The sequence below is a fragment of the Phocoena sinus genome, chromosome 7, assembly GCF_008692025.1.
Source record: "Phocoena sinus isolate mPhoSin1 chromosome 7, mPhoSin1.pri, whole genome shotgun sequence".
NCBI classification, from domain to species: Eukaryota; Metazoa; Chordata; class Mammalia; order Artiodactyla; family Phocoenidae; genus Phocoena; species Phocoena sinus.
Window position 1 is genome coordinate 20,614,242 of NC_045769.1, and position 72,089 is coordinate 20,686,330.

The 72,089-nt window shown below is 43.7% G+C and overlaps 2 long non-coding RNA genes across 2 annotated transcripts; both read right to left on the reverse strand.

Moving 5' to 3' along the window:
* Positions 1–5,650: 5,650 nt before the first annotated feature.
* Positions 5,651–54,159, reverse strand: LOC116756713. The gene is made up of 4 exons (XR_004350742.1): positions 53,954–54,159; positions 9,176–9,293; positions 8,654–8,756; positions 5,651–7,209 (listed from the first exon to the last, which is right to left on the reverse strand). It is a non-coding gene; the product is annotated as an uncharacterized LOC116756713 (long non-coding RNA).
* LOC116756714 lies at positions 12,227–23,986 on the reverse strand. The gene is made up of 3 exons (XR_004350743.1): positions 23,647–23,986; positions 20,464–20,541; positions 12,227–13,154 (listed from the first exon to the last, which is right to left on the reverse strand). It is a non-coding gene; the product is annotated as an uncharacterized LOC116756714 (long non-coding RNA).
* Positions 54,160–72,089: the final 17,930 nt, after the last annotated feature.

Sequence of the window (72,089 nt, forward strand, 5' to 3'; positions counted from 1 at the left end):
ATATTCACTTCAGACAGGTGGCCAAATTAGGTGTTAAACACTGGTGAGTCACCCAGAGCTAGAAAGATGCCCAAATGCTAACTGGGAAAATCTTGACCAAGCCAATCAGGGGCTTCAGGACCTTCTTTTTGATAGCAGCACCAGCCCCAAAGACTAATACCTTCTTTTCAGAGTGATGTTGACATGTCAAAGAAATTAATGGTCCTATGTCAACTGGGAACAGTGTGTTCATATGGTAACTCTTAGGCTGGCCCTCACCATGCCTCCACCAAAACAATAAAATAGTAATAATAGTAGTTGCACTATATTTTCAAACTAAAGAGCATTAAGAATGACAACTTTTCATTTTCTTGGTATTATCCACCTGGTTTTCACTATAGCATGTTTGTGATATAAAAAATAACTCTAAAGTATGATGTCAGAGAAAATGGAAGAGACATTTAGAATTTTTCAAAATATGAAAGTGGCCACCTAATATTCCACCTCCTCTTCTCAGCCTGTGCTAGAAACAAATAGCCCTTTACCTCTAAAATACTTCATTCTGTGTACAAAGAGAACTATTAAGCTCTGCTAATTATATCAGAATCCAGGTGACATCTCAGGGTCTCAGGTTCTTCATCAGTAGCATATGAAATTGCACTAGACACTATCTCCAATTCTATCCCATTTTTCATTAAAGTGTCCCTTTTATACTTGCTAGTCTCTCTTTACTCTCTTTGGCATGGTTTGGAAAAGGAAAGTCTATTTAAGGTTTTCCTTGGGGATGAGATCCATCTTACAAGGGAAAACAAAAAGAGATGAGGTGTCATCACATCAATTCCTTGGCACTAGCAAAGGTGGGGTAGATAGGAAAGGGAGAGTACAAATTAGAGTGAAAATTATGTTCTATATTTAGCAGAATTGTGAAATGGGCAAAATTGTCCTAGAGCCCTGCATACACAATTCCAATGCCCCTACCACCAAGATCCATTTCCCTCCCCACTGGAATAGACCAATGCCTGGAAAAAGATGATCAAGGTGGCGGAAGGGAGGATGGTAGAAAGAGCTGAGGAAATGGCTCCCAAACTTGGGCTTAGTCTTGTGGACCTACAAACATTTAACAGTGCATGTTGGGAAAAAAGCTGATCGTTGTCAACAAAGAGTCAACAGCTAGAAAGAGTCTTCCTGGAGCTGCTTTGTGTGTCCAATCTTCCTCCTTTGGGAGCAGGTGTCATGATACAGAGGGCAGTGTGATGTAATAGAATTTTATACCTGAGTTGGACCTGAACTGCAAGCTGCCATTTGTGTTCGAGGATCTGCCATGAACACAAATTTTGGGAGCCTCCAGAGTCATATTAGTAAAATGAACTTGAAGATGAACTTGATCTTCAAGATCCTCCCAAGTCTTATACTTTACCGGGGATGAGATTGTCCATTCAGCCAGAACAGCAGGGTGGAGCAGGAACAGAGACAATGCTTATCGCCCTCTATCTCCTCACCACCAATTTCTGCTCCTCTGCTTAGTCAGACAGCTCATCAGATCTATTTCCTGGTAGCTTTTCCTCTTATTTTAGAACTTATGGTGGGAAAGTCAAGGACAACTTGAGACCTTGTGTGGGTGGTACAATTCACAGAGACCCCTGTGACATGTGACGACCTTTTCCCAGAAAGTCCCTGGAGACAGGAACTCAGCAGACGACGGTCCCTTGAAGGAAGTGTCCATTGTCCATGCAGACCTTTGTGGGGCCAGCTGGACCTCCTGGAAATATTAGTGGGAGGAAGTGTGCACCACCTGGAGCTAACAGCAGATGTGGTAAATTAAGCTCCCTCCCTAAAGGTTGGGTTTCTAGAAGAGCAATTTTAATTCACTCAATTCCTTGTCATGAAGTATCTAAGAAACTTAAAGAACAGTTTTAGGAATAGCAGGGATGATTGAGAGACAACTTGACCCCTGTAGCTGCACATGTGGGTAGCCTTGGCTTAGAATCCAGAGCACGCTGTGACTCTAGCCTTAAGCATTTTTGTAAAGAACATAATAAATGGTCAGAAAGATCAGAAAAAGGCGATATGACCTGAATCAATGGCAAAACAAGGTTATGGCCTTCTGTGTGATGGGGTTACATGACTTAGATGCTAGACTCAAGTGACCATGGGAATATCTTTCCCGGGAAAAGGGTCAACCCCTGCTTTTAAACTGAGAGATGTGCTGTTCTTATTGAGGTCAGACAGTGAAGCAAGATGACTTCTATGCCATTGTTACCTAAAGGAGAGAATTTCTCATGAAAAATGTTTTGTTGAGTCTTACAACCTCATCAAGACTTTCTTCAGCAAGAGCAGAATGCAAGAAGGACCCATTCCAAGTTGAAATAATTGAGGAGTAGTTAAACATACAGTCTGAGCACAGTGATAATGATTTCCTCAATGTCAGGTTTTCTCACCAATGCCATTGCTCCCACCTCTTTCAAGAGGCCTCCCTTCTATGAATTTACCTTCACTGATGGCCAAAATTGTAGCAACTGTTAAAAGGAGCAAATATGTCCATTTTCTTCAGAATGAGTTTAAAAGCTGAGGACACCTGGATTTCAGCTGCAACATCCTGAAGTCTTCCTGAATTACTAATAACAGAGCTATCTGCATCTTGTTTATGACTCTAAGGAAGAAGAAAGAAGAAAAGAGTGAGGTCTTCTGAGTCCTGGAGAAGTGGATGAGGAACTTCTGGCAGATTTCTACTAGGGAGCTCTCCTGGAGAAAGGTGGCTTCTCTGGACCTGTGCCAGCCTTCTGATAATCCCTCTTCCCTAAAAGAGGCCAAGATTGTGACAACACAGCTCTGCCTCCACCGTGAGGAGACGAGTTCGGTTCTGGGTGAGATCTGCAGATCCTAGAGTTGGAAGGGGTTTTAGAGATTTGCAGACCCATGTTCCGTATTTTTTTTTTTTATGTGAAGGATTTGAAGATTAGGAAGTTTACCTCATTGCCCTAGGTTCACAAAGGCATGTGACAAAAGCAGATCTTGAACTCAAGTCTCTTGACTCCCAGTGCACACCACAATATTCAGCTACAAATACTTTACTTGAATATTTTGTTTTGTCTCTGTACCCTTTCTTCTGAGGGAATCTCTACTCTTAGCCTCTATTCTCCAGAATGGGAATGCCTTCTGACCCCATTCCCAAATATAACCGACTGGGCCAGAATGGACCCTTGACCCAGGGGCAGTCCATCCATGAGCTAGAGAGAGGCTTGTAGCCTGACTCAAAATAATAGATGGGCCAACCAGAAGCTTTGTATCAGGAACGAGTGCTAAGAGCTACAGAGGGAAGGTAGTGCTGGGTTCTAGACCTAAGTCAGGCAGTCCTGTACATGGGGCTGTACAGAGAAACCCTATCAGGAAACAACAGAAAATGAAGCAACTGAGCAGGACACCCAGGAGAAACGAGTGATTTTCTTCCCTGTTCTACCTGAGACCTCTTTGTATCAATATTTCTGACACCAGAACAGTATCTTGGCATTTCTTATTTGTTACATCTAGGCCTGGGGTAGGTTCTCCTTCTGACATCTGCACATGGGCCCACATGTTCTCTTTTGTGTTCCCAGCCTACTTAGTTTCTAGGGTGTTGACACTTTCAGCTGCTATAACAGGAGGTAGGCTTGACCTTATAAGATGACATTCTTACCAAAAATAGAAAGGAAGGCACACAAAATGGCAAATGTTTACCACAGTGTCCCCAGGTATATTAGGCACTTGCAGCACACCATTCCAAATCCCTTACTTGACCCCACCTCTTCCTCCAGACATTGCTATGCTCATCAGCCTTTGTGTGGACACGGTTGCCTCAGCCCTGTGCTACCTGCCTTTCACATGCTGTTCTGGCACTGTGGGGTTGGGGCAATGGCAAACCTGTGTTTCCCTGGAGCATAGAGATGCTGGAAATGCAGGAAAGTTAATGCATGAAAGGCTGCCTTTGACCAAAAAGTAATGGGAGTTGAAATACTTCTCCTCTATTTTGTCCCCTAGAAGGTCCTTCTGAGACATATTGTACAAGATTCTACCAAATGTCTCAGTAGCACCAAGCACCAGTGACCTGTAGTGGTGGCCAACTCCTTAACACATGCTGGAATTGCTTTTTATACTTCCACATTTCACTTCCCTGCCCTGTTCTCCTGCTCCCTAGGATAACACTCTCGAAGAAACTCCCTGTACTCAAGTATTTGTCTCACACTTCCCAGGGATCCCAGGCTAAGGCACTGAGGAAAGTTATGTTTTTGACCCTTTGTCCTGATTAAGATAATCATATGTTTTTGAGGATAGTCTCCCAAAGTCAACATGGATCTGATCTTGTATATATATGTTGCTGTGGTGGTTAATTTTTTCTGTCAGCTCGATTGGACCACTGGTGGGTGCTCAGACACTTGGCCAAACATCATTCTGAGTAAGTCTGTGAGGATGTTTCCAGATGACTTTAACTCTTGAATTGGAGACAGAACAAAGCAGATTGTCCTCCCTAATGTGGGTGGGTCTCATCCAATCAGATGAAGACCTGAATAGAAAAGAAAGGCTGAGTGAGAGGGAACTACTCCTGCTTTCTTCAGCTGGCCCATTGGTCTTTTCCAGCCTTCAGACCAGTACTGAAACATTGGCTCTTCTGGGTCTTGAACTTGCCAGCTTTCAGGCTAGAATTTATACCATCAGCTCTCCTGGTTCTCAGGCCTTCAGACTTGGACTGGAACTAAACCGTCTGCACTCCTGGGTCTCCAGCTTGCCTACTACAGATTTTGGGCCTGCTTAGCCTCCAAAATCATATGAGCTGAGTCCTTATAATAAATAAATATTTTATTTTATATATATAAAATATGTATGTGTATATATACATACACACACACACACATATATACACACACACAGACACACAGACACACACACACATATATATATATAATTTATTAGTCAGGATTCTCCAGAGAAAGAGACATTAGGAGATTATGTATGCATATATATATATACATATATATATATATATATGTGTGTGTTTGTGTGTGTACACATATATATTTTATATATATAAAATAAAATACTTATCTATTTATTTATTTATATAATTAACAATTTCAGCCTGACTCCTAAGAGTCCCAAAGTACCAATAGCCCATGACCTTTCAGATGATAGACAATTCTAAAATGCTCCTAAAATCCTAAAACTCATTCTCTACCATCAGTTTAATGCATAGCAGAAATCGAGGAGCAGATGAAGAAGGTCAGCTGGAAAGAAGTCTAATGCCCTCTGATTCCCATTGTCTATTTCTCCTGTGCTAGAGTTTTGGAGAAATTAGTGATTGGTTACTGTATTAGTTTCCTAGGCCTGCCATGACACATTACCACAAACTAAGTGGCTTAAAACAACAGAAATTTATTCTATCACAGTCCTGGAAGCTAGAAGTTGAAAATTACGGTTTTAGCAGGGCCATGCTCTCTCTGAAGACTCTAGGGGAGGATCTTTCCTTGCTTCTTCCCAGCTTCTGGTATTTGCTGGCAATCCATGGTGTTCCTTGGCTGTGGCAGCATGACTCCAGTCTCTGGCTTCTTCCCTCTGTGTGCCTCTGGTTCCAAATTTCCCTCTTCTTATCAGGACATCAGTCATTGGATGAGGGCCCAACCTAATCCAGTATGACCTCATCCTAACTTGATTATATCTGCAAAAGCCTTATTTCCAAATAAGGTCACAATCCCAGGTCCTGGGTAGACATGAAATTGGGGGGAACACCATTCAACCCAGTAGCGTTGCTGAGTAGGTTCAGGAAACAATTGGCTATTGGTGAGGTGAGGACAACATTGTGGTAAAAAGGAGGAGAGAGGCTCAGGAAAATGTAAATGGAACAAGGCCCTATTTGTCAATGATGGTCGTCAGAATTCTAGGCCCAGAGGAGATCTGAGGCTGATTGTAAGGTCAGCCTCATGCTTGGCTGAGGTGAGGCAGTCTTAATAGCCACTCCTTTGAGGAAACATCGTATGTCCACCCAGACTATAGAGCTTCTGGGATCCTGACTGACATGTCCTAACTTCCCCCCTGGAGCATACTCACTGCGTCAGCTTCCTAGGGGGCAAAATTAACAATGACTTTCTATTTAGAAAGGTTAGGAGTAAATATTCACCAATAAATGAGAAATTAGGTAAACAAGGAAAGCAGGTAGCTTACGTGAGTCTTGGCAAAGGCCTAATGGAGCCTCTGAGGAAGGTTGGAGAGCCTTTCAGGGGAGGGTGAAGCTTGGCTGAGAGCTAACGATGATGATATGAGAGAAGAACTCCTGAGAGCATCTTCCTTCACTCACTGTGAAGACTTGTACAAGTCCTCTTACCCTGGGGATCAGTTCTATTGGAGCAGGAGAGACCTGAGCCTGTGGTCCACTGTTCTGTGATTTGAAATGACAGCCTCTTTGAAAGCAAGGACCACATATCTCTTATTCACTTTTGGGTTCCCAGGTCCTAGAATAGCCCATGATGCTTAGAAAAATACCCAGCAATTATTCATTGAATGAAAGTTGGGTATGAACTGCTTAGATTGAAGAGCGGTAATTCATTTCCAAGCTACAAAGCGGAACCCGGGAACCATGTTTTCCACAAGAGGGTAAAAGATGAGATGTAAATGGTGGAACATTGGGTATCTATTGAATAAACATGTATTAAGCACCTACTACGGGGGACACACATTGTTCTAAATAGAACAATGTGCAACTTGTAGCCTCTGCTTCCATTTGTTAACATATAATCGCATAAATAAGCTAAACACTCTCAGATAGTACAATTACTTGAGTAGAAGAATTTTTAAATTAAGAAATAAAATTTTAAAAACCTCATAACATTTGTGCGGCATACAAGAGGAAAAAAGTTACTCTTGATTAAAATAATCAGAGAAGGCTTCATCGAGAAGCAATGCATTATCTATGAAACTAATAACTATTTATAATATTGGACTTAAGAATATCTTGGAATTTTTTATCTTGTGGAAATATCCAGACTTAGAGATGACCTTTGAAATACAGCCAGTCCTTAAATTGGTGATCCTCCTGCACTGCTTTCATTCGGAGTTCAAGGAAATGTCGTCGAAGAAAGGTGCATTCCAACAGGTTAATTTGAACAACACAGTAATCTTGAAGTGTGCAACGTATCCAAAAATCACAGCCAAGGCTACCCATTCCTTTCAGCCTGGGGATCGTCAGTTGTGGTGTCAACTTAGCCTCTGAAAGATGATAGTAAAAAATGATTTGGCGTGAGTTGCTTCTATCCGGTGTCTTCAGTAGACTTCAGAGAAAACCATGGGCCCTCTTTAATCCAATTACCTGTTTGGCTGTACATTCTGAAACCAATACTCAAAGGGTATTTCCACAGAGGGCTTACAGGGACCACCCACCCTCCCTTAAACCCACTGGAGATAGGTTAAGACCTGAAACTCTCCCTCAGGAGCCAAAATTAAGTTGGAGCTTAAAAGGACCAGGATTCCACTTCCTAGACCACAGCCAAATAAAGTCAGTGGAACCAAGAAAATTATAGTCCATCCATTAGCTGCCATGTCTTCTACTTCTTGTTTATTGACTCTTGTATGCATCTAACAGGTATGGAGAACTTGCTATCTGTTCAGTGCTATGTGAGAGAAGGAGAGCCGGCCTGGAAAAGGGAATAGACTATATCTGGTATTTAATATGAACACATGTCACTCTTTCAGTTACAAGAGACAGAAATGCAATTCAAACTGACTTAAATGAATACGGACATTCACTGGGTCATGTAATTGAAAAGTTCAGGCGTGGCTTGACCCAAGTGCTCAAACAATATCATCAGGAATCTTTTTATCCCCACCATCAAAACTCCAAGGCCAAATTTACTATCAACAAATCTGTGTACTTTATCCCTGAGATAATTAGTACAGCCAGAATCATGGGATGAGCTGATTGGCCAGATGTGAATTGTATGGTCTTACCTGTACTTCACATAACCAGAATGGAAGAAGGATAGTTTCTCAAAGGAAAATAAGGGTGATGTACCAGTAAAAGTAGGGAGATGATTGCTGGGAGGTAAGAACAACAGGTTTCCACTATGGAACGTAACAGAGCTTTTTCCATGGCAGGTCTTAGAGCTCTGAATAGGGCCACCTGTGCAGCACACCTTGGGGTTTCTATCATTGTTATGGGTAAAAGTTTCCGCTGAGTCACCCACTTGGACTCTCTCTGCATCATCCTGCCTAATGCCATTGTGATTGGGAATATATATCTACCCTTGATTCAAGTTCACAGTAGGAAGGGCTGGAACCCAGGTTCATCATCAAAGCCAGTTTCTTAAAGTCCCAGCCTGCCTCTGGGATGGCAGGGCAGGACAAGTTCCAAGAGCAGCTACTACCACCTCAAGAATCCCAAAAGTATTGGGATTCAGTTGCTGTGATAAAGCATAACGTTATAGAAGTGGGGATGGGAGAGTAAATCAAATGTCCCAGAAGAGGATCTCGGCCAGTCCAGACCTTTGGGACTCCATGCCAAGGCCTTTCCTGGGCCTGGCCTCACAGTCTTACTTTTCCAACTAACACACTGGGCTACTTTCTCATATCTCTTGCATCAGATACCAAAGTAACCGCCTGCTCTCACTCCCTTATTCCAACTTCTTTCTCCAAATATGAGCCACTTTTTCCTTACCCCTCTTGGTACAACTGCAGGTTTCCACCCAGAAGAGTGAAGCTGCTGTCGCTTTTGCTTTTCCCCACTCAGTTACTTCAGTTGGAATGAGATGTCTTCAAGCCTTGGGAAGAGGAAAGACAATATATAATTAGAAAAGTAAATAATGATACAAAGGCCCTATTACTGAGATTTGGGGGATGACTGTTCGGGTCAAAAAAACAATAGTGCTCCAAGGACGGAAATGAGTCCACACATTGGAGGACAGAGACAAAGAACAGAAATCATGGAGCAGGGCAGAGCCAACTCAAACAGTGGGACTTGATGTCTTGCTCAGATGAAAGGGTAAGGGACTCAGGTGGGACAGAAGCCAGGGATGGAATTTCTGGTGACTCTCAGTGCCTCCACTTCCCCAAAACACTTAATCTGTTCAATTCACAAAGCTGGCATGGGAGCTTCACGCTAGAGCCAAGTGCGTTCAGATATATCAAGACCTCCTCATGTTCACTCCCCACCTCCCGCCCATTGTCAGATCAGCAGTACCTTAGAGGATCTCAGGAAAGATCTTGAGGACTGGTGTGAGGTGTTCTTCAAGCATCCCTGAACCGCATGAGAAAATATCCCTGGTTGCTTTGGCATTCTTCAGTCATTTCAATTCATTCTAGGAAAAATCAGTTTATTTGCAAGAGGTATAGTTCAAAAGGGCCAGTTTCATAATTCAACTTTGTAGATAACCAGAGTCAGACTGTCCCTCCAAAATCTTCCCTCACCCCGGTAATAACAGAGGAAAGTGTGTAATGTAAAGCAGTGGTCTGCCCACAGACTAGTGACAAACCCTGGCTTCAGAGAAGGACTTGTTAAAAGATCATTATGTTCTTAAAGGTTGTTTCTACATGACCTCAACATAGCGAGTTAAATAGTGGAAAATTCAGCCAAATCTCCTGATTCTTTTATCATGAAAGTCCAGTCCTAGAGATAGGCACAGGCATTCACTTCAGGAAAATTCCATTTCACTCAGCAAGGGCTTCTTTAGCAGTTAGGGGGTGCCCATACTGTGCTGATTTCTATAAGCAGTAGAAAACATTTGTGTTCTAACCCCTACCCTCAAGCCACTCCTAATTCCACTGCTGTGATAAAGCACAAGTATTATAAGAGTGTAGGGGGACAGTAAATGCTGCAAATTTGCAGAAATTCCTGTGCCCAGAAATTTAATGCAGATCAAAGAGATCCAGAAAGTCAGTTTGTTTTTTGTTTTTTTCCCCTTCAACCAGGGAGTCCATTAAACTGTGTTATTGGAGAATTAACTGTGGGCTGAGCCCAGCGTAGGCACTGGAGGTTTGCTTAAGAAGGAAAAACCATGACCCTATCCAGGGGGAGTATTCCATCCCATGGTAGTGAGGGACAGGGTAGGAAAATACAGGCAGGTTGGGAAAATATGAAAGGAAATGAATGAACTTGCATAATTAGAAGCATCAGGAGTAAAAGCCAGATGTTGACGGGGGGCCCGTGGGTGGTGTGGAAGAGCTGAGGGAGGATGAGGAAAAGAGAAGATTTGGGATGATTTCTGGAAAAGCCAAAAGCAGAGCTAAATGTTTGCATCCTGTGGAGAGTGTGGCTTGGCAGAAAGGGGACGAATATTCCAGAGCTGGGGGAGTAGCTTGTGAAGAGGTAGAGAAGACTGACCGTATATATCATACCCACTCCCCCATCCCACCCTCCTCACTCTGTTTGGTTGTGCCCTCTTTCTCATCCTGCCTCACAAGAGGGAAAGGGAACAGAGGCAGATGGGAGCTTGGAAGCCAAGCCTCCAATTTCATGCTGATGTTCAACTGGGGAAGGAAGTCATGAAAGCTAATTGACTCTCAGAATAACATTTGTCTGATTTTCCCATGAGGTATCAGAGGGCACTGAGTGCAATTGGTCACAAGGTCGCCAGGGTTTAATGTCTCTCCTGGCTCTGGGTTCCTGCATTATTCTCCCCCTGGCAAGCGAGACTGCCTGTTCTCAACCAGTAGTCTCAGTCCCATGCCAAACTCTGAGACCAATCTTGGTTTCTGGCAGTGGTCAGCTTTTTGTCTACGTGGTTGTCTTGCTACTGGTCCAACTTGACTGTGGCTATCTTCTTCCCCAATAATCAGGTTCTTACCTATTTATTGACTAAACCTCTGTCATAAGCCCTAGTTTTCTCCTAAGCTGCTTCTCTGTCTTGTGTATTCATCTTCAATGATTGAGATCCAGGCTTGTTTCCCATTCTCCCTAGGGAAACTTCCTTGAAGCCCAGTCTCATTAGCAGCTGGGATGCCCTGTCCTTGACCTCTTAATTCAGTCCCTGCCAGGCCATCCAAAGCCAGCTTTCTGCCTATTCTTACTGATGGCCTGTCCCTTGAACCTCCAGTAATCAAGGTATCATTCCTGCCTGAAAAGACTGTCTGGATATGAGTATTGGTGTCCACTTCAGCCAATGGTGTTCCTACTCTCTGGCCTTTTGGAATAACATCAGATTCATAAATGTTTATCTCTTGACACAGACTCCTGGCCTTACTCTCTGTTCAGATATATTGAGTTTCCCCAATGAAGATTCTGCCTGGGGTTCTGATCCCAGCTTTACTTACGTTTGCCCATTGCACTAGCCAATGCCTAAGATATAACAGAGAAAACACTGTAACAATGTTGTCTTCCACTTCTCAGGGGCTCAGTCACTACAGGACCAAGATCATCTGATCTGGACACCAGACATAAAATTCTAAATTTTAAATTCTAAAAGTTATTTGTCTCTCTGATTTTTTTTTGTATGGAATTGACTTGAATGAAAAGGGAAAAAAATTCTTACAATTCCTGGAATTTTTTGGAAAGAGGTTGTATGAAAACTCTCAGGACCCCATAGCAATTCTAGGTTAGAAAGAAAGGCTAAGAAATAAGCAGGAAGAAAGGATCAAGGTATCGATCCTCATGGTTCTGTTGCTATGACAGTCCTGTGACTTGCAGAATTCCCTTCCTTCATGTTTGAGGTGGATCTAGTGAGTATCCTTCAATAAATAGAATATGGAAAAAAAGTGATGGGATATGACTTCTGAGATTAGGTTAATCTGGCTTCTGTCTTGTACTCCTTTACCTTCTCCCTTGCTTGTTTGTTCTAATGGAAACCAATTCCCCTTTTAGGAGCTGCCTTATGGAGAGGTCCACTTTGCAAAGAACTGAAGGAGACCCCTGATCAATAGGAAACAAAGAACGCTCAGTCCAAAAGTCCATGAGGAACTTGAGTCCTGCAGCAACCGTGTGAGTGAGTTTGGGGTCTATGTTTCAGATGAGACCACAACCCCAGCCAAAACCTGGTTTGCCGCCTATGAGAGAGCTTAAGGAAGAGGTACCCAGCTAAGAGGTACCTGGATTCCTGACCCACATAAAGTGTAAGATAACAAATGTTTGTTCTTTTTTTTAAAATCCTTTATTGGAGTATAATTGCTTTACAACGGTGTGTTAGTTTCTGCTTTATAACAAAGTGAATCAGTTATACATATACATATGTTCCCATATCTCTTCCCTCTTGCATCTCCCTCCCTCCCACCCTCTCTATCCCACCCCTCTAGGTTTTAAAGTAATTTGTTACCCAGCCATAGATATCTAATGCAAGCTTCAGAGAATTGGAGACAAAGAAGACAGAAATCTTACTAACAATTAGATCATTTTCATCTACCCTAAAGCCTTCAGTTCTCCATTTAGTTAGAGGAAATCGAGATTTAGTTCATTAACATATACTTAGTGTGTGCCCTGTCTATGCCCAGCACAGTGACACATACTATGCAGGATTCAGAAGTTAGGGCTCTCAGGGAATTGGGATGACAAGCGTAAGCTGCAAGAAATAAAAAGGACCCTCAGCATCACTTTGTGTCACTAGCTTTTCTGCCCCCAAACTCATGAAACTCCTTCTTAAATTCCATGGAAAACAATGGATTTTTAATGGCAGAAAAGAATTTCTATGACAGAGTAGACTGTTGTGGGGGAGCCTGAACTTCATTAGTGTAGAGACAAAAAATTGGCAAGGAGGACCCTATCTGCAAGCATGTTTTATTTTGTCAACTGTATAAGTTGTTTTAATTGATCACCAACATATCACATCAGGATACTTTACATAAATACCAACTTTCTGTCTTGTCTTGAAAAATCTCAAGATCTGACCTCACTGGATGTACACTCCTCCCGGAGCCAACGTCTAGTACAAAGAAGTCCCTTTCCTCCCCTCTAGATTGGACGTGTGCTATTCATTTTGCCATGGTCCCCACCCAGCCCACTTTACTAATTTAAGCTGCCTTTTCACAAGCAGGCACAAAGTTCATAAACAATGCTTTAAGTCCTCTCTCTGATTCTTGTTGAGCTGCAGAGTTCTTCAAGTCTTCAGTGGTCACTGTGGCCCCAGAACACGATAGCTCTGATTCTCTGTCTCTGTGAAAATCCCTTGGATGAAAGTCCAAGAGTTATCCATAGTAGGTTTTCAGTAAGTTTTCCCTTACTTTTCCACCATTCTCTAAATAGAGACAACACAATTCTTTTTAAACAGTATGTGTGAGCCTTTTGAAAATAACAAGTACCTTTCTACATTTGCTCATTGTATTGTTGGAATCTTGGGGTGACTCCAGACCTCTCCTCCCACCTCCCAAGCTCAACCTGGGATACAGCATTAAACAGAAGAAACCAAGCACAGCTCTTATACGGCATACAGCCCCCTGGTAAACTCAAGAAGATAAATGCTGTTTGAATAAATGTAGTGAACCAACTGAGATGACCTTTCTAGTCCCTTGCAGGTATAGGAGCCTATAATGTGCCCCCTTAAGAAATCCCTCTTCCTTTACTATCTTTTCTCTTCCTCTCCTTACTTCCAACATAAGTGGGTCTTCTTGGCCTTTTTAGGAAGCGCAATACCCTGGATTCTGGATGAATCCAGGGCCCACCAGAGCTTTGGAAAAGCAGAATGAGGTGAAGAAGTAGTCCAAGGAAATGTTTATCTTATCTCTGTTTCTTTGAAGAAGTTCTTCATAACTTACCTCAGAGAAATTTACCACTCAAGCTCTCAAAGACCAGGGAAGAAGGAAGAGAGAAAAGAGACATCCAACTTCTCCAAGACGAAGGACAATGTCTGGATTAACAAGGCCCACTGGTCTCCAAGGCTAATTTATGCTGTCCTCATGCACATTGGACTCATGGTCTGGCTCTGACCTCTGAAGGATGGCTTTCGACTAATGCTCTCTAGAGGAAGCAGAGGCTGAAGCCTGGGACGATCTTGGCCAGGACCACAGCCATGACCTCAGACCCTTCAATTGCACCTGAATACACACTTCCAGGGGAGATGTGCTCTCCATGGAGAAATGACAGCTCTGGCTCATGGGGTCCCTGTGAGATCACCCCAGCTGGTCTAAATTAGTGTGTGTCACACACACACGCACACGCACACACACACCACACACTTTCTTAAAGCCCAGAACATAGAATATTCTTTTTCCATTCTTGATTCTGTACTCTGACCTTCTGCTACATCAACTTTTTAAAATATAATTTTCTCTTCTGCTTACCTAAAATGTTTCTGTACTGAATCTGCTGAGCAGCCAACACATTTGTAAAAGCACACAGGCAAGCTAAACTCACTTCCTAAGCCATCTTCACACCGGAGTATGAAGAAGGCATCTGGCCTTCAAAAATGAACTGCTTTCCTGACAAAGGAATGACTTCCCATCGCCAAGGGAGAATGTGCTCCATCTCCCACTCCCCTCTCCTTTGTCCCCCTCCTTTCCCTTTCTTCTTTCTGTCCCTTGAATTTCAGCTCCCAAATGAGGTCAGATCCCAAAGCCCAAATAAGTGGAGGAGGGTTCGCGTCTTCTCAGATGAATAATTCCAGCTCACCCAAGCACACAGTGTTCACAAATAATGTTTGCACACTAGGTTTGCTGCCTGCTGGGCTGATTTCTCTCTCCCTCACGCTCTCTCTCTCTCTCCTTCCAAACCAAGGGCTGGAGATAGAAGCGAAAGTTTGAATCATATTCAAAACACAGAGTGAAAAATACTGATTTCTAAAGAAAGAGGAGAAAACAAGAGACTTAGCCATCTTTACTTCTTTTTCTTCTTAAACTTCTTTACTCTTAAAGGCCCTTTACTTTGAAAAGACCTTTTGGTGTTTTGCTTCATAAAACTCTGGTGTGAGAAAAAAATAAAAGCATACACATTTTCACAACCGTGTAGCCTTATAGAGATGAGCCCATGTTTATTATGCTGTGTCTTCTGCTGATAAGGGGAAACAAAAATTGACACAAAGAAAATGCTCACATAGCTTTATTAAGACAAATCTCTCTGTATCAGTCAATGTCCAACCCAAAATAAGGAAAGTCACATTTGAGTATCTAAAATAGAGGGATTTTAGTACCGGGAATTACTCAGGTGATGGAAGAGCTGAGAAGTCAGACAGGAGATAATGAGGCAAATCAGAAGGTAGCAACAGCAAGATGTAGCTACTTCCTGTAGGCTGCGGGGACAAAGGAAGAGATAGGACTATCAGAACCCAAGGGCTGGGGCCACCAAACAGAAGCTGGAACCATAGCACACCTGTCTAGTAGGATCTGGAGTCCAGGAAGACAGGCAGCTGCTACTGGAGAGACCCCCAAGGTGAAGGAGAAATAACATGGCTCCTCTCTTCCTCCCTCCCTCCCATCTGTATCAAGTGCCTTCTACTGGCTGAACCCAGCTGGAAGCCACCTGATTCTGGGAGCCTGGGAAATGCAACCTGAAAATGGTCAGTCCCTTGAGGCACCAAGCAGAGCTGAGAAGCATGAGAGATGTGGCTGAAGTTCAGGTTTAGGTTCCACATGCACCCCCCCGCCACCACTTCTCCCTCCGCTCTGTCCCCACTGCCAACATCCCCACCCAGCCATTGAACAAGCTTGATGTGGGATCTGGATGGGCTAGAGATTGGGATTGCAAGGAAAAATACCTTGGAAGTAAAGCTCAAGTTCATACCCAAATTCAGCTCTATCAGGCTCTCATCCAGGGCACCTTTCCCTTAATTGCTAGGGCTGTCACCCTGTCTAGTTTGTGTGTCCAATTCTAGGATGTGGGAAATGCCATGAGTTCCAGACAGAGCATGGATGGAAAATTACTCCAGACCCATGTCAGGGAGCACTCAAATGAAGCTGAGCTAGAAGTACATGGAGACACAGGGTATTTAGTCCCATTCTCTACTGAGAGCAATGACCACCCACAGGAGAGGATACTGTGTCAGAGAAGAGATATTGCAAGATCTTCCTGGATGTCCCCTGAAGGCTTCTTTTAAGCTTTTCAGCAGCCAGGCCTTGCTAAACATGTGCCCCCCTGCCAAGCTCACTCCCCACCCCCCAAGGCTGGCACAAAGCCCTTGGAGATAGAAGTGTCAGAAGACTGCTTTGTTCAGAAAATAAAGGAAAATTCAGGGCTCATAAAAGAGCCCTGAATTCACTCTTAAATATTCCACTCAGGATGGAATTCAACAAATCACAACTAAATCCTCCTTTTGGCAAAATGCTTCAATCTTAATTATAACTATTATTGCTTGTGTTATTGAACACGTCTTTCTCTGCCCTTAAGAATGGAGGAGGGGGCTTTCCTGGTGGCGCAGTGGTTAAGAATCCTCCTGCCATGCAGGGTACATGGGTTCGAGCCCTGGTCCAGGAAGATCCCACATGCCACGGAGCAACTAAGCCCGTGCACCACAACTACTGAGCTTGTGAGCCACAACTCCTAAAGCCCATGCGCCTAGAGCCCGTGCTCCGCAGCAAGAGAAGCCACCGCAATGAGAAGCCCACGCACCGCAACGAAGAGTAGCCCCCGCTCACCGCAACTAGAGAAAGCCCGCACGCAGCAGCGAAGACCCAACGCAGACAAAAATAAATAAAATAAATTTATAAAAAAAAAAAGTGGAGGAGTAAGAGAGAAGCGAAAGTACAATATAAACAGAGGAATGGAAAATTACCCTAGCAAAGTGTCATAGCTAAACAATGACTAAGGGGGCTGTGATATGCATCAACACAGGTCCATGTGCGTAAACAGTGTGGTGGGAAGGGAGATGATGTGGATGATCTCGACAGAGAGGGGGCATTCAAGCTGACACAGCATTTCCTTTCCCTGGGGGCGGGAGGGGGAGAGCAAGATCAGCATTAGGAGGATGGCTGAGAGAGCGGGGTCCTTTTTCTCTGGTCTGGGAGGCTCTGAATGGACAGAGGATGGACACAGACCATGCAGCCCAAGCACCTCGGGATGTACTTAAAGAGGCTGAGAGAGAACACTGAAGCAGGATCTGAGGGTGGGGCTCCTGAGTCAGACTGCCTTGGTTGATGGCTCTGTCCCACCTCTTGCTTGTTTTATCACCTGAGGCAAATGATTTACTCCTTCAGAACCCCAGGTTCCTCCTCTGTAAAATTAGATGTGCCAGGCACTGTTCTAGGTACTGGAAATACAGTGGGGTGGTGGTGGTGGGTGTGGAAGACAGCCTTGCTGTCAAGGAGTTCATATTCTGGTGGGAGGAGAAAGACCGTCCACAGATTAACAAACACAGAATATAATGATGGTGAGGGCTATAAAGAAAAATAAGACCAGGTAAGAGGTAGAAAGAGTGATAGCAGAAGGTTTTGAGACATTTATAGTGGTCAGGAAACAGCTCTTTGAAAGTGTAACATTCAAAGAGACATGGACAAGGAGTGAAGGCCGAGAGAGCCACAAGGTATATATGGAGAAGGTGTTCCAGGCAGAGGGAACAGCAAGTGCAAATACCCTATGGCTTCTGAGGCTTTTTATACGGGCATAGTATAAAGCATTAGTGCAGCTCCCGGCCCATAGTCAGCACCTAATAAAGGTTAGCTATTAGTTTTAATTATAAATGGAGTATCCATAAAATACATTTTTGCTCAAGGTAGAACGGCAAGAGCAATGAGAGGATCAGCGACTCGCTCCAACTTCAGAACCTTGCTCTTCCCCTACCCTATGTAACATTCTTCCGCTTATCAAGACTGATGGTGCCCTCAGAGTTCAGTTACCTGCAAAGTAAAAAGAGGCACAATACATGATAACCCAAACCAGCAGATAACCCAAGAGGTCCTGTCCATGCTTTTAACAGATGACTTTGGGAAGACATACTTGCCTAGTTCTGTTTTGTTCACTCTAGTATCAACAGAAGGGTCATGTGGTGCAGAAGTTGGCATCACATGCCAAGCCGTCAATTCCTGGTTGTGTGATATCAGACAAGTCCCTTTGCCTTTCTGAGCTCACAGGGTTGTTTTGAGGATCAGATACGATGACAACTATGGGGGCCCTTTGGGAGCCATAAAACTGGGCCTGATTACTGCTTCATGATGAAAGTTGAGTGAATCTTCTGAGCTCACAACCACGGTTGTGGTGAGACATGACCCACCCACACTTTGGATGACTAGGAGACACAAGCCTGAGACCAACACTTGCCCCAAGAAAGTCACAAAGCCACTCAGAGTCACAAAGGACTTCTTCTGTTTTTAATACTCTCTAGGATGAGAGTTGATGACGCTTGTTTAGATCGGCATTGAAGGGGAATCATTCTGTTGTGAACCCAAGCTGCTTAGAAAAGAGTTGATGACACTGCCAACAGCTTGATTAGGACAGGCACACACTGCAGGGGATAAAGTGGGTGAGCCGGGGGGACTGCTCACACTTTTCTACTGAGATATAGACCACAAAAGTAAAGCCCTAGGCATGACATGGCTTCACAGGAGACTCAGTCCAATACTAAGCTGAATAAGGATTTCAAGAGCTCCAACTGAGATTCTTAAGATAGAGATTCAGAGAAACCAGTATGTTCACTTCAGTCACCTTTCATTACTTCAGAATCACTGAACTTTAGAGCTAAAAGAAACGAAGAGATCTCTGCAAGTGAATCCTTCTAAATGTTGGGGCTAAAAAAAAAAAAAAAAAAAAGCAAATAGAAGTTAAGGAAAGACTCCCTGGTGTTCTACACTTTAAGGATAGGATAGCAACAGCCCAGTGCCAGCCCAGGTTGTTATTGAGCATAGGGCATTGGGCCAGAAAGAAACTGTCCTTGAAACTCAATTTAGTAATAAACACTGGCAGAAAGGGGGGGACAGAGAAGGATAAAGAGGACTCATTTAAAATTCCTGACACTTTCCTCAAGGTTCTTTCACAACAGCAAACATCTGGTTGGGTTCAGCTGAGTCAGGTTGGATTGGGATGGTCACCTGTGTATTTGTTCATTGTCAGAAGTTCAAAGAGAGGCTCAATTGGTATCTGACAAAGTTGCAAGCAAGTTCTCCACCCAAGCTTGATATCAACTCAAAAGTCAGTGGGGTTGTGGGAAGACATGGTGGAATAGAGAAGGCACATGCAAGTCTTCCAAGAATAGTTCTTTCAGAAATTCTGGAGTCTTCCCAATGCTCCTGAAAATGCATGTTCTCAACTTAAATTCCAATTCCCATAACTCTCAGGCAAGAACCCAGCCCTCATTCTATTGCTTAGAGGGAGATACTTATGTTACAAAGCCCAAATTTCAACCCAACTTGAAGCAAGCACTAGATGAGAAGGAGGAGAGGTGATGCCACGAAATGTGCCCATATATCCTCCAAGGACCAGGTACAATCAAGGCTAGTTGTACTGGACAGGCAATGTGTCCACAGCATGCCTACCATGAATATGTTCTTTGAAGGAAACCAGTGTCATCAAGATTTTTCCTACCTAACCTTCCCACCATCCTAGGAGCATCTCTAGTAGCTAATAATTGGCATTGGCAACTTTAGTAAGCATGGCCATTCTGCATTATTTACTTATTGAGGAGAAAATATAGGGAAGAGAATCTAGAAGAGTAAAGAGAAATAAAGAGAGAGAGAGAGAGAGAGAGAGGAAGGAAGGAGAAAAGCGATAGGAAAAAATAAGGTAGAGAATGATGAAGAGGCTGCCTGTTGTTGCATAAAAAACATGAGATTAGAAATCTGAACTGGGTTCAAATTTTATTTTAGTGTCTAAATAGTTTTTATTCCAACCCAGTCATGGTGGGGGGAAAACAATTGAATAAATGGGTAAAGGAAGTGGAATACCATAGTGACGTAAGCAAGTTTTCATAATGTTTTTGGCTTCCTTCCCACCCCTTCCCAGGGGCTGTCCCTCTCTCTACCTTCATCACGGTTCACTCATTTCTTTCCAGTTCTACATCAAGCCTAAGAGAGACCTGGACATCCATACTGAGCCAGACTTCCAAAGAACTCAGACACTTTTGGACTTTCCTGATCTGGGAAATTTGGGATCTTGAAGGCTGGGGGCTGTGACTCTTATGGAATGATTGATTGGATGCCTGATATCAGGAGGTTTAAGCTGATTCCTGAGAAACACTAAACGTTACTGAAAAAAGGGTTGGGAGGAAAATGGGTTTTCCAACCATGCACTAGTGCTCACTGAAGCTCAGTTCTTCCAACTACCCATGTTTGGGGGTCAGCTGTGGAGCCTGAGGGTATTGACATCACATAGAAGCATGATCCCAGAAGCCTGGAGCAGAGACTTGGAGTTCTGAGCTCCACGGAAGGCCCTTCATTGGCGACCAAAGTTTTAAAATGTGCTTGACAAGCAGATAGGAAAATTGGCTGTATATGTCTCTACTGTAACAGAACTATTTGCTTTGAGGACTGTGCCTGGAGTTATTGCTTTGAGGGAAAAAAATGCTTAACTTTGGAAAAGGATGACTTACTTCTGCAAAGAACCCTGGTCTGTGGGTCTTACCTTTAGGGACTGCATGGGCTTCCTTCCATAGTTATGTCCCTGTTTTCACATTATTCAAAGGCACTCACCAGGGCCTCCTGGGATCTGGTCCAGAGAAGAGGCACCATTCCAAGAGACACGCAGGATAGGTCTAAGTCCTTTTGTATCTAAGGTAGACATGCAGATAGAAAAGAATATTTGGAAGGGAGAGGTCACCGAAAGAAAACTACTGATTGACTGAATATTGAGGTGTCTCATAACTTAAATGTATGAAAGGGGCAGTCCGCATTATTTATCAGTTAATTGAAATGAGTTCATTTTACCTCAAATTTGTTGTTGGTTTGCTTTTAATAACCAATCACTTTGGAAAGTAAAGAATACAGAAAAAGTATATTCTTTAGGATTCAACTCCACTCTATAGATTTTCAGAAAAAACAAATTTGGGTTGGAATTCCTGCTTCACCATTTCCTTATCATATGACTTTGGAAAAAGAATCTGGAAAATGGGGCTAATAAGTCACTTCTCACAGGATTTTCATGAAGATGAATGTTTTCTTGTCTAGGTGTGTGCTACTGAATAGGCATGTAGTAAGTGGGAGCTACAACTATTATTGCTGTGATTTGGGTGAACTGATGGATAATTGTCTCACAAACAGACCGTGGGGTTCACAGGACTCTTAACAAAAGCACATTCTACTAGTTGAGTGAGCCCCCAAGAAATCAGCTCCACCTTACTGCAGATGGTGGAGTGGTTGAGAACACAGCTTCAGGGCAAATGCCAGGACTCAAATGCTAGCCACCTTACCAGCAGTAGGAATTGGTAAATTCCTTAACCTTTCTGTGCCTCAGTTTCCTCATCTTTAAAATGGGGGTAAAAATACCATCTATTTCATAGAGCTAGACTGAGGATTAAATGAGATAATCCACATAAAATGTGCTTGAAACAAAAACCTGGTACATAGTAAACACTGAATAAAGGTGAGTTATTTATTATTACATGGTCTAACTTTTACCCAGGCTCTAGCTAGAAGAATGGAGCTGGGTTTTTTGTTTTTTGTAATGTAAAGACCATGCAGTCTACCTCATCTAATTTTTTTTCACTTGTAGGGGGAGGGGTAAGGTATGAGTTCAATGGATCAGACTGGAGAAACTACCTGTGTCTTATGATCAGCTATGGAAACTCTGGTGATATAGTGAGAAAAACCTGGTACTGATCTCACTTGGGGATTGGAGCCTGGGTCATTCATTACCTGATATATATTAAGTTTTTTGATCTCTAAAAAGAGGGCAATAACATCTACTTTAAGAGCTATTGGGAAAAGAAAAAGAAAAAAGACCTTTTGGAAAATGATGAGAGTACCACATGAAGCTTTTGGCACAGACTTGGTACATACATGTTTGTTTAATTGATTTTATTGGGAAGACTCAGACAACTGGAGAGCAGTGGGATTCTAGGAAGGAGAAGGCCAGGTTGAAATGCCAATGAGTAGTAAGAATACCGCTTGTCTTCATTCTACACATGGCAGGTGGTCTGGCAAGGAGAGAGAGGTTGTGTGCTAGGAACTCATTTTTGCATAAAATAACTAGGCTTTTCTAGTGCAATTGCCCTATGATCCATATTCAATGCGGTGTATGTTGCTATAGATTAAAAATACACAAAGAATTCTCAGCAGCCCTCCCACAAGGAGATAGCTTACTATGGTGAAAGAAGATTTGATTCAATATGGAAACCTTTTCTTTCTCTGGCCTCCATTTCTCCTACTTTCTATTCTGGTTCAGCTACCATTTGCATACCCATCACCAGAAAACAGTGAGTTAGATACACCCCTCATCCCATTTTATAGAAAAGGGAACCCAAACTCAGAGAGACTGAGGAAGGAACCCCAAAGCCCAAAGCTAGTGAGCATGAAAGCTGGGCTTTCAATCTGTACCTTGAGATGCTGTGTCTTTGGCCCACTCCACTAGGTACTGCAGCCTCTGGTACCCCAGCCCTGCCTGTGAATCTGTACAGTGGGGCTGCTTCAAGAAGCCAGCACTGGAGCCATGCCAGAAAAGACGTGGCCGTGGCCTATAGTTTTTCTCCCACTGTGACTTTTTGTTCATTCTCAAAACTATTTCAAAGGGAGTTGAAGTAGCAAAATGGGGCTCTGCCTCACTATGTCTGAATTCTATAAATTAGGGCTTTATTTGAGGCAAGAGTAATGTTTTTTCCAAAAAACCAAAAATAATTAAAAAGCCATTCTAGAGGATCTTAGCACCCTTTGTTGATGTTTTCTTTGGAAGCTTATAATGAGCTCATAAATGCTAATGAGGAATGGTCTGTGGGTCCCAGCCGTGCTGAGTCAAACCAGCCACGTTAGGGGACAGAATTCCACTGGGGCTTGGGATGTGAGGGCCGCCCCACCGCCGCTGGGCTGGCCTGCTCGCGGCAGAAGGAACACCTCTGTCTGCTTAGCCAGCTCCTGCACTTGCTTGCTTGCACCCTCTCCATTAGCAGTCTCTCTGACCTAGATTATTTCCCCGGGGGTGATGGCTCCAAAGGCCTCTTTTGCAAGTCAGCCCTAGGAGTTTTGAGTTCTCCATAGGATTGGTCATGTGCTGAGTACCCATGACTGTGTCCAGAACACAGCGAGGAGAGAAGTGGCTCCCCGTGTGCTGCCGCCAGTCTCATCATTTAGTAGCCTCAGCCATGTGGCCCTAAAGTCTCTGTACCAACCACCATGTGCTAGGAAGAAAGGGTGTGTGGGCTGAAACACAGTACAGAATTTAAGGAAGAGACTATCTACAAGGTAGAACAGGGTTAAAGGAAATCAGCAAGGGATGGTGAAGCCTCTTGCTCTCTCTGACGATATCCAGCATCAGAGACATTGCCGCTCCTGGGTGAAGAGGGACAGGAGCAGCTATGAGTGTCCTGGCTGTAAGAGAGCGTTTCTGTCCCAGCAGCTTGGCAAGAGGGGAACCTAGGGAAGATATCCCCGGGACCCTCCTCCTCCCTCAGCCCCCAGCAGGAACCGGCAGGCAAGGGAGCATATTGGTGCAGCCCACAGGCAGCATCGGGAGCACAGAGCAGGGTAAAGAAGAGTGCAGAGCCAGACTAGAGGGGCTGAAGGAAATCCCCAGCTAAACATCCCTCCGGCCTCACCTCCTAAGACTTGCTGAAGGGACCTGAGGATTCAAGCAAGCATGTTCCCTCATCCCTGCAACCAGCTGTTCCCTCTGCCTGGTGCTTCCTCAAACATGTCTATCCATACCCATATCAACACGTTACTCACTTTTCAGACTTGACAGTACATTCCAGGTTCTCCTTGACATGTTCTCTGAGTAGCCCAGTTTCCGAGTCAGCCTTGTATTGTAGGCATTTTAGTGCTTCTCTAAGGCTGTCATTCATCTCCGAGAGTGAGTTGAAGAGAAGCACCATGTCCAGTATTTCCTGTGCTGTGTACAGAGCAGATCCTTCTCGAGGGATGTGAGGCTGAAGGAGCAAGGTCATCTCCTGCCCTTGAGGTCAGTAGACTGTCTATTCGTGTGGTTAGTTAACTGCAGACAGATGACTCAAACCAGGAAAAAGATGCACCCACGACAAATTTATGGCCCTGGGTTTAATGAGAAGTATCTTCTCTCCTCTGCCCGGTGGTTTGAGGGATGGAAGGAATATAGAGTTGGGAACAGGGAAGTTGATCTAAGTCCCTGGGGATCTGGAAGGACACACTTTTTACATTGACCGACACAACTTTTTCACTTTGTAGGGTACGTAAAAATACCAAGGTATTCATCATAGGACACTGTTTAGAAATCATTAAAGGTCTTGATCTACTGCCCCCTGTCTTGAAAGCCTTTGCAGCAGTTATTCAAAGAGGGAGAAGGCAGGGAAAGGAAAAGAAATAAATGTAAATAAAAGCACCTTGAGTACCTTGCTGGCCCCCTGGTACATTCTGCTAAAAATATCCTGTTTATGGGCTTCCCTGGTGGCGCAGTGGTTAAGAATCCACCTGCCAATGCAGGGGACATGGGTTCGAGCCCTGGTCAGGGAAGATCCCACATGCAGTGGAGCAACTAAGCCTGTGCGCCACAACTACTGAGCCCACTTGCCACAACTACTGAGCCCACGTACCACAACTACTGCGCGCCTAGAGTCCGTGCTCCACAACAAGAGAAGCCACCACAATGAGAAGCCCGTGCACCACAACGGAGAGTAGCCCTCGCTCGCCACAACGAGAGAAAATCTGCGCACAGCCACGAAGACCCAACGCAACCAAAAATAAAATTAATTAATTAAAAAAATAAAAATATCCTGTTTCAATGTAAGCCTTACAATCCTGTGAGGTGGTGTTCTCAATTTACAGATGAAGAAATTGAGACTCAAGAGAAGTCCTTTCCCAAAGTCACTGGTCACCCAGCTAAGCTAAAATGAATGAGGGGTCTGATGCCTGCAGGTACACAGCACACTTTAGACACTGGCCCGGGCTCTTCTGTGGGGCAAGGTCTCAGCTCTTCAAGACTGCCGTGTGTATCTTCTGTGCTTCCCGATGGTCACTAATGTTAGGCCCTGGGCTTAAGACATGAAGAGCCCTCTCTGCTTCTACAGACTGGACTTTACACACAGGGGCTGACAGCGAGCCCTGCTGAGGTGCGATGCTGATCCGGAACCAGGAGGAAATCTAGGGCTTTTGGGATCTGTGTTGTCAATGGCATGAAGGTCCCTTTACCAGCGGGGTAAAGAGGCTGAGGTGTCCCGAGTTTCTGGACACTTGGATTCCTGGAAACGCTCCAACTTCCTTAGGAGTGGAGGGCTAGGCTTTTGGACCTGTGCTTTCTGAGAAAGGCCTGGAAATTTTTCATGGGCTTCTAGGAAATCCTTATATTTTCACCTCTTTCTTCCACTTTCCTGTATAGTATCCTTGCTTCTGGCAAAGCCTTTCTCCCAAGCTGGAGTCTGGATACCAAACAAAAAAGAGGTCTGCATACATTCAAGGTACTGATAAACAAATCATAGGCAAAGCATTATGCAAAAGTTTTCCTTTGCAGGGACCTGCTGTCTCTGCCCACTCTCCCACCTCCTGGGATCCACGACTTGGGAATGTCTTACTAACGTGAAAACAAGTCTGACTTGGTCTACTGCGAGTGAAGATCAAGGCCAAAACTTCACTGTACTGAAGTGAAAAAGTCATGTGTACCATCTGGCCAGAACTAGTTAATGGGGTTCTTTGTTTTTGTTTTTTAAAAGCCAAGAAGATATGGGAGAAAGAGAGTGGAAGCATCTCCAGGAAGAGAGAGCTATGTGTGAGATGGTGTCTGAAGTGTGTGCCTCCCACTGGGACGTGTGATGGGTGTGGGTGCCTGTGTGTGTACACACGCTCGTGCGTGGGCATGCATGCCACGCCCGCGTGTCCGCACGTGTGTTTGTGCATGTCAGTGGAGGGGTTGCTAGGGGAGAAAGTGCACAGGTGCAGTAAGAAGGGCTGACAAACTGAAGCACAAAACTGCTAACTCCTAGGAAAGGGGGATCCTCCAAACTCCCTCCTGGCCTGCTTCCACTCCACTTTCTCCTCAGTTGCCTTCATTTCGGGCTTAGGTTTCCATGAACACTGCAGTTATTTATTTTATTTTTGTTTGAAATGTTAAACAAGTCCCGAAAGAAATAGCTGTGGAGGCAACTTGTGCCATCTCCAGGGAGCCGTTGCAGCACAAGGATTTTCTGCAGGCGTTTGGCGAGACTGCCCCTCCCCTGCAGCTTCACCCCCCGCCCCGGTCTCTGGAGAAGCTCCCGGGCACCTCTGCCTGGTTCAGGAGAATCCCAGGTTCCCTCATCTGACCCATATGTCTGTCCTCCCCAGGATGTAGCTCTCCCCCTCCCCCTCCACGGAGACCTCCTCTGGAAGGGTCTCTCTTCAGGCTGGTAGAATGATTAGCGATTGTAACGACACCATCAGCGACACGCAGAACGATGGCTAACGTTCACTGGGTGCTTATTAGGCTCAAGGAGCTGTTGAGGATGAAGATGAGGTACCCGCATCAACACATTTCTGCCTCAGCCCAGGCCTACCTGGTAGGCGCTATTACTATTCCCATTTTACAGATGAAGAGCCTGAGACACGGAGAATTCAGAGACTTGATTAGAAAAAAACAAGGTCAGTCAGGAGCCTCAGGCACAAAGTTTAAGGGATTCACACACAAACTAATAAAATAATATTTTAATGCCACATTTTAAAATCCATATTGATGCAAAAACTCCATGACGAACAACATATCAAATTTAAAATAAAGACAGGACCAGTAGATTCCAGTCTAGTCTGTGTGGCTGCGGCTCTCCAGTCCCGTGCTGTGCTGCTCTGTTCAGCATCCATTTAGGGCTCAGGATGTGCTGAGCAGGGTGCCTGCTTTTGCCGGACGTACATCTCACTCATTCTCGTAGCCTGGTGGCTTCAGTAATCCTCACTGAAGAGATGGGAAAACTGACCCTGAGGGCCAAGGGCTTTCTCACTTTCTGTCCATTGTTTGCTTATGTGTGTGTCTGCCTTCAAAGAACAACAAACTCCAATGGAATCTCTAGCAGGACTGGATTCCAAGTTCCCTCTGAGTCCACTGCTCTTTCCATGAGTTCACAGCTGCCCTTGGTGACCAGGCCTCCTCTCCCTCCTTGGCCAGGAAAGGAAGCTGATGGACAGGAGGGGGGACCTCTTTGGGAGGCACAGGTCTCAGTGTGGGGTGGAGAGAGCAGGGAGGTTATGATTCCAGCAAGTCAGTTCTGACAAGCAAACTTCTGCTGTCTCCACCAAAGCCCCCCCGAGACACCTCAGGCTCAGCCTAAGTGGTCATCCTGCTCCAGCAGGATGCAAATGTACAAAAGACCCTTCTCTCCAGTTCCTCACCTGCCTGCCCAGGGCCACCTTGCCCACCAAGTCTCCCCCGCCGCTCCTTCTTGACTCAACAACACACAAGACACAGGCGTGCGTGTGCACATGCCTCCATCCCCACGTTTTTTTTGTTTTTTGTTTTTTTTTTTGCGGTACGCAGGCCTCTCACTGCTGTGGCCTCTCCCGTTGCGGAGCACAGGCTCCGGACGCGCAGGCTCAGCGGCCATGGCTCACGCGCCCAGCGGCTCCGCGGCATGTGGGATCTTGCCGGACCGGGGCACGAACCCGCGTGCCCTGCATCGACAGGCGGACTCTCAACCACTGCGCCACCAGGGAAGCTCTATCCCCACTTTTATCCAGGCTCCTCTAAGGAGGGGTCCCGAGCTTGCAGGGGGATGCAGGGAAATGTAGAGGGAGGTGGAAGACCCCAGAGCCAGAAGGCAGCTCTTGAAGAAAGAAAATGGAACCGCTCTGTTGTCACGCCCAAATCCAGGTCCCTGGAACAACCACGGTGTGGCACACACACCTGCTTGACTGTGCTCTCATTTGCCAGGAGCAACATTTTGGCACATTTAAGGCAGATGGGGAAGGAATTCTAAAGGGGTCAGGGAGGTGGGGTCAGGTGAAGTCATCTCCATCCATCCCTGTCTCTAAGAAGCTCAGACACCGTGGTCTCCCTCCCACTCCTGAGGCCCCATTGTAACATGTCTCCTGCTTACCCTGTGGCTGCCCCTTGACTTCTATCCACCGCTTCAACCTCACCTGTCTTCTAGGGTGGGAGAAAGGACAGGGGCTTTGCAGTCAGGCAGGGGTAATTTCAAATCCAGACTTTCCTTCCTACTCACTGTGCGGACTGGGACAAGCTGCTTGTACTCCCTCACTTGTTAAGTAAAATAGAATAATGGTGTCTATGTAAAGAACCTGGAACAGTTCTCAGCAAAATGAATACTAACCCCCTTGCCTGGCTTCTTTGAGGCCCTTTCAGCATGGCTGCATCTTGCCTGCCCTTAAGAGTGATAGAGGCCGTTTCAGAAACTTGTAAAGATCATCTTTAGCATTCAGCCTTCAGAGTAACTTCTTAGGTTTCCCCACCTGCACCCTGCCCCCAGCATGCAGGATCCAACACCCCTTTTTTAGTGAGTCATCAAGATGTGGACAAAACCAAGTATAGATTGTTTTAGAATCTTCACTCGAACTCACTTTGCCTCTTCTCGCCTATTAACTGCTCATGATGGAGGGCGAGGGGTATGATGGTGGTGTCTGCTTTCATACCCACAATGAAGAGGAAAACCAAACTCAGGAGGCAAGAGATATGTTTTGAACACTCGAGGGAGGGGGTCATACCGCTCACGCACACTGCCCCACACCTGAGTCATTGAGCATAAGGAGTGATGGAGATCTTACAAGGCACGATGCTAGGGCGTAAGGGCCACTCCATAAATAGCACTCCTTTTCCCACTAGAATTCTGAGCCAACAGAGGAATAAGAAGGAAGAAGAAAGCAGATGGAGAGCAAAATATTACCTTTGTTATGGTTAAAGCTGGTGAATGGGGCTTAGTCTGGGGACAAGTGGGTTTTCTCATTCTGAATCCCAGAATTGTGGGGAATTACCCACTTGTTACTGACCTTGCTGGGCCGAGGCAGGGTCCCCTGCAGGACAGATTCTGCCCCTGTAAAACTTGAGACCTAGAGGGGCAAGACAGAGCACGTGTTTCCCACATGTGGGCTCACTCCAAGAGAAACAGGACAAAGAAGGGACCAGGCTACACTTTCCCTTCCAAATTCACCAGATTAGGTCACTTCTCCTCCAGGGAAGGAGTGAGCAGATGAAGAGATGCCAAGAGTGTTACTCTAGTGGAGAACCCTTCACTTAGAAGGAAATATCAGGAACGAGGAAGATGCACTCAATGTCCCCCCAACCCCAATACAATTTTTTTCTTTCAATTTGATAGCAAGAGCAAAAGCAACAAATATATATGTGTGTGTGTGTGTGTGTGTGTGTGTGTGTGTGTGTGTGTATCTATTAATATGTAATCTGTTAGGTGTATATATGTATATGTATACATATACATATATGTATATATATACACACATATGTTATCTAAAAATTAGAAAATAATAGTAACTATCTTAATAGTTTTGTGAATAATAAATGCACTTGGCACTTAATAAATGCATTTAATAAATTCTAATCATTATAACAACTAGAACAGTAACTAAACACAGGAATAGGAGGCATTTGTTCACTCACATTGATTCAGTCACATTTACTAGGCAATGGAGGTTGACACAAATACACAGGTACACTTAAATCAAAGCAGAGTAAGAGAAGTACCAAAAAGAAGAGCTCAGCAGAGAGAGACTGATCCAGAAAGTCCCCATGGCCATGGTGACATGGGCAATAGATGTTCTGGAAAGACGTTCTTAGTCAAAGAAGTTGGAGCAGAAAGAGCGGTCCAGTCTGAATGAGCTGTTATATTCTTGAAGAAAGTAATGGGAAGCAAATTTTCACATTTTCATCCACATCCCACCGGGCTCTCTTTGGGCTTGTTTCCCCCCTCAGGTATAGGGAAAGTAGCAGCGGAGATGAGTTCGGCACATCCTTTCAATTAGAGACACTTTCAAATAGGGGCACCCTTCCAAACCACTCCTCCTAATGTCCGTGTTCTTGCCCCTGCATACGATGCTGTTTAGAGCTGACAGTTCATCTCCGTCTGGTTCTAGCACCTCCCTGCTAACGCCCATCCCTTAGTGGACAATTCTGTCTTCTCGCTGGTTTGTGTTTGCCTCTGTTCCTCTCTGATGCAGTCCCTCCAGGCCACAGCAACAGTCTACTCCCTCTCCCAGAGCCCACACCCTACCACGGCTGGTACCCTTTTATCAAACTGCGTCTCTGGGTGTTGGTGGTGCAGAGCAAGCTAATGTCAGCACTTCCAGCTCCCAAGCCAGTCCTTCTGGCCCCTTAACCACACACCATGCCTTCTCCTGACTTTCGCCCTGTGTGTCAGCACATTCTCAGTTTAAGCTAACCCAGCCACACTCCCCTGGAGACACATGAGAGCGCCTCCCTAGCCTAGATGCATACATTTTCTCATGGTTCAACAGAAACTGTGGCCACTGAGCTGTAGAAGGCTACAAGCCGCGTTAGAAAAACCAAAACAGAACCCTGTGAACCTGCACGAGTAAGGAGTAAGCAGTCCTTGCTGGGTTCTCTGTTTTGAGGTCCCCGGGCCCATGGAGGACACAAATTGGATATCCCAATGTCGAAGTCAGTTGAAAGTTGGCCGCTCACGTCCAATTCCTGTTTTATTCTAGTTGTGGCCTGGCAGAAACTTCAGCAGCCGCCTTTGACTGTGCCTTAAACTCAGCTACCAACACTCGTATCTGAGTCCTTTTTTCAGGTGTGAAATGGAATCTTCTTATCAAGGACCAAACTCAGCTTATTGATTTTCCAATATTGGGGGAGTGCTAGAAACAACTCCTTGACTTCGAATCTGCTCCAGGCAGACAGACAGGTCAATACAGAAAGTCGTTTGAAAGAGAAGACACCCACATGGTTTGTTATTTGGGTTAATACCACTCCTGCTCAGGGACAATGGTTCTAGGTCCAGAGTGAACTTGACTAAGGCAAAAGCATTAGAAAATCAGTCCTTAGAAATAAACAGTGTTCTCTATATCTTTTAGTGGAAACTGCTTTGGCTGGACATACCCATGAGAGATGACACTAGTTCTACCCAGAACGGCCATGCTGCTCACAACTAGTCACCCAGGCTTAACGTTCAGCATCATTCTGACTCCCTCCCCTCACTCATTTTCCACGTTCAGTTGGACAAACTCAGTTTGGCCGCACAGTATTCTTCCTTTCCAGTTCCATGGTGACCACCCAGCTGAGACCCTCCCGTTGACCTTCACCTGGATTATTGGAATAGCCTCCTCTTCCTCTGATTCTTCATTTCTTCCATCTCAACCCACCCAGCACTCTGAAACCAAATTTATTTTCCTGACTTTAATTCACTGTTAAATTATTTTAATTGTTCCACAGGTGCCCTCTGAAAGACCAAAAGTGTCCATTAACAGATGAATGGATAAAGAAGATGTGATATATATATGTGCATATACATATATATATATATACATACACACACACAAACTCACGCACAATGGAATACTACTCAGCCATAAAAAAGAAGAAGAATTTGCCATTTGCAGCAATATGGATAGACTTGGAGGGTATTATGTTAAGTGAAATAAGTCAGACAGAGAAAGACAAATACTGTATGATATCACTTATATGCGGAATCTAAAAAAGTACAACAAAATAGTGAATAAAACCAAAAAGAAGCAGATTCACAGATGTAGAGAACAAACTAGTGGTTACCAGTGGGGAGAAGGAAGGGGGAGGGGAAACATAGGGGTAGGGGGCAGAAAGGATATTATGGAATTATATGAAATCATGTGTGTGAAAGTTTTGAAAATTGTAAAGCACTATAGAATTTAAAGAATCTTTCATTCAATAAAAAACAAAAAAGACCAAACTCTTTAATTGGCATCCAATGCTTTCTAAAACCCTGCCATGCCCTTCCAGTCATGTGATGCTTCTCCTCTCCCTGGACCCCAAGATACAGTCAAGACCCATAACCCACCATTGCCCAAATTCCATCTTCCTGTGTCCTGACTTTCTTTTGTAGAAACCATCTTATTCTTCACCCCATCTTGCCCATATTATCTATCTATTGACTAAAACCCATCCCTTCAGATCTATTCTACAGTAGGAGCTATTTGTGATTGGCTGGCCCAGTACCCGTTTATTTGGGGATTTCACTTTTCTTCCACGTGCCTTTCACATGGTAGGCACCTGACCTCGCATGGCCAATGCAAGTATTCCATCTGCAAGCCAGAGTGATTGGTCTAGATTTGATGATGAGAGACATCCAGGAGTAATCAGGGTCTTCTGGAAGGTTGGACAGACGGGTGTTGGAGACGAGGCAGTCTGTGGGATAAGCGCTCCCAGCAGCCATCTTTCTTGGCACCCGGACAGAGTTGTGCCACTCAGCTCCAGGCTCTGCTCTACATGTTGGCTTCACTCTCAGGCAGAGTCCTGGTACCATTACAAGCCTTTGTATACATCTGTATGTGAGGTCAGATCTGCCTTTGGACTTACCAGTTGCATGGAGCAATAAAGTTTCCTGTTTCCTTTCAATAAATTTTTTTAAATAAATATTTCCCTTTAAAAAAAATAATTCTCTTTTTGCTTAAGTTGAAGTTTGGTTTCTGCCACTGATAAGTTAAAAGAGCCCTGAGCAGGACATTCCCCACGTTTTGTGACAGATACAAAGAGACATACACATATTCTGCCTTGTAGAATTTACCGGAGTGTATCATTTCTCCAGAGTATGCTGTAAACCACTCCAGGGCAGTATATCTTACACACATCTGTGTCCTCTGTGGTACCTAGTACATAACAGGACTTCAAACATACTGTTCACTTGGTTGAGTGAACAAGAAGATAAATATTAGACAAGCATAACCTGTTCCCTGACATGATTCTCACTGACCACACTCATCCATCCATAAACTCTGGAAATATCAAATACACATTTTGTTGCCAAGGACATTTCCAATCCGTAAAAATAAAATAACATTATCTATGTTTCCAGACTTTATGGATACCCTGTAGAATTCTAAGGAAAACATGACTTGGGGGTTTCATGGATTCAGCCTTTCCCACAAGCTCTGGGTCTGAGCTGAGTTAGCTGAGAGATGCTGTCTCAGCTCCAAGGGCCCTAGTAATTAATGCTCAAACTCTGCTGGACTTGGGAACCATATAACGGCTGAAAGAGGCTTTTAAAGATGACAGGGAAGAGGTCAGACCTCTTGAGGAGCACCCTGAAAAGGGAGTTAGCATCAGGATATCCACGTGAGGAGAAAACTAGCCAGACACAAGGGCCTGCCCGCCATATTTCCTACTCGCCAGGGCAAGGTTTCTACCTCATTCTACGAGAAGATGATCTGTTTATCTAAGGGGGTTTTAAGGAGTGCTTCAGCTTTTTTAGTGCTTGTGTCTTTTTCTAATTTCCTGTTTCTTCTCCCCACATTTGGGGTGGTCGGCCCATGCCTCTCGATGGGGCCCTTCTTTGGTGCTGGAAATACTGGGCCGGTGTTCGCTTCTGACTTTCTTGCCCAACCAGGCCCCATCTACCCCAAACCACCGTTCTTCCCTGTTCTTCAGAAAGAATCCAACAGCCCAGTGAGCAGCTGTTTCCAGTCAACTAGCCAAGTGGAAACTGGGTCAGAGCCCCAACATGCTGTGCTCCCTGGTGCCACTGAGGGTGGTGGGCAGACAGCACTCCAACTGCCATTCACTCCTCCCCTTCCCATGCTTGGCGGGAGAGCCCTTGATTCTCCCCATCTGACAGTACAGACCCCTCATTCCTTGCGTGTACCTAGGAGATAGGAAGGTGATTCCACACCTGACCAAACCTGTCCTCTTGCTTCATGGCAGCGAGGGGCAGAGGCTCCCCAGTTGGGAGCAGACATCATTGGTTGGGCGGGTGGGGGGCATGTCTTTCTCCCTGAGGTCAGACATCTTCCTACAAGAATGTCTTGCCTGCTCCTCAACAGGGTTACAATCTGGAAACTGGAATAATGTGATTTGAATGAAATTATTTCAGTCTTGTTCGTGTGAGTGCACACGGGTCCACCATGGATATTTGTGCATACAAGTGGGTGCACACACAGGTGAACATGCACGTGTGCCAGCCCTTATTTGCACACTACCTTGCACAGAAATGTGAAAGAAGAAGGAAAGTGGAAGAAAAGGATAGAAGGACCAATTCAGAAGAAAGACAAAGGTAGATAAAGACAAAGATCAAAAGAGGCATCCCTTCCCCCACCCTATCCTAGGCCCTTTTGCCTCCTTGAGAATCTCACACTAGAAAACTTTTCCTCCCTCTCTTCTGTTTACAATCTCTATTTTCTACTTCTTCCCTCTGTATATAAATATTCTTAAGTCTTGCCCCTCTACCCTTGCTGGGCTGTGATTGCAGGTCTCTGCTCTACTTTCTAGCCAGCCTTCCAGGAGCAGTCTTCACGCACTGATGCCTTGCGCTTACCCACTCTTGCCTCTCCAATCCATAGTAATCTACCTTTAGTCCCTACCATTACACTGAAAGGGTTCCAGCCAAGGGCACTGTAATGAACTGAATTGTGTCCCCCAAACAAAATTCTATTATTTGTTTTACTGGAATGTACTGGAACATCTCAGTTCCTCAGAATGTGGCTGTATTTGGAGATAGGGCCTTCCAAAGGGTGACTAAGTTAAAATGAGATCATAAAGGTAGGGCCCTAACCCAGTAGGACTGGTGTCCTTATAAGAAGAGGAGGAAGCGTCAGGAGTGCCTGCGCCAAGAGGAAAGGACATGCAAGAGTGCAACCAAGAAACGGCCATCTGCAAGCCAAAGAGAGAGGCTTCAGGAGAAACCAACCCGGCCAGTGCCTTGATATTGGACTTCCCACCTCCAGCACTATAAGACAATGAATTTCTGTTGTTTACCACCCAGTCTGTGGTACTTTGTATGGCAGCCCTAGCACACGAATACAGGCAGTAATGATGTTATTATCAAATTCAAAGAGTGCTTTGAGTCCTTGCCCGCTGAGTCTCCCTGGAGCCTGTGACACCGTTAGGACTCATGACCCCTGAAACTCTCCTCTGTTGGCTCTTGTGAGGTATCTCACCCCTGATTTTTCTTCCACCACTGGCTACACTTTTCAGTTCCCTATACATGCTCATCACTTTCCCTACATTTGCATGGCTTCCCGGGGCTCTAACCTCAGCCACCTTCTCTCCTTACTATGTATTTTGCACTGAATCACCCAACCAAATCCATGACTGCAGCCGCCTCCGTGTGCGATGACCATGACGTCTAAATCTCCCGCCCAGACCACTCTCCTCCCGTGTGCACAAGCATCCCCTGAAAATCACCACCGGATGACATGAGGTTAAACTTCACATGACAAATAGCAAACTTATTGTGTATCCCTCCTGTCCCTCAAATTTTATTCCCCTCCTATTGCTGTAGCCAGTAGATTTATAACTGCCCCAAATGGAAATCCTTGTCTTTTCCTAAACTTCCTTCTTAACGCCCCATATTTAATTGGTAAACAAATCTTATTGCATCTCCCTCTTTGCTATGGGCTGAATGTTTGTGTCCCTCCAAAATGCATATTGAAAGCTTAATCCTCAATATGGTGGTATTTGGAGATGAGGCCTTTGGGAGGTAATTAGATTATAAAGGTGGAGCCCTCATGATGAAATCAGTGCCCTTCTAAGAAGAAAATCAGCCTTCTCTCACTCTCCTTCATGTAAGGACGCAGGGAGAAGGCAACAACCAGGAAGCAGGCTCTCACCAGACTCCAGATGTGCTGGCTCCTTGACTTCCCAGCCTTCAAAACTATGAGAAACAAATGTTTATTGCTTAAGCCATCCAGTCTATGGTAATTTGTTATAACAGCCTGGACTAAGATACTCTTAAACGTCTCTCAAATTGTTTGTTTCACCCACGCTTATCTCTATTTCTCTGCTCACTTTAGGGTTCTTATCATTTTTTACGGGGATTATTGGAACAATTTCTAATAATTATTGAAATAATTATTGGAATAATAGTAATATTGGTCCCATGTCTTCACTCTCATTTCCTTTATTTTATCCTCACTCTTGGACCAAAAGAGTGAACTCTATAAAATATAAGATAATCTTAACAATAGGCTGCTTAAAAATCTTTCAGAGGCTCTACAGAGTCAAAGTTAGCCCTTCTGCATGGAAAAACAGTCCTTTGCAAGGTAGCCCTGCCAACCTCTCCAGGCTGTGCTCCCAGATTTCTCTGTGTTTCCCCCAAACCCAGCTCCTCCAAGTGCCTGAACTCACTGTGCTCTGTCACAGGCTGCCTCACACCTAAAGGCTTCGTACATGATGTCTCCTCTCTCTGGAATGTCCTACCTCCACCGTCCAGAAGACTTCTCAACCTCCATCAGATCTACACCTAAATGCTATCTCCTCTGTGAAGACTTTCCTAACATTCTTGGAACTGACTTAAAGGATACCCTTTTGTCATACATGATACCTGGCACATTTCTTTAATAATATTGTTTTATAATTGTGTGTATGTCTGGCTTCCAAACCAGAACAGTGTCTGCTAAGCCAGTGGGCTTGCAACCCATAGCAAATATTTGTTAAGTGGATGAGTGAGCAAAAAGAAAACCAGATAAACAGTGATTCGAACAAGAGAGAAAAGGGCCACAAACCCAAAGACATGAGATGCACTGAGGCTTTGAGACAAATGAGTCAGAAAACAGAAAAATTGCCAGGTTGCAGCAGCATCAGTACTCAGCATAGTATCTCTAGGGGTTGGGGGTAGAATCAGGGAGAAAGAAAGCAGTGAACTAGAGAGGAAAGTCTGTATGGACCCATAATTGTGGTGAAAATGGTAGCAGCCTGAACTATAATTACAATAAGGAATTACTGGCTGTTAAACTAACTTGATGCAATGTAACTCATTAATTGGTTTTTCAATAATGAAAGCCTTGGTCTCTGTGGCCTGGGAGAGTGGAGTTAGTTCCAAAAGGAAAGTAAGGAGAGAAACATTTCATTGCAACATCAAGATCTTTCTAGCAATAAATCTGCCTCTTACAAGCTCTGCAACCTTGAATAAGTTACTTAACCTCTCTGAGCCCAGTTTCCTCACTGTAAAATGGGCACCATAACAATGTATACCTGAACATAAATATTATAATGATATCATGTGTTTAGTGGATTATAAGCCCTCAGTGCATATTGACTTTTATTAGGAGTGAAAGTTCTCCATTAACTGAAACTTTTAGAACAATTGTGGACTATCAACTAAGAGCAGATATTTTTCTTTTTGCTTTCTCTCTCACATTACACTCATTTGTATATCTTATCCCCAGTAGACTATTAATTTTTGAGGGCATGGTAGGTATATGTTTTATTTTGGTAATCTCCAGGTTCCCTGGACATAGGAAGCATTTGATAAATATGGATTGGGGGATGGAGACCATTTAAGCATCAGAGAAAAGACTGGATTAGGTCACCTTCAAAGTTTGCTTAGATGCTAAAACTCTCTGATTCATTCATTTATTCATTCATTTACTCAACAAATGTCATTGAGTGGCAGCCATGTGCCATGCAAAGCCTAGCTGCGGGAGGTACGATGGATTACAAACGCAGACATGGTCTCTGTCTATTGATTCTGTGTCCCTGTTAGGTTAAAGAGCTGAACGTTACCTAAACTTCACTCTTTATCCCTTGAGCTGTGTAAATGCTAGTACTGCAGTTCTTTGTTTTGTTCCCACAAACCGCTCGCTCACTTTTTTTTTTTTTTTTTTTTTTTTTTTTTTTATGCGTTACGCGGGCCTCTCACTGTTGTGGCCTCTCCCGTTGCGGAGGACAGGCTCCGGACGCGCAGGCTCAGCGGCCATGGCTCACGGGCCCAGCCGCTCCGCGGCATGTGGGATCCTCCCAGACCGGGGCACGAACCCGTGTCCCCTGCATCGGCAGGCGGACTCTCAACCACTGCGCCACCAGGGAAGCCCTCGCTCACTTTATATTACCCTGGAAAGTCACTTAGGAGGAGAAATACCAAAGAGGAACAAAGTGGGAGTGGCTATTTTCCAAAGCACACAGTTGTTTTCAGAAATGCAAATCCAGACCTCTTAGATAATAAGGAAAGATATCTTTATAGTAGCACAAAGTCTAGGAAGGTCTCCAATTAGTGCTAACCTCTTCCTTTATACTTTGATGGTCCACCCTCAAAGCCTCAATGCAAGACAGAGTTTGAGAGGTGGACACATGACCTTAGAAAGGGTGACCTCCTGGTGCATAGAATTTAAACTCAAGGGTGGAAAATCCAAGTGGATTTTCCATAGAACCATATGCTCAGATGTAGAGGCCCTTCCATGTAAAGGTAATGTAACAAATTCCATGAGTTAATAAAGGATGCAAGCCATTCTCTGGAGAATCCCAGGGGCTGTGCATATTTTTTGTTTGTTTTTTTACTTAGAACACAAGTCTTTAACCCCTGCGGGTCATAAATGGCCTTTGAGGATCTGTGAAGTCCTAAAATTGCATGCAGAATTAAGCATGTAGGTTTTTCTTAGGGAGAAGCTTTATAGCTTACATGAGATTCCCAAAGTGATCTGTGGCCCTCCAAAATCTCATGTTAATAGCAGACTTATTACTGAGCAGTTATTCTGAGTTGGAGGCAAATGGAAGGTTCAGGAATGCATTCCCATGGTGTTCACAACAACCAGGTCAATCAAACTCTCACCTGCTTCTTAGCACATCTCCCATAATTCTTCCAGGAAGTTTTATTCAAAGAACCCTGAGTATTCTGTAGCATTCAGTGTATCATAGCACTGAGAGAGCTGTGTGGAGAGGTTGACTTACTAGAAATTGACCTTCTGCCAAAGGACACAAATGGCTCATGTTGACCCACAAGGAGGGGATATCACAGGAACAAATACTACAACTCCTCTCTATCCCTCAGTCACTCGCCGAGGTTCCTTATTTCCTGAATTTAATGGAAGCCAGAGGACAGGAGAGAGCATTGATGTAGGCCATAAGGTCAGCTTCCGTAAAGTGTAGAATAGATCTGGAAGGGGAAACTGAAGATGTTCCAGCACTGTTTGTGTGTGTGTGTGTGTGTGTGTGTGTGTGTGTGTGTGAGACCTACATGTAGGGGGTAAGTAATCTAAATTTAGATCTACTAATCTTTACCTCTGACAAGTTAAGCCACAGGAAATGGGATAAATAAGGGACTCAGTTTCTTTCTCACCTCACAGTGTCAAAGTCACTGCAGTTAGGAGCTTCCCCATGTGTTCGTCCCTAAGACTGACAACAACCCCATAGAGTAAAAAATGGGTAGATCCAGGAATGGAAACCAGGTCAGTGTGATTCCAAACCCATGCACTTTTCACTACATCTTGACACCTCAAAATGGGAAAGATACTTGGAGAGCTTGTGCAGAAGGTGCTCTTGGAGCTGGGTTCTTCTGCTTGGGGGGAGGTAGATGGGTGAGTGATGGAGGGCACAGACTCCAGGGCCAAATTTTATAGGACTGAGCCAAGTGTGGGTACTGTTTGAACAAAAACTGTTTTCACGTCAGCTATGTGTATGAACACTAGCTCCTGCTCACACACATAACACAGTCACAAACACACAGCCTGCTGCAAGAAACGCATTGAGAATGGGTAAGGACAGGGCCAGAGAGAAGAGCATGATGGGCTAGTGGGAAAATTGTAGAGGAAACCCTAGTATTGAACGACTCCAACAATATTCACCAAAGAGAAAGGTAAGCATAATATGAACAGAATTTTAAGTCATCACACACATATATAATAATTCAGGCTCTGCAGATGCAAAGACCAATACAGTTGATGTCTAGCATAGTACTGAGCTCTTTAAAAAGCTCAGTAATTGCACTCAATGTCGAGAGGTTAACAGTGATGGCCTGTTTTCTTCTAGTTGGATTATTTTGGCCCGTACCAAAACAGCACCCTGGTTGGTAGAATCCACGTTTCTCAAGGCTTTGTTGGTCCTATCTATGGTAACAACAACTCCCGAGTCCTCCCCATATCCTGTCTCTTTGTCCTGCAGTTCCTCCTCCATCCCGGGTAGTGAAAATGGGAGTAATGTACCTAAAAGGCAAATCTCACTACCCAGCCATGTGTTTGTCTTTGTTATGCCATGAGCTGGCTGTGTAACATTGGGCCAGGCCAGTCTCACTGTGGACCTCAGTTTCCTCATCTGTAAATAAAAGGGTTGGACTAATGCTCTCTGTCTCCATGTTTGGTCACTCTATGTCTTATACCTCTCCTAACATTTTGGTTCCCTAAGGCCTACACACATGTGTAATGGCTTCACATAATGGGCACCCTATAAACACTTGGAAACTACAGGGCTCATCTCGGTTCAACAAATATCTCTCCAGTCAAATTCTCACTGTGTACTTAGCTCTTGTATTGCTCCATTCAAGTTTATCCCACCAAAGTTCATTTCCAATAACAATCTTCAATTTGATTACTGCCAGGAAATACTTAAGGCTTTCTAATCCTTTCTAGGACTTTTAGTCTCCTGGATTCCTGTGTGTATTTTTTATGCCACTCCCACGTTCCAGCCTCAGTAAGAGTGTAGGTAACTCCGTGTACAAAAACTTAGTTATTTCCAAGTTATTGAATATTCTGTCTCCATTTCAAAAATTCCCTTCTCACCCTTCTCTGCCAATCATATTCTGGGTTTCTCTGGCAAACGCGGTCATGATCCTGTCCACACATGCTGCCTACTTGAAACATTCCAAGACTAGCCCTTGATGACTCCGGTCACTTCTGTTTCTTCTATCACTTTGCTAATCAGATATTTTATTATCTCTCCCCTCTTGCTCCTCTGTGGCGCTTCGAGCTTATGCCTGTCATGTTGGTTATATCTGTGGGACTGAGGCAAGTTTTATTTTATTTTTTATTAAGTTTTCTGCTCGAGCTATATTTCTCCATTAGACAATGAGTTGCTTAAAAACTCAACCACATAGTTTCCTTCCTCTGTGATTCTGAAGAATGCCAAGAGCACAGCCCTGTCCTTTGGGTGGGAAAAAGAAAGTGCAACCTGGAGAAAACCAAGGACAGGGCCAAAGGACACACATACAATGGCGTGCTCATCCGCCAGCGTGATTATATTGTTCATTTACAATATCACTACATTTTATTTAGTGTGTAAATTAGCGTGGTTCCAAAAGCAAAAACCAAACAAAAGGTATACTCAAAAGAGTGCCATTCCCTACATCACTATGCATCCTTTCCCCTCCATTTCCCCATATCCCTTACAGGTAACACATTTTATTCATTTTGGCTTTATCTTTCCTCTGTTTCTTTGGCAAAATTAAACAGATATTGTATATATGTATATTTTCTTCGTTCTTACACACAAGGTAGCATGATATACATTGCATGTGTACTCTTACTCCTTGCTTTTTTGGCTTAATAATATATCATGAAAGTCACTCCATACTAGGCATAGAGATCTTCCCCCTTTCTTTTACAGCTCCGTAGCCCGTAGTTTACTCGGTCTACTATGTATGTATAGACACTTAGGTTGTTTCCAGTATTTTGGAATTATAAACAATGCTGCAGTGAAGAACTGTGTGCATATGTATTTTCATATTGTCTGATGTATACCTTCAGTCCCAGAGGATGGATAGTTAGATCAAGACATAAACACATATGCAGTTTTGTCAGGTATTCTCAACTTCCCCTTCAAAGTGCTCTATCATTTTTCATTCCTACTAGCAATGGGAGCGTTTGTTTCCTCTGAGCTTTGTCAATAGAGTATGTCAAGTGTTTTTAATTTTTTTTCCTATTTTGATAGGTAAAAACGGTATCTCGTATATTTAAATTTTTTCTCTTATTTTGAGAAAAGCTGAACATCTTTTTATATATTTCAGGACCATTTACAAACTCTTTTGGACATATATTTTGTTCATTAAAATGATTTTTTTCCCTCAATTTTAAAAGTTCTTTATATTTTGGGGATATTAACTCTTTATCTGTTATATATATAGATATGTTTTCTCCCAGTTTGTCACTTGGCTTTTGAATTTGTTGCTTATGGCTCTGACCACACAAAGTTGTTGTTTTTAAATTTAATATACTCAATTTATTATTATCATTATTACTATTACAGCAGGATTTTAAGTGATAGTTAGACTCAGATCAGATCTATGTTAAAAATTAATTTACTCATGTTTTCTTCTAACTAGACTCTCTAACTTATAAGATTTTATTTTTTATACTTTTTAACCTCTGATACATTTGAAGTTTTTTTAGTATATGTTTTAAGGTATAGATTTCATCTTATCTTTTTTTCAAATGCCTATCAATGATCAGAGCTTTTACCATATACCAAAATTTTGTATGTATACGGTGTGTTCCTGGATTATATTTTATTTCACCGATTGGTCTATCTACTTAAGTAGCAGGTCCACACTGGTGTAATTACAGAAACTTTAGAATATATTTAGAATTGGAGCAGAGCTAATCCTTCATAGTAGCTCATTTTCATTTCCTAACACTTTTCTAGTTATTGTTTTATGTTCCTTTTTTCTATATAAATTTTAGTATCAATTTCTCTCTGAATTTTTTTAAATACGATATTTTTATTAGGATTGTATTCAATGTGTAAATTAACTAAGGGAGAAATGACATCTTTAAGATACTGAGACACCCTAAGCAAAAATAAAGGCTGCCTTTCTATTTGTTCAAGTCTACCTTCATATCTTTAAGGCAGGTTTAAAGTCTCTCCTTTGAATTTTGAACTTCCTGCATGTGTTGATTCGAACCCCTTTCTATTTTCACCAAGGAAAATGGAAAACAACTATACTCATGAAACCAAGCTGATTCGACTGACCCTACCATTAAAACCAGAAGTAATCATGGATAGTTCCTGGGGCATGTGTATTAAGAGTGTACTGAGTTCCCATACCCACTTCCAGTACAGCTGAGAGATCTAACCAAAACCTTGGTTAAATCATCATCCCTTAGCCTCTTCTACTGCAAACCAAAACCTCCTCTGCTTCAGAGGAAGAAGTGGAAATTTCTTAAACCCTCAGATTTGGGGTCAAAGTCTAAAACTATTCAAAGTCCAGACATTTATTTACACAAAGTCCCTGACTGCTTAATTCATACTTCCAACAAAAGAGCAGGTTGTTACAGTGGGAGACCTTGGAGTTTTCTTCAATTAATCCCTCTCCCTTCCCAAGAGCATTCCCACCTACCTTATCACTCCCATCCAGTGACGTATCCAATCCCACATCAAGTACTACTGATTCTATCACCAAAATAAATTTCCAAAATTTATTTCCTTCTCTCAATCTCCCTACTCTCCACCTAAGTCATCATAGCATTATCTATACTACTAGATTCTGTGCTTTCTACTTTTACATTACTTTTTTTTTTTTTTAAAGGTCTCTCTGAGTGTCGTCTGGAGAATAGGTTGTGGTTGGAGGTTAATTATGTTTATCACTGTTTGAAGGTTCTTATTGTGATTCTCTCTGCCTAGTGTATCACTGCAACCTCATCCCTCACTGTTCACGTGACTGGCTTCTTCTCAATATGTAGGTCCCTGCATATGTACTAAAGTGCCATCTTCTCAGAGAAGCCTTCCCTGACCACCCTAGATGAAGAGGTACCTGCTATTCTCTGTCCTTGAATTTTGTTTCTTTCTTTCATGATATTTTATGAAGTTAAAATTAATTAATTAATTGTGCCCTCTATTGAATGATAAATTCCAGGAAGACAGAGGCCATGTTTGATTCGTTCACCTCTGACACAGTATCTCAGCACCATAGTGTCTAGTAAGTAGTACCATGTGCTCAGTAAATATTTATCAAATGAATAAATAATTCTGGGTGGGAAAGAAAGCATTGAACTATCGGATCTTTCCGGATGTAGAGTGTTTGGTCCCACCATTGAGGGTAGAGTTGGCAAAATTGTTTCTCCTATCTTGAGACTTCCGGGAAAGCTAAGCCTGGTCAAAGATTTGAGCGCCCTTTCAAGTTGCACTCCAGTGCAACCCTAACAGGAGCGTATTTCCTCATGCCTAGGGAACTTGCAAGACATTTCTGAGTTCCCATACTCACAGCTCTGAACAGATTCTTCCTGGGAAAATTTAAGTCCAGCACAAGTCAGTAGCTGCTCTGTTATATTTTTCTCTCTTTTACTCTCTTTGAAAAAGTAGTTGTTTTCATTTAAAAAGGAAAAATACAAACAAGAAGATAACATAAAGGTCAAAACTTCAGACCCTGGATTTAATTGCTTGGAGCAAAAAGAAAAGCATTTGACTATACCAGCAGTGAGCTCTTGTGTGTGTGGGGGCGGGGGCGGAGGGTGTGATGCCCCACCTCTCAGTTCTCCCTGACAGCCACTTTCAATAAATTCATGTGGCCTCAATCAAAGATGCTGTAGACCATTTTCTTTCTCACTCACTGTGTAACTAGGGATCAGATAATTTAGGAGATTCCTTTTGAAGAAACATCTGGAACCCTGGAACTGGCCCATTAAGTTCTCACTCATTCCCTCTCTCTCTCTCTCTCTCTCTCTCATCCTCATCTTCCTTTGAAGAGGCTGTTCTGGCTTGAAGCTTTCTAACCCAGAATTTTTGACTCTGAGACATTTCGCTCAGTTCCCTGGAGTCATTTACAAATAAACCCACTAGGCAAAATCTCATTGCTGGGAACCCATGGTGGCTTCAGTCATCTGTTTATGGGGATCTGGTATCCTTAGGGAAGAAACTGGCTCAAAGGAAAACTTGCGTGGGGCCGAACGTGACTTGAGAGTGGAATGGTCTCAGGTAAGACTTCTACAGTCATATGTTGTATGTATCGTATCAGCTTCTCAGGAACTCACAGGATTCTAAAGGAATCCTAGAAAGGAGGTGGGAAAGAATGTCATGATATCTTTCCACTGATGTGAAAGCAATATTCTTGGGAAAGAAAAGAATGGCTCTGAATTCATACAAAAAGGCAACGGGTAGGACTAGAAGCATAGACCACACTTCACGGTGCTCACTTTATGTTGTTCACGATCTCACCCTAAGCTTGGGTCCTAAAGCCAATCAGCCATGGCAGGGGTGATGAGCTCTGTCTCTCCACCTGAGCCCAGGATCCTTGCTGGCAAGAATACTGAGGTTCCACTGGGTCTCCAGAAAATCGTGTTCCAGCACTGGGCAAGAAACACAGTGTGGCAGGTTTGCATGAATGTCCCCAGTCGTCACCCTGCCCTATACCTAGGCCCCTTCTCATGAAACTGAAAAATTCTCCCACAGCGGGTGGTGCAAAATCCCTACTGCTGAGGTCAGCCATGTGGATTGCTTGGCCAACAGCAGTGATGATGTGCCAATCACAAGCCTAGGCTTCAAGAGGCCACGCATGTTTTCGTTTGCTTTCTCGTGCCTCCGCCATGACCCCGAGAAAGACAAAGACGCACTTGAGCTAGCCCACTAATCCTGGGAAGAGGATGAGAAACGTGTGAAACCAAACTGACTCAGCCAGGCTCTGCCTGGTCAGCCAAACTCCAGCCACCTCCCAGACGTAGGAGCAAGCCCAGCCTACATCAGCTGAACTCCACAGATGTTTGAGAAATAAATGTTTATTGTTCCACGCCACTGCGAATTTGCGGTTGTTTGCTCCATATCAAAAGTTAACTGATCACAGAGCTAAAAATTAAAGCTCATGAGAAGCTCTATATTTGAATAACAATACCTCATAGTCATAGAGCATTCCTAGGTTTTCTAAATAGTTAATACAGTATATCTTATTGGGCTTTCTTGATAGCCCTGTGAAGTGGGTAAGAAAGGACTTATTATTTCCATTTTATAGCTGAGGATACTAAGGTGCAAAAAAGTAAAATTAGTTTGGCCCAAGTGACATAGATAAAGGAGTAGAAGCCACAGCTTCCTCATCGTTGTCTCATCATTCCCCTTCCCACTTGTACGTAAGGGAAAAAGATGAACGTACACGTAACCGGCTGGCATCATATAATCGGAAGAGTATGCTGAAAGGAAATTTGGGTGAAAAAAATTGACTGCTTGTTTAATGGAATGGATTCCTCTGGCAAAAAAGTCCTGGGACAAGTGGGTCATGAGTAACATTTCAAAAAGAATAGAATTATGGCACAGAAGGGGGCAGAAGAGACAAAAGTCTCTGAGTTCAGGAAGGTTGTATAGCCAGTATATATATAGTCTCTTGGTGTTGGCAATATGCCGGGAACCCTGCTAGAAATCTGACATGCACTATCTCATTAACCTTCACAGTAACACCAAGAAGATTGTAACATAACACAATGTAACATAATATGATACAATCTCCAGAAATTAAGCAATAAAACAGCATGCCAAAACTCACACAGCAAGTGGCAGTGGGTTGAAGCCCAAGTCTGTCTGCCTCCTGCATTGGATCCTCTGTCTCTGGTTGAGAGTGAGAGAAGCGGGAAAAAAGCCAACCCAAATAAGCCGAGAAGAGGAAGGAAGTAAGAGAGCTGGAGTGGAAGAGTGGCTGGAGGCTGGAAAAGCTTTCTGAAGATAATGAACTGCAAAGGAAACCTACTTTCTGCCCACGTGTTGACTCCTGATTACATCGTTAGAAACTCAGTGGCTCATAGGACCCCCTTCCAAGTCAGTTGAACCTGTATGTACCACACAGCCCTCTCCAAAGAGTAAAAAGCCCATCGTTGAGCAGCATCCCCTTTCTCTCTCCTCTTTGTCCCTCTCAGCCTGCTGTAGCACTTGAGTGGCTTTTCTTCCGTGGTGCTGTTATAACTCGAGACTACGTGGTATAATGGAAAAAGCAGTTTGAGCAATTTAACATTCCTGGGTTCAAAACCTAGCTGGATTTAGTAGCTGTGTGTCCTTGAGTGGGTGACTTAACTCCTCTGAGCCTCAGGAATAATAATAGTGTCTGCCTCATAGGAGCCTAGGGGAACTCAAAGAGATTCCCCACGTTTATGCTGTACACTTTAGAAGGATGCCCCTATGTGCACCTCACACTTAAAGTGCAGGGAGTTATGCCCTACTTTCTTGATCCTGGGGAGAGTATCTGCATAAATTATTTGAAGCTTTATGCATGGGAAATTTGTCTATTCTCCCCATTTCTTTATTTATTCAATCATTTATTTACAGTATAGATTCATGGATGTTTATCTTATGCTTTGGTTTATAATCTGATACTACTTTATTTATTTTATGCTCAAATTGTTCCAGCTTTGGATGTTGAGAGTTTTTCAGTTGACCTTTGTGTCCCTTTCGTAAACCCCCATTTGTTTGGGGATTTGGGGTTTTTTTTTAATTGAGGCTTTATTAGAGGGCATTATAAGATGCTCTAGACTCTTCTTGTATACTGCTTGCCCCTAGCTCTGGAAGTAGCCATTCCTTCAAGGACTCCTGGTTCTAGTTATTAGAAATCAAAATCTGGGTGTTGGGTATGCTCATTGCTACTTGAATGTCATTGCTTCTAGGTCAACCCTCTCGGTGGACAGAGCTAGGAAGTGCATATTTGTGTACTAACGTGTGCTTACACACATATCTATAATTACAAATATGTATAAAGCTAAACATAAGTTCATACTGATGGCACCATCTCTCACCCAGTACCACATCGTTTGTTCAACTCTTCCCTGTTACTTATCTGTAAACTCTCACTGCAATAGTGAGAAACCTGACTCTTGCCGTCCTCCATCCATTTATTTATTTGTTTAATCTCAGTACATGAATTATCTGAAAATAAAGACATTTTATTCTTTCCAACTTGGGTGTCTTTCATCTCTTTTTCTTGCTTTTTAATATTTCGTTAGAATAAATTATTTTTTAAGATAAGTACAAGATGAACAATTTTGTTATAATGTGTGACTTAATAAAACACTTACAAGAAGCCAGGCCATTTAAATTTGTATCTGGAATCCAATCATTACTGAAATTTCAAGTAAAGTGCCCAGGAGTTAGAACTTTACAGACTCATTTATGTGCCAGATTTATCAACTTGAGCTTATAATACAGTGGTAAATACCATCAGATCCCAGGACCCTGGATCAGCGAACATATAAGCTCCAAAAGGAAGCATTTCCCAATTTCATTGTGTCCATTCTCATTATCTTTGCTTTCTTTCTCACTCTTTTCATGGATCTCCATCTGTCTCCTTTCCCCTCACTCTCCATCTCTCCACTCCTTCCACTTTTTCCTTTTTTGCTTCTTTTCCCTTTTCTCCTGTTTTCTCTGCTTCTCTGTCGTTCTTTCCCAGATGACCACTTTCCCTAATCTCTCCACTTCCCAACTCTTGCTCATACCTCAGCTTGCAGATGTGTCACGTCATTCCTCTTTCCACTGCTGATTCCCTTCCTTTTTAATGCCACACCCAAGGGTCTGTCCAATCTTTGCTGTCCTAACCAACTCTCTGTTGCTCTCTCCCAACCTAGTCTTCTCAACTTCTGGGCAGGCTGGGATAAAATATTCTTATCCTGCTGCAAAGTCTTCCACAGGCTTAAGTCCCACTGATGTGAACCCAATCAACCTAAAATTTCTTCCCCTCATTCTCTTAAATCTCACCATTTTAACCATAGAAGGAAGTGATTCTCAGGTCTTGGAGAGCATAAGAGGATCCATTATGTCTTGGTAGAGCTTAGGAATCTACTTATCTAACAAGTCTGTCCCAGGTAAGTTTGATACAGATGGAATGCAGACCCCATGTAGAGAATCACTGCTATGAGAAAGGGTGGGGGAAGGGAGGAGTGTGCGCTTTTCAATATGCTGCAAAATGAGTTCCAAGGTCTGGCATCTAGTCCCAGATCCATTCCATTAGCAGATGACCCAGCTTACTTAATCATGCCTCATATCCTCATAGATAATGGGGCTAATACCATCTACCTTACATGTTTCATGGAGTTATGAGACATCAATGAGTTAATTACTCTGAAAGCCTTTTGAAAAACATAAACTGTTCAACACATGCCATAGTAATATAAAAATCTCAAAGCACACAATAACTTCAGAGCTTCCTTCATTACTTGAAAAAGCTTTTGAAGCTACTATAAATTCTGAAGGAAGTCAAAATGGCATTGCATGCCTCTTAATATTGGGTATAGGCTATATTAATCTTTCTCAAACTAATCATATACAAATCACCATCTTATGAAAGGCAGATTTGACTCAGAGATATGGGCTGGGTCCTGAGACTTTGCAGTTCTAACAAGCTCCAAGGTGAGCCTGATGCTGTGGGCTGATGAACTACACTTTGAACAGTGAAAGGGTTTATGCTCTAACTAGAGAAGGCTGGAACAGGTTGCCAAAAAGATGGTGTAATTCAATTTGGCTCTTGAGAGAAGGAGGAGGGGAAGAAAAGAGTAAGAGCTCAGGCTCTCTCCAGAGTCCCATTCTTGAGGCACTGGTGTCAGAGAAAGAACAGCCTTTCCTTAGACCAGGCTCCCCAGGGAACTTGGTGCAGGAGGAAAAGGTAAGGGGCTCTGCTTCCCTGCCTTCCTGAGGAGGAGCTAATGTCAACAGACAGGGTACAGAGGTGACAGAGCTGTGAAGTCCCCAGAGAACACAGCACTGAAAGCCCACAGGATTTAGTTCTTAGAGAAACCTTTGTAGTGACCCAGCTGTGCAAAAGCAGCTCAAATGTAGCAGATCTGTCCTAGTTGACAGGAGATCATCCTTTACTAAATCCACAGAAAGAGGCTATAGACCTTGTTGTGCGCTCAAGTGAGATGTCCATAAAAGCAAGCATGAGGTCTTTACATCAGAAAGAAATACAAACATCTATGCTGGCTCTTTAATTTTTTACCCCGCTGTCTATATCAGGTCCACTCTCTACTCTTCCCTACCCTGCATATTCCCTGGGATGCTAAGCTTTACGGAACTGTCTCATTGGGTTCCCTTGTCTTCTGGCTCTGGTTGGGTTCTACCAATGGGAGGCTCCAACAGGAGATCACAGGAGGGAGGAGAGAGGTCGGGGTATTTATTTCCTGGGCACCGCCCTGCTGAGCTATGGGTTGGCAGTGACTGCCCTCTCTATTGAAGGCCACAGCTCCTGCCAGGTTCTTCTCTACTACAGCCATGGCTGTCATCTCTGGGTTCTGGAAATCACTGCTCTCCCTGAGCCCCTTCAGACCTTGGTATGTGAATAGCACCCCACCATTGCCAGACCTGGGTTGATTCACCATCTCTGGTAGATTTCCCGTAAACCTCCCAAAATCTTATAAATAGTGCCTTTATTTAAACTCTCCTTTTTACTCTGTGTGTTTCATTTCCAGACCTATTCTGGTGCAATATCCACAACCAGAACAATCTCACAATATGGTGACCGGGAAGTTCCCTGTATTTAAATGGCTCTCATGGAGGTAGGAATACCAGAGAGAGGAAAAAATCGAGGCTATCAGTGTTAGCGTAGAGAGAGTGAAATGGGGAGAAGAAGCTGAGGCTTGGGAGAGCTTCAGGATTAATGAGAGGAAGCAAGATGGTGCAGTGACCTATGAATGCGCCATTAAGAATTTAAGCCCTTTTTTCTTCTGCTGTTTTCACATTTGCTATCCCCCCATTTCCTATGTTCATCTTTAGCGAACTGAATTAGGCTTTCTTGAAGGCTGAGCGAATCAGCCTCCTGGTTTCTTTGTCCTTCACATCAGAAGCCCAAGCTCTGGGCCAGAGCTCCCTAGGTTCAAGCCCATATTCACATGAGTTGGAAGAAGGATCAGGTGTATAAGTGAATGGGATGCTCTTTGGAAGCCGTGGATGCAAAAGATGGCTGGAGGCGACTGGACACTCAGAGGGCCCCAGATACAATAATTGGGATCTTGAACTTCTGTGCTTAACTGCCTGAGTTTTAATTCTAGTTCTGCTGCTTCTTGCTGTTTGACCTTCAGCTCCTTACTTCACCTTTTTGAACATCGGCAACCACATCTGTGAAAAGCTGTTAATAATTTAACCTAGATCCCACACTGGGAATTAAACGATATAATCCACGCACAGAACTTGCTGCAGCGCCTGGCACCTAGCACACGCTCAGTAGACTTCAGCTTGTACTCATGTTATTATCACACTGTCATTATCATCAACGTCATTATTAACGTTACAATCATTGAAATGATATAGATGAAGTTAGAAGAGCTTCCCGTAAATCCCACCTAAATTCCACAATCCCATTTACCCATTTTGTCAAAATTGGAAGGTTTTTGTTTTCATTTTATTCTGCCCCTGAGTCTCCAAGGCAATGTAGTCATGACCTGTTCTGTGCCTCGGTTTCCTCAAGTTCCTGCAGAAGTTTAGGACTAGAGTGGAAAGATGGCAGATAGGGGCCTTGAGTTGCCTGAGAAGGGTTTCCCAAGGACACAACAAGGGCAGCAAAGGAGGAAGAAGCACACAGGTATGGAAGGAAAGGTATAGAAGAAAACATTTTTTAAGTTGGTGACAGGGTATGTACCCTCTTCTTTCTAGGAGCGAAACCATATATTTTTCTCTTATTAAGGCATTCCATGTATATCTGCAATAGTTCCCTTACTTTATGAGTCTTTACACCAAAGAAGTTGGGCCCAGGCCTTGGACTCTTCAAATTTTAGCCCCCACCCTAAGGTCAAGACACCAGGGTGAGTAAGTGAAAGAAATTCCCAGCAGAGACCTTTTCTTTGGGGTGAGAATTCTTCTCATAGGCTGAGCCAGCTGCCCTGCTTAGCCCCGGATTCATCTTGGCTCACCCTCTAGTCTGTACATCTGCACATCCATACATCTGGGAAGCTCAGAAAAGAACTCAAGTGGGACAAGATGCCAGGAGACACCAGAAGAATCTAGACTTCTGGTGGCCTTTTCTTGCCTCTCCCAGTCTAATGGAAATGCTTGCCTCCCTCAGTGGCAATGGAGGAGTGGCAATGGAGATAAATGGGCTGCATAATGAAATCTTTAGTTTTTTTTTTTTTTGTATGTACATAAACAGTTAATACTCGACTCTACACCTCAGTCCCTTTAGGAATGGAAGAATATCTAAACTCAGAGATCTCTTCCTTTTTATTGAACCATAGAAACTCAATTTTGACAATAATATAGTTGACCACAAGGAAACAACAGTATTTGGTGTGTTTCTACCAAACACCAATATTATGTTTCAGGTAAGAAGCAAAGTTTCATTTATGGAAAAGCGACGTATCCAAGTGAAAACTCATTGATCTATTCCAGGCAAATTTGGGGGGTTGGGAGGGGGTTACCAAGATTGTTCAATGGAAGCCTTCATTTCCCACAGATACAACAATGACAACTAACAAACAAGCACCAAGAAATCCTGTGAACAGACCTAAGCAATGTTTTGAAAATTATTGAGTTGAAGCGATTGCCTCCTAGCTCCACAGACTAAAAAGCCCGGTTGATACCGGCTAATGACTCTCAATCCTGCAGACCAGGACAGACTCTCAGATCACGGCATAACTAATCTGTTCAGCGTGACGCTCAGTGTCTCACTGCTCCTTGTCACTTCCTTTTTAAAATATAAGTAAATAAAATATGGTAACTGACATCAAATGCCTAGAGTTAGAATTTCCTCATTCTGGCTTTGACAGATTTCCAGTATTTACCCCAAAAGGTAACATTGATTAGGTAAGATGGAGAGGACTTGAATTCTAAAAATAGTTTCCAATGGTTTTTGTGAAAACAGCTCAAGTCTTTCTTAGCTACAATTCAATATGAGACCAAAACATGACTTGGCTGCTAGAAAGGAAATCCAGTCGCAGGCAGTACTAATAAAAGCGTAATTGTATGTTGGAGGGAAGTGATAGGTTTAGCACTGCCTAGTTCCACCTAGTGTTAAGTCAGAGGTGCCTCATTTGGGTGTGTGTGTGGGGGTGCGGAGAAGGGCATTGACAAGCCTGAACATATCTGTAGAGGATGGCTAGTCGCGTAATGATAGCAAAAGAAAGAAATTGAAGAACACAGGAATGTTTAACAGAAAGCCTGATGGTATCTTCAAACATTGTAAGGGCAAAAATAATTAGGTTGTAATAATAATAACTATATCTACCAAGAATAAGACCTTCTGCCTCATGGGACATGAGTTCCTGTCACTGGTAAGTACTTAACAGATATGAGCTCCTAAAATGTAACACATTTCCTTTATTTTCTACATTATATTATATAACAACAGCAACAGCAAGAGCTGATGCTACATCCCAGGCACTCTTTAAGTAGTAACCCGTTTAATTCCCATGACATCCTGTAATCTCCCTGTTTTTAAAATTTTTATACTTTAAATTGGAGTATAGTTGATTAACAATGTTGTGTTAGTTTCAGATGTACAGCAAGTGAGTCCCAGAGAGGTTAATAACTTGTCTAAGTTCCATGCCAAGTCAGGGGAGGAGCTGAGTATAGCTCCTTATATCTATTCCCTTACATCTACTCTTGGGAAATTATTTTAAGAGATAAATTTATTCTCTCTAATTTTCTGAGGAAAAACTAAAGCTAAAGTAGCATGTTCTCAGACAAAATGACTACTAAAGTATGAAGATCCCTGATAGACTGGTTAGTTTGGAGAAGATATAATCAAATATAGAGAAAGAAATCAACCCAGAGACATTCCTAACATCACTCAGCTAGTTAATTTTTGAGCCAGGATTAGAACCAAAATTTTAAAATTCCCAGTGCAGTGCTCTTACACTGCTTCAGGCTGAGTCCCGTGGAGAAGACATGATGCAGAGGCTCCCTATAAAAGCAGAGGGGACCAGCCAATGGGCCTGACCTTGCCCTTCCATCAGGCCAACATCTGGGCATCCAGAGGGAGACAGTGTATTAGAAAACACGGCAGCTTTATGGTATATAACACACACCGCTACCCAGTGGGAGAGATACAGACCCAATAGACAGGAACCCCAAATGCTTCATTTGTACTCCACTGGGCTTCAGTACATGCTTTGTGGGCTGCAAGGGGATGAAGGTACAGTAGGGAGGGTTGGTGTAATCTAGATATAGACAGAAGAAGGACAGAGGCATGGAGAGGAACAAATATGAATTCTGAGCAAATTACATCCCCATGTGACAATTTACTTCCAAAGCCCAACATCTTTCTGGCAACACCCCAGTATCATTCGTATGTTCCAGAGACTTAATTAGTTTGTGCAAGGTAAAGGGTGATCCCGGACTCACCTAGAGTGGAATGAAAAATCTTCCCACGCTGTCCACCTACCATCACCTGAAGTGACATAGATTGTTGTGCCTGTCCGGCATCTCCTCCCCTGGGAACAGCCTTTTTTTCCCTTAGATGAGCCATCATGTGGTTTGGAAGAGGCTGCCCTTAACCCTTGGTTCTAGGGTTGGAAACCTTGATGAGACTGGCCTAATAAAAAGGCCCTATTCCACTGACTACTGTGATTACCTCACAGGAGGCACCACAAGCCAGTGTGCCGCTGAGAGCTCCTCCCACCGCTAGGACTTTGGCTGGACCTCTTGGAAAAGAGGCATTCTCTCAGTGCTTAGGGTTTTTGAAGCTATCAGGTGATGCTGCTGGAAGGCACTTTGCCTTCACTTGAATAAAGTCTGCCTGAGAATGGAGCCAAAACACAGGAAAGCAAAACAAAGAGAAAGAATGTTGAAAATCCCCAGTTGTGTGCCCAAAACAAGTTGCTCCTGGACTTTCCAGTTTCAGTGGCTATTAAATATCCTGTTAGGCTTAAACTAGCTTGAGTTGGGTATCTATCACTTGCAATCCAATGAATCCTGAACATTTCAGTTTTCCACCATTAAATCCTGAGGTGAGGGATTGGGAGCTAGGGGTAGGAACGGGTCAGAGCATGGAAGCGTTCCCAGGATAGCCCTAGCTGCCTCCAATCCTTCTTAATCCTCACCATCAAATGGTTCAAAGCCTCCATTTTCCCAATAATATCAGGGCTTGAGAAAGTCTTCTAAATCATCCTTCTGACTTTATGTGAGTTTGTAACTAAACCTACTCAAACAGATGAGTCTCTTTGCTCTTTCTTTCAATTAAAACACCTCCAAAAGGAATATTTCTAATATCACCAGAACTGGATGCTATGAAGTGTGTTTTGAATTTGGCGATTATGTGTCAACCCTGTAGCCAAGGAGCTTATGAAGAGAAAAATAATAAAAGTTTTAAGACATTATGCAAAATAGACAGAATTCGTCTAAATTTTCACATATGATGTTGGGTCTGGCAGGGCGTGAGCTTGAGAAAGTCAGATGGAACATTTTCTTGTTTGGTGTTAACTTGGGAAAAGTTTTGAACTATGTCTTAAAGGAAGGGAGGGTCACTGTGACAAATGGGAGGGTGGAGGCAAGTGGGGGGAAGTTTGCAGACATCAGGCTAAATCATGTGCATTTTCTGAACTAGAGGCTCTGTGATCTAGGTGTTTTCACCACCAACCGCTAACTCTCATAATTCCAAGTTTTCTATTCCCCTCAGCAGGGAAGAAACATAATGCAAACTGGACTCAAGATTGATATCAACACACTCAAGGATGTTGATTAAAAAAATAAATAAAATTAATAGCCTCTGAGAAAACATTCTCAGGGAAGGAACCAGCAGGGTGGCCAGTTGACATTAACCAAGTCATCTGAGAAGTCTCTGCTGACTCTTTGTCCTAACAGCTTTGGGGTTTTCCTGGAGCCCCTCAGAACATGTGTGGGGAGAGAAGGGTGTGTTAGATTTCATTTTGTTTCCTTAATTAAAACAAATTCTAACCTCAAAAGAACACAGGGTACACCCTCAGTGGTTCAGACACGATGAACTTGGATGACTTGAATGTCTTTTTCCATGAGCAGATGTCAATCTGAGCTCTACCTCCTTGAAAAGGAAGAGTCCAGGAGGTTGTGTAGTGACCCATGGTTAGCAAGTGACCCCTACGAAGGACTTTGACTTCAGTCAGAGCAGCAGCTGACATCCTGCTTTGTAAAGAGGGTGGATGACCCAGGGAGCCAAGCACAATGGCTTTCCTCTCTTTGCAGAGTATTGTATGCCCACTGAAACTACTTGGTCCCCACACTGCCCACCAAGAAGAAAAGCAACTGTATCTGCATCAGGAAGAAATAACCCAAACCACAACCAGACTCCCTGGGCCACTTCCCTGTACAGTGATAAACAACTGGTCAACACAGAAAATTCCTCTTGATCCCAGAGATATCTTACTCACCTACTATGTGTGCACTGCTCTAGAGCCTAGAGATTTTAAGGCAAATGTTTATAAATGAAACCCAGTTAACTGGTCAGTTAGTCTCAACCAAATTTCCAATTGAATATGTTAAATATTCCATTATTTAACTAAATTCTTCAGTTTATACCCAAATTTTGGCATTAGTTATGTTAGTGATAACTCATTTTACTGCCACCCCATCTCATCATACTTTCCACCCATGTTAACGACCATACATAATTCAAGCTGGATTGATATGGTATAATTGTGCTATTCAGACTTCTTGATGAAAAGTTTCCTCTGATGATGTCAACAGTGGACTGGGTTAAATGGGTGTGGAAACTGGAGGGAATAGGAGAGTTTATTTAATAAACAGTGTGAGAGACAATTGATAATACAAGGGAGAAAAATAGCCTCTTACTTTACACCATATACCAAAATAAATCGCTATAGATTAAGAGAAAAATAGGTAACCGTTGTACGTGAAATTATCTGTTTGTGAGTGGAGAAGGTGCTTTAGAAGTATAAAAGTAAGGAGGTGGGTGTTTTTTAATAAGATTGATAAACATGACCATTTAAAATGTTAATATCTATAAGTTAAAAGTAACTTATGCACAAAATTAAAAGATAAGTCACGGGGGCTTCCCTGGTGGCGCAGTGGTTGAGAGTCCGCCTGCCGATGCAGGGGACGCGGGTTCGTGCCCCAGTCCAGGAAGATCCCACATGCCGCGGAGCGGCTGGGCCCGTGAGCCATGGCCGCTGAGCCTGCGCGTCCAGAGCCTGTGCTCCGCAACGGGAGAGGCCACAACAGTGAGAGGCCCGCGTACCACAAAAAAAAAACAAAAAAACAAAAAGATAAGTCACAAACTGGAAAAAAAAGTTTGCAAGAAAGGGTTGCAAATCTGTAACAAGAAAGGGTTAACATATTTAAATACAAAGAGCTCTCACTAAGCCAAAAAACACTCAAGAAAACAGGGCAACGGATGCAAGCAGTCAATTCCTTAGAGATAAAATGAAAGTTGCCAATTAACATATGAGGGAAAAGTTTAATGTCATATATAATCACAAAGCAGCAAATTGAAATACCAATGAGATGCTTTTTGTGCCCTGAAATAGGTCCTCTCATACAGGGTGGTGAGAGTACAGATTAGTACAGAGGGCCCTCCATATCTGTGGGTTCCGCATCTGCGGTTCAACCAACCCACAGATGTAGAGACAACTACTACGCCATTTTGCATAAGGGACTTGAGCATGAGTGGATTTTGGACTTTGGTATCCGTGGCAGGGCTGGGGGATGGCTGTGAGGAATGATTCACCCTATGACTTGGAATGGGTACAGTAAGTGTCCCAGCCTCCTTACTCCTAACCTAGGCTCCTGCCATTCTTCAACCCTGTAAGTTCAGTACCAGCTAGTCAACCTTCTGATTGATGTGGTCTGTGGTCTATCATCTAGTTTTCATTAATAACCAGCTAGCTGGGTGCTTGGTAATGATCTGTCATCGTGTCCATGGCTCTGTTTTTTGACCCTGGTCACTTCTGGTGTGAAATAACAGAGTCCTGACCAGCAGAGGTCTGAAGGTGCCATGGCAGAGCAGAATGCACTCGGGCAGGTCGCCCCATAGAAAATGACATTCAAAGTAACAATTTCAGATGTTCTTTTCAAATCTATCTTTCTAATTTAAGCATTTTTGGAAAGTCTTGCTATTGAAAAAAAGAAAGCATGTGGGCTGCAAAGAATAGAAAGGCATGCAAGAAAATTCAAAGATCCCAAAACAACTGTCATCCAAGCATAGATTCAGAGTCTAACTCAAAGAATAAAACAGAAGGTTAACAGATTTTCTTCAGCTGAAGAGGTTCGATTTCAAACCCTTGAACCCTGTCTTAGGGATAGCTGATGGTATTTGGCTGGATCCAGGAAGTGGTCATGAAGTAAGGCAGTGGTAACGTTAGATGGGTTTTGTTCAATAGAAACAGTATGAGCCACATTTATAATTTTCAGTGTTTCAGTAGCTACATTAAAAAAGGAAAAAGAAATATGTGAAATTAACTTTAATAACATATTTTATTATTTCACTCAGTATTTCCAAAATATTATTTCAGCATGTAACCAATATAAAAATTATTAATGAAATATTTTACATTCCTTTATTCTTATTAATCTTCAAGATCTGGTGTGTATATTATATTTAGAGCACATCTCCATTCAAATGCTAAAGATCTTTTTAGAAATAGCTGATATAGGGCTTCCCTGGTGGCGCAGTGGTTGAGAGTCCGCCTGCCGATGCAGGGGAGGCGGGTTCGTGCCCCGGTGCGGGAGGATCCCGCGTGCCGCGGAGCGACTGGGCCCGTGAGCCATGGCCGCTGAGCCTGCGCGTCCGGAGCTTGTGCTCCGCAACGGGAGAGGCCACAGCAGTGAGAGGCCCGCGTACCACCAAAAAAAAAAAAAAAAAAAAGAAATACCTGATATATATTTAGAGCTCATAAAACTTACAGTTGAAACATAATCAAGTTGTTTCAAACATACTTAAAAGTTCTCCAATAACTGAAAGGCATGTCTGTTTTTAAAATTTGAATTTAAATTTAATTAAAATTTTACTTCTCAGTTTCATTCACCACATTTCAAGTGCTGAATAGCCACATGTGGCTAGTGCTACCATATTGAACAGCCTTAGACAGAGTCCTATGATGATATCTGAGTCGTCTGACTGCTCACCTACTTCCTTAGAATATTTAGCTCTTTAGCCCAAAGCATCAGATTATTCTAGCGTAGAGACACCAGTGCATAGGGAAAGGTCATAAGAGTAAGACAGAATATCAGTTTCGTTGGGGTGGGGGTAAGGGTGGGGGCTACTGGAAAGAAAGGGTGAGGCTGGCATGGCCTGGGAATGAACAGGGAGAAGTGAAAGATCAGCCATCTTTCTAACCCCAGGAAAGTTATTGTCCCATCTTCAGAATAAAAAAAAAAAAAAAAAAGATATAAAATAATTGATAAATATAATATTCCTAAAGTCCCAGGTCCCTGTGACTAACTCATAAATCCTTTATCTGTAGGCAATATACATCAACATGATATGTTTCTACTTCCAAGAAATTACATCTAAGAAAAACTGTCTTCAAAAAGAAGAATGATCTTTAAAACTCTTAGAGGACTTTGCAATGAGATCAACTACATCATTTCCTTAAATATCAAGCCTACCTCTTATATTTAGACTGTGATTAGATTCATGGGGAAAAAAATATTGACGCCCAACTTTTCAAGAACATACCCACAACAGAGAGCAAAGAACACCTGCTGTTGATCTTATCTTTTGAATCTTAATTTCAAAAGCTGTTTTCATAGCTAAGTCTTTGCTTACAGAATGGTTCCGCCCAATGCTTTTGGGTTTAAGACTTTGGACATGTGGGTGATTGCTTAAAAGCATCTTGCCTTGGGCCTCAGTATCTGAACAATTACCCTGATTCTCTACTCTCTAGGCCCATTTCAATATTAGTAAGTATCTATTCTGGGAGATAAATAATTTCATTCCCCAAATGTTGACATTGTGTCATTTTGACTTAAGTCTTCTAAGTATACTGAAACTTTCCAAACTTGTAGAATTTTGTGTTCAAGTTTTAAAAGTCTATTGTTTGCACATTTCCTTCATATTCATCCGCATCTAGACTGTCTATTGAGATGAACCTCAAAAGGTCAAGGACCAGATTACTTTGGCTCATGGAACCCCTGGTACTCTACTGCATGCCAATGGTACTTTAAGAAAGGCTTCTTTATGGAATGGGAGAGTGAGAAGGAAGTGCTAAAAAGAGGGCTTAGCCTAGCGGAACCTCATTTGTTAAATAAAAGAAGCTGAAGAAGGAAACCAGAAGAAAAGTAGATGAATTCAGAGGACAGTGTTTAGGAAAGTAAGATGGACAGAAGCTGCCTAATCTATCTTATGTCTTCAGTTGTCTTCAGATCAGTGCTTTCAGTCCCACATCAGCCAAAGAGCAGCAGCAAAGCCAGGAGGGGTGGGCAAGGCAGAGGGGAAATGAACCCTCACACCTCCATCCCTTAGGAGACTATCCAGTTCTCTAGCCCAAAGCTCCAGATGATTCTGACATACATTGCGTTAGGTAAGTCATAAGAAGCAAGCAATTGAGGAAGTGAGTTGTCAGATGGCTTCCAGATATGGGTACTGTGTATTTTCACGATCCCCAAAACATAACCTGGAAAAGCCATACATGCTTCTTATAGGGGACCGGAGACTCCTTCTGCTAAACTCGCACAAGGTGGTGAGTTAATGGTAGAGCAGGTGGAGATAAAATGCAGCAGGTGTCAAAAGCAGGAGACCCATAGCCCCAAGTCCCGCTGATATGCCACCTCGCCCCGCCCCATGAGTCCTTGCTAGGCTTCCCTGCATAGATAGGGGAAGAAGAACAGAATGATCAGACCAGGGTTGGAGTAGCAGTAATTGGAGATGGTTGCTAACTGGGGTAAAGGTCATGGAGGAATGAAAAGTGACTTAATAGTTATCCTCCAATCTAGGTGGAGTTTCCATAAGGAAAATGTCTTTGTTGTCCATCAATGTAGTCAGCTCTACAGCAAGAAATGGAACTCTTTGTAGCAAGAAGAAAGAAAGGATAGACAGGCAGTTTGGGGAAAAGAAAGACAATTTACCCGGGAGTGAAAAGAGCCATATTTTGTTCTGGCCATGTTACTGACCAGCTCTGTGGCCTTCAGCAAATCATTTCCTGTCCTGACTTCAAAAGCCTATAACATAATAGTGTAATAGCTACAATAATATTAGAGCTACACCTAATAGCACTTAAAACCGAAAGGCATCACTCTATACAGTAAACAAATATTCACTCAGCTACAATCCTCATAACAAAACTGTGCGGTAGATAGTATTCTTATCCCCGTTTTACAGATGAAGAAGCTGAAGCACAGAAAGGTGTAGAAACTTGCCCCAGGCCACTCAGCCAGTAACTGGCAGAGCCAGAATTCAAGCCCACTGTGTCTCTCGGCCCATGCTCTTGTCAGGGCACCACTACCTGCTTCTCAAGTCAAAGGACAGGCTGCTCAGGGGACACAGCTCTGCCGAGGTTTTAATGAAGGCCCAGCTCAGGGACCCATGCTGAGTGCCAAATGCTCAAAGTGCAGAAGAGCTGTCCCCCTGTGTTCCTGGAAGCAGAGGTCAAGGGGAAGGGTATGGGATTTCTCAAAGTGTCCTCCATGGGCCACCTCCCCCAGAATCATCTGCAGAGTCTTAAACAAGCAGATTCCTGGGTGAGCCTAGATATACTGTATCACACTGTCTGGAGGGCGGGACTCAGCACCCTTCATTTAGGCAGGTCCCCCGGGGTCTTTGATGTGTACTTGAGTGTGAGAACCGCTGGTCTGATGTCTGAGAAGGGAGCAGACTTCACCTTAATCTTGCTTTTCCCAAAAAAAAGCACCCTGAGAAAACAGTTGAGCCTTGAACTTGACCACAGCAACTAGGTCAAATGAATAGAAAGGACAGTGTACAGCAAGGTTGGTGCCCAGAGAAACCTATGGTCCAGGTGGACCCTGAAGTCAGGAAGAAACCATTTAGTCAGGCCCCCTAGCTTGGATTAAGCCACTCCCTACTGGGGTACCCATGTGTAATTCACACCTGCTGTAAAGCAAAGGGAACTCAGGTGATAAAAGTCTTTGTGGCTGGATGTGCTGGATATAAAATCCCACCCAAGAAGTGAAAGCTGGCAGATCCCAAATCCAAGGGGTCCCAGCTCCAGGAGAGAAGTCTCTCCTCCTTCCCCAGGTTATTTTATTCTTCCCAGGAGTTAGTGGTTGACACTTACTGAAAAAAGCAGCAGCAGGAAGGGTCTGATTGAGGTCTGACGTGCTGGGCATCATTTCTCAACAGCCTGACTTTCTATCTCATGCTGCAAGGACAAAGGGGCTTCGTGCCTCAGGGCAGTGAATAGAGCCTTGCATTTTAACTCTAGAATAGAAACCACGATGCTAATTTCAGTTCTGACAATGATTGTCGAATCCCAGCAAATCACTTCATCCTTCTAGGCCTCTGTTTTCCCATATGTAAAATGAAAGCGCTAGGGGTGGTTTTCTCTAAGTTTCTTTCATCTCTAATACCATGTAGGTCTAAATGGGCTGAGCCTCCTGCAGGAATAATACAACTGTCCAACATGGAGGAATTCAATTCAACAGATATTTCGTGAATTCCTGCTATGGCAAAGCAGTATGTGCATGAGGCCTTGGGATGTGCAGGGATGTGGGCCAAGAAAACTGCACAAGACTTTCAGATGTACCCCTTTCCTCTGTGTTTCAGGGTAATTACCGTCAGGACTTTGGGAGGAGGGGCAGTGCTAGTGGCAAAGACTTTCATTCTTATTGGGATGGAAGTGAAGTCAGGCACTGTCGAGGAAGGGGCACTGTAGCTCGAGAAGTTCTCTAGGATTCTTGCCTCCATACACAGCAGCTCCGGAGAACAGGTCAAGGGACACGTGAGAGTTTCCAAGACACCTGGGAATGGCCTGGGAATCTGTGAAGTGTGGTGTCACGGCTTGGGAAACAGAAAGCAAAATTCTGTGGAATCTCAAACTGTTTAGTCTATACTGAGCTTCCTATCCACACACAGCAGAGGTTAAGGGGAAGCAAGACGTACAAATGAGGAAAAGCAAAACACATTTCACACAGGAAAATGACAGCCCAAGAAAGAAATACCCCCTTTACCCCAGGCCCCCAAGTCTGAAATGTCAGGGTGAGGGAGTAAACATGGTCATCCCACCAGAGAAAGGACTGTCCTCTTCCAGCTCTGCCCACCTGCCTACAGCCCTCACCTACTGGAGTATCGTCCAATGTCTTTGGCCTTGAGGCTTAAAGGGAAGAGGGAAAGGGGCCCTGCTTTGGATCATCAGGCCATGGGATGCTGTCTCTGCGTAATTACTTCAATCCTCAACTTTTTGAGAAATTTCTCCATGGCAGGTTGAGACAGTACCAGAGAAGCAACTTCATTTACCAAATATTGTCAAAATTCTGATGGAGTCCTTCTTTACACACTAGACCTTCTTTTTTTGGAGGGTAACATCTGAAATAAAAACCTTGTTTGAAATCATGAGAGCCTCTGAACTTCTCTCAGTACCCCCTCCTGCCCCTTTAAATGTCCCTACTTGCTTCACTCCCCTTTTTCATACAGAGGACCAGGAGTTCTCCCTAGGAGGTGTTTTATGCCCCCTCTTTCTTTCACCATGTGTGGTTAGGGTAATTCTGCTTACACCAAAGACTCCAACTTCCTAATCCCTCTTCCTGAAACAATGACAAATCTCTGGACCCCTAGGATGCACCCATCTCAAACTCAGGCTAACTCCTCAGGGGTCTGCTGTGTGGTCTACTTTGCAAAAGGGTCCCAACCTCTCAGCAGAAGACAAAAGAGACAGGCCACAAGTGGGAAAACTGTGTCCTAACAGAACTCTGTTGGGGCCCTGAAGAGGCTTCCTGTCCTTTAGTGGGCTGAGACTGGGAAATCCTTCCTAAAAAGTGAACTAAGAACAGTCAGGGGTTAAGTCTAGGACTTTGAAGTGAGAGAAAAAGGTAGACAGACGCGGTGTAAAAGGTAAATGAAAGAAAAGAAGAGGCATTTTCAAACCCGAGTCAAGGAGGACAGAAGGGTTGACTCTTCTGTTCACTTAAGTCGCTAGAAAAAGGAGCACGTGTAATTGCACATGTCTGTGCTCTGGGAAGTCTGTCCTCAGTACAGCAGACGGTTATGCAACTATCTAATACACAGAGCCAACCTGCACTCTGGAAGCCAAAATCAATCAATCAGACAATCAATATAAATCATTTTGTTCCACTATAGTTGGATTTAGACCTGAACCACCAGGGCATGGGTCACAAGGCTCTAAATCTTTTGGCATCTGGGTCAACACCATCATAGACCTGTACCACCTCTCACTTTACATCTACACTTTGTATCTCATTATAGCCGAAGATTCCTCCAGTTCAGGCAACTACACAGCTGGACCACCACTGTGGTCTAGACAGCATCCAGTCTTTACCCACAGAGGCCCATGATCATATCTGACTCCCCAGAAATCCCGGCTGACCCAGGAAGAGGGTATTTAGACATACACCTGCTTGAAGAAAACTCAACCTTCTTTGCCAAGTCATGACAGCCTCTATGATGGGCATACATTATATGTATTATATACCTTAGATATATGGTGTAGGTCCCTATGAAGCAACCCTGAATGGCAGAAAGGAACCCTTTTAACAGATGAAATTAATAAATAAGACCCCAAGGAGCTAAACCCAGAGATGCTTACATGAGAAAGTGTGGAAACTGATGAGAGTCTAAAGACAGAAGAGCGAGTCCTTTACCTGGGCAAGCATGGCTGCTGCCTGCAAGCAAAAGTCTGGACTGTATGTCCTCCCAAGGCCCCTTCTTGTCCTGGGATTGTAGTTCTCTGGTTAATTTTCCAGAAGAGAGGCAACAGGGAAAGGATAAGCAGGGAGTGTTCATGAAGAAGTGTGGTAGAGAAAGTGAAAAGGAAAATAAAATAAAATAAAATAAAGCACTTCCTGATCCGACAAGAAGCATGTGTGTTGGGGTGTGGTGGGCAAGGAGAAAACCTGTCATCTGAGTGCTGAGCAAAGGTTCAAGGTCATTTCTGAACTCGTCCAAACAACCTCTCCCGGCACTTGTTGGCTCATGGCAGATCTGGGCTTTTGGGTTTTGGCAAGGAAGAGAGCATCAGGAATTCAGCACAAAACCTTTCCAGTTTCTGAGAGAAAAAAGATGAAGAAGGCCGAATTTCTTGACGTGGCTGCCAAGGGTGAGGCTGACGCAGAGCAGAGAAAGGAGGGGACCTGGGAGAAGGAGCCTGTGAAAGCAGGAAGGTCACCAAAGCTCCAGAGGCGTGAGGGCAGTCCCGAGCCTCAGGGAACATTGGGAAGAACAGCCTTAGCCTCAGCACTGAGTCAGCCTGGGCTGAGGTCCAGCTGTCAGAATGGATGCTGGACTGGGGGACCAGCAGCTTCCAGGCCAGGCAATAGGCCCTGCAGGCTAGAGGATCACGCATTGGAATCTTGATAGAAAAGCAGCCCAGTGTACTGCCCTGGACCCTGGACAGCTTCACACGTTCACCACTACCCCAAACCTTTCAGGAACTCTATCCATGAGAAAAGGAGAGAAATCCTTGTTTTGAAAGGCAGTATGAAGTGATTTGCCAACGTACTCGAACTTAGTGGAACAGCACAACTATTTCTAAGCATAACCCCAATCTGTAAAACAGGTGAGAGGAAAACTGGTTGAAACAGCGTCTGGAGTACCAAGAACAAGCCCACCTCCCTCCTACCGCCCACTACATACTCACATGGATCCAGAGGTACCAGCAGGCCACTGGGGCATTCTGGACATCGTCTGAAGACTTGTGAGGTAGAGGAAGTGCCACAGAGCAGATTTAGACAAGCCTGGGTTTAAATGTCAACTTTATCATTTCATTTCCTGTGTGACTTCAGATTCATTGCTCAACCTCTTTTTACCTTAGTTTCCCCAGCTATAAAGTAGAGCAGGTAGGGAATTCCCTGGCGGTCCAGTGGTTAGGACTCCATGCTTCCACTGAGGGGGCACAGGTTCAATCCCTGGTGAGGGAATTAAGATCTCACGTACCTTGCAGCACGACCAAAAAATAAAAATAAAGTAGAGCAGGTAATGCCCACCTCATGGGCTTCTTGTGGGAATTAAATATTTTACAAATACAGCTTATATTTTACAAATGTAGCTCATAATAGGTGCTCACGATTGTCAAAGTTCCCCTTTATGTACGTAATCCTATTATCACGGAAGCCCCAATAACCCTGCCTCCAGGTTGCTTATATTCAATGTAACTATATATGCTTACTAGCTTTAAACCAGCATAAAAATTAATTGTCCTGAATATCTCTGTGTTTGTGCTCTGAACTCTGAAGCTCCATCCCAGGACACTAATTCATGGCAAAAACACAAATAAGTCAACCCAAGCTGATCAATGGATTCAAGATCATCCCAATCAAAACCCGAGGGGACTTTATTGGTAGAAATTGACAAGTTGATTCTAATTTTCATATGCAAACACAAGGGACCCAGAACAGCCAAAACAACCTAGCAGAAGAGAAACAAAGCTGAAGGACTTATAATATCTGATTTCAAGGTTACTATAAAGCTACAGTAATAAAGAGAGCAAAGTACTGATGCAATGACAGGCAAGTAGGTCAATGGAATGAAATATTGAATGCAGAAACAGACCCGACATTTATGATCAGTTGATTTTTGACAAATGTTTAAAGATAACTTGGCACGGGGAGATGTCATAAATACGTTGTGGAGTAGATGCACTTCTGCCAAAATGCAAGAAAACCCAAGGTCTCGTATTTAGTGCTCAGATTAGTTAATCTACATGGACCTCAATTTCATTTTCCTTGCAGTGAAGAGAGCCAACCATGTTTAGGATCTACTGAAGACTTGATGTCATTCTTCAAGGAAACTTGCCCCCGAATTGAAATATTCCACAGGACATTGACGTTGCTGTGTTTGATTCTACACAGGATTCTACTACCCTCAGGATGTACGTTCTGAGCTGCTCTTCTGGTCAGGGCTTTGGAACTGAGCTGATTCTCCCATCCCCACAGAGACCATAACAGCGTGCCATATGCATTACAAGACATCCGGCCAGAATTTAGAGCATGGACTGTGGCCACAGAACAGAGCAAAGCTGAATGACCACACACAGGGTCTGAGCCTCTGACCACAGCCCCTTAGCTCTGCCTGCAAACCAACCCAGACAAATGAAAGCTTCCTTTCTGTCTTGTGCACGTCAAATGTGTTCCAAAGGAAGGTTCTCACCACTCACTCCCAAGCTGCTGCCGCGGAAAGGATTCTTCACTTCTTACACAACCCCTTGCTTAAAGAGGACAGCCAAATTAACCACAGCCTGATAGACTGCTAGTGGTAACTTTGTACTTCAGAGCTGAGGACAAAGCTGCGGTGGTGACAGGGACTCCATCAAGCACCAGGGCCAAGTAGAAGCCAGTGGACCCAGAAGAGAAACCGATTCTAACTGTGGAGCTAAGCTGCTTGCTGGTTGGTGCTCTCTGCTACCTCGCTATCTGTATTCCTTTAAGAACTAATGAATAATGTTTTCCAACATTAGTTGCTCCTGGTTCTTTGCCATGTGCCTGGCTGGCTGCCTTCTGTCCAGGTGTGAGAGGACTTTGCATTCTGGGAGTCCCTGCATTGTGATAGAGAAGAGGAGCTGAGAAGAGCTACCTGTGCAAATCCAGCCACTCCCACTTGCTGGGCAACCCTAAGCAGCTCATTTAATCCCTATTAGCCTCAGCTTCCTCCTCCTCCATAATAGTACCTGCCTTATAGAGTTATTGTGAGGGATAAATGAGATAGTAAGAGAAAGCCTTCAGCACAGCACGGGGCACAAAGTTGACACTCAGATATTAGCTGGTATCATTATTACTATCATTATCACCATTGTTGTTGAGATCATGGTATGCTTTTACGTGGATAAAACAGCCCACTCCTCAAAATGTAATTGTGTAGAAGAGATACCAGGGAGGGGCTCCTGACGAGGGGCCAGACTGGCCTATGTCCAAAGCAAAATGTGGGGCGCTAAAAACTTTTACATGTAATGAAGGCCATCAGGGAGCTGATCTGAAAAGGCAGGTGCGTGTTGCATAGTCACGAAGGAGCTGCAGAAAGGGTATGTGACGAAGTTCAGGATAGTTAAATCCAGGAGATGAAAATTTACAGCTGGGAAAAGGTGTGGGAGAGTACGGAGGAGTAGTGTCTGGGGGATCATGGGAGAGAAGGAAATAGGGGGTGAGTCAGTGAGAACCCGTTCAAATGGAAACAGATGGGAGAGCCTAGGCTCCGAGTTTGCTGAGTGGTTGGTCCAGAGTGTAAGGACTGGGGAGAAACATGATGGGAGAGCCAAAGGCAGGCAAAAGGTAGAGGGCATAACAGGCCAACGCTGCCCGTTCGCAGCACATCTTTTCTGTCAAGCGCGAGAGTTAATAGATCCAAGATTTCCTAGGACTAAACCCAGAAGTAGTCTACCAGCTCAATCAAAAGCCAAAAAATGTGGACTCAGACAAATTAGGAAAGGACTTCATCCCAAACCCCAAAATGGTGACGATGGAAGGTTATTAGAGAAGACAGATCAACTTAGGGTTGACGAAGGAAGAAAGATTGATGAAATGTAAGGAAGTCAGGCAGTTTGGGGAATATTTTATACTAAATCTCAGCAGGATGGATGAGAATCAGAACATAAGAACTCAGATAATATTCACAGCTATATATGTATGAAAATCCCCAACCTCTATAATTGATGATCAGTTATAGCTGACCACAGAGCTTATGTGTCTGTGTAACAGTGTGGGTGTTACTGTATCTTGTACTAGGGGACAAGAATGCTACCAGAGGTGCTAGAAAGTGTCAGAGGGAAAGATATTTTCTCCTTGTTACTCCCATGGTTGTGCCTGAAATTTAAAGCCTTAAATGTAGGAGAAAATGAAGAACCACCTGCTGGACTGAGTTATGGAATGTCTTTCTTTGTTACAGATTATACAGTCCTTTCCCTGATAATTTTTCAGAGGAATCAAAATTTTGTTTGAAGACCGATCATTGTCTTCTCTAGGGATCATAATGATGAGTGCTCCAGCCTCACACTGTGTAATACTTCTTGAAAATGGAAGATGGGGAAATAACTTTGGTTATTCTATCCTATAGCCATGAAACAATCCATCTGCCTTGGAGATTCCACAACCCTCAAGAAAATAATTTTTTATTTAAGCTGCAATTAAGTATGAGGAGGAGGTATATTTGTGGATTGCGCAAAAAGAGATTTCATTGCAAATCCAAAAGAAAAGGTTTTTTGAATTACCCATGCACCATGTTCTACCCTCCTCCCCAGTCCAGTTTCATTAACATTGATAGATGAGTGTGGATGATAACTCACACTGCTAGTGGATATTTTCAGGATGCATGGAGCCTTCCCCTTGTCGCATCTCTCGGCATAAGACCTACTCTCTCCTTCCCTGCCATGACCTCTTTGACACCATACAATAGGACATCACACAATAGGACATCACGACCTACTTCTCTCTCTTCCCCTCAGTTATATCCTCCATTTTTAAGTTGCCAGACAAGTGTGATTTGACAGATGGAGAAGGCTGTCAGCAAAGAATTGTGTGATGTTACTTTGTGGCCTGTCTGTTCTTTCTCTAAAATGCCACATAGTCTCCGGTGGATAAGTCCATTTTTCCTCTTCTTATGTCTCTATTTCTTCACCACGTAATCTCTCCACCCTCTATCATATGAGCAACACACGCAGAAACTAGCAAAGGAGTCAGGGAATTGTACCAAGAGTCAGAGCTGTCCCTAGAAACCTGTCCAAGAAGGCATGTGTGGAACAGGGCACTCTTCTCTTTATAATAATTATAATGATGTTTTCTATATAGAAGGGCCAGATGTAAGTATGTCTTACGGCCCTTCATGGCTAATACCGAGGGATACTGACAAATGAATGAGGTAGTTAAAGACAGGCAAAGAGCTTACATGATGCAGGGAAGACAATCCTGAGGATTAAAAATGTAAGGAAGGGGGCTTCCCTGGCGGCGCAGTGGTTGAGAGTCCGCCTGCCGATGCAGGGGACGCGGGTTCGGGCCCCGGTCCGGGAAGATCCCACATGCCGCGGAGCGGCTGGGCCCGTGAGCCATGGCCGCTGAGCCTGCGCGTCCGGAGCCTGTGCTCCGCAACGGCAGAAGCCACAACAGTGAGAGGCCCGCGTACCGCAAAAAAAAAAAAAAAAAGTAAGGAAGAGGAAAAGAAGGAAATGGGGGGAAAGGAAAAGAAAAGGAGAATAAATTCAAAAGTGAAGAATGCAATTATCAGTGGAAAGCCCACTTTTCATTCATTCTTTCCATCGTTCATCTAACACGTGTGCTGGGTGTTGCTATGGGCTAGGTACTCTGGTAGAGGCTTTCAGACACCTTATTCCATTTAATTCTCATAACAACTCCATTGGCTAGACACAGTATCCCTTTTATAAGTGATTAAACTAATATGCAGAGAGTTTAAGAAGTAAGCTCAGTTAATACAACTAAAGGCAATGGAGTAGGTATTGGGACTCAGATCTGCCTGGCTTCATGACCTCGGCTTTTGTGTCACAGAACTTCCATGCCAGTCATCTTATCTACCAAATATTTTGACTATCTTAAATGGACAGTGAGAAACCCAGATTTTGGGATCATTAGTTCCAGCTAACCAATCTTGTCTCTTCTTGATACAAACAAGTGACTCTTGGTACCCTCATGACTAGCGTAGCTTTAGATTCTAATTACTAAGACACTTGCCCTCATGACCTGAACACATCACACCTGAGACATTGCATTTTTAGGAACAGTTAGAGCTGCCTGGCCCACAAATCCATCACCAAGAGCTGTTCAGGAGCAGTATCCATCCTGGCCCTCCAAGATCGCACAGAATCTTTAGCACACCTGAGTTCTCTATCTTCTTTAAACACCTGAAGCTGGAAGAGCCCCCTGTGTCCTTCCTTTCTCCTCCCACTTTTCCATGTTCCTCAACCCAGAGCTCACTCCCATTTTTCTCCACCTGCACCCCTGAGCCCAGGTTTGTTCCCTTGAGCTTGTGGAAAAGAAAGGTCTACCTCCTATATTCTGCACACCACCAAAGAGCTCAGATCACACCGAAATAAAAAGGAGGAAACAGCTATCAAGGTTCTCTCACACACTGTGCCCTGTCTACAGCTCTTGACGTGGGTCATCTTCTTGGACCTCACGTTGTGAGGTAAGTATCAGTAACCCTGTTTTGCAGATGAGGAAATTGAGAGGTTAAACACATTTCCAAAGGTCACACAGAACTAGTAGAGTTGGGGGGAATCCAGGTGGCCTTGTTCTAACCCATTTTCTTCACTACAAAACCAGACTCTCCCCCAAAAGTAGGCATGAAGATGACGGGTGGGTGGAGAGAAAACCCCTATAGGCTCAGTAAGAGGTAGTTCTCACTATCAGGCAACAAGCAATTATCCAGGGACAAGAAGGCTTACAGAAGCCTCTGAGAAGCCTCATTATAACAAACTGTAGTGACAACCACTTACTGTGGTCTCTGCATCTTCCTCAACAATTCGACAAATCCTAAAGCAGATACCACTCAGCTTTGCTACTTATCTCAGGCCAATTTCCATCAGATGTTAGAGAAAAAAACTATGTGAAAAGAACAACTGTGATGACCTTTCAGAAAGTAGAAACTAGGGAGGGAGCAAAAGAGAAATACAGAAAGAAAAAAAAGGGTGTGTGTGTTTTCCTTGAGGCTGGGAAAGGACCCAAGGAGCCTGGAGATGTAATGGGATACAATGCAGATTACAAAAGTTTTGTTACAGCTGTAATAGCCTTTCACAAAGGCATGGCCCTCCAGAGAGCCATATTTCATCTCAGCTTTCTCCACCACATAAGACAGAGGGTGAGGAGCTGGAAGGCAAGACTGGAAACTCAAGCCCGAACTGAGCGAGCCCTGACATCCCCGTGACACTCCCATCAAACCAAAACGAACTGGACCCAAATGCTCTTGTTCTAACAGGCTTTGGATTTCAACCCTGTCATCTGTTTATTTATTATTTTTTTTCTTCACACTCTCCTTTTTGGAAATGCATTGCCTAGCAACCTGACGTCTTATTCTAAACAGCCATGCGCACAATGGTACGCACGCACTTGGAGACACGGGGGTAGTATTTGAGTGTCTTTGATGGCCTTGCTAGCACCAGCGGGTCACTTACTTGGAAGAGTAGTTCCTAGGGTTTGTGTTAGTCAGGGTTGCATCTCAAGCAATCCCTGGGGCAATCTTAGCCCCTCAAGAGAGAGGAAGGGCACATCTTTGCTTAACACTAGGTGAGTAGAGATAGCCCCAAAGGGATTCATGAGAGGAAAGCAGGCACCAGCATTGATCTCTTTCATGCAAATAAGTCTTCGGATCAGTCACCTGTCAGCTATGTCAGAGAGAGTGTTCTGAAGGCTTTGGATTCAGAACAGACGGCAGAATAAAATACGCTAGTCACTTTCCAGTTCAGAGGGATGGGGGACAGACCTGCCC